Genomic DNA, 72089 nt, shown 5'->3' with positions numbered 1-72089 from the left:
TCACCGATGCGTGGCTGCAGGACCTGACTGACACCCTGGGCAGCAAGGGGCTTATAATTGCGCCTGAAAAGGTGCAACGAACGGCCCCTTGGAAATATTTGGGCTGGACTATTACAGAGTCAAAAATCCGCCCACAAAAGACGGAACTTGTAACCCGTCTGCACACCTTACGGGATGTACAAACCCTCCTCGGCGACGTGCAATGGGTACGCCGCTGCGCGGGCATAACTAACACTGACATTGCCCCCTTCACAGCGCTCCTGCGCGGTGCTGACCCGGCGGCCCGCGTCACCTGGACACCGGCGCTCCAGCGAGCGTTACAACGCATCGCCGACAAGCTTCACCTGGCCTGGACATCCCGCCGTTGCCTTGACCTGCCTATCTCGTTACTGCTCTGTAACGGCAAGGACACTCCCTATGCTGTCATCTGTCAGTGGCAGCATGAGACGGGGGAATCTTCCCGCCCTGCGTCGCATGCCGCCACTGGCGACAAACCCCAGCGGGCACGATTCCGCGTATTGGAGTGGGTGTTCTTGAGGGTACAACCAAAAACAAGTATTCAAACGAGAACCGAGGCCATAGGTGAGCTGATACGAAAAGGCAGGTTGAGGATACTGGACATCAGTGGCCAGGAGCCGGCTGACATTAGCATACCCGTAAATTCGGCTGACCTGGAGTGGTGGATGCATAATAACAGTGACCTGCAAGTCGCGCTAATGGGTTTTGATGGGAGGGTGCACTCACGACAGCCTCAGGGAAAGTTGTGGCAGGTGCTACAGCGAAATCAATGGATAGAAAAGTCCAAAGTCAGTAGGGAACCTCTTTCAGATGGCATTACTGCCTACACGGATGCAGGGCAGCGTCTGCGACGTGCCGCATGCGTGTGGAAGGAAGGTGAACAATGGAAACAGCACGTTATAGAGGGACAGCCTCAGGATTCCCTTCAGACTTTGGAGTTAACTGCGGTAGTTTGGGCTCTAACTCATTGGTTAAATACCCCTCTGAACGTAGTGACTGACTCCATGTATGTAGCAGGGGTAGTACCACGACTGGAGAATGCTTTAATAAGGGAAACATCTAACCCGAGGTTGGGAAGTCTGTTCATTACCTTGCGCTCTGTGCTGGGTCAACGAACAGCAGCTTGCTGTGTTATCCACATTCGTAGTCACCAGCTAGACGTGGGGCTAGGCCAAGGCAATCAGCTCGCTGACAGCCTGGTTAGCTCAGCGTGTCATCTACCCCCTATGGACAAGTTTCAACAGGCTAGACAAAGTCACGACATGTTTCATCACAATGCCAAGGGCTTAAAAAGGCAATTTGGCCTGACAGAGAGTGAGGCCCGAGGTATTGTGCAGGCTTGCCCAAGGTGCGGAAACCACGGCCCGGGTATTGGGCTTGGGGTAAATCCAAGAGGGTTGAAAGCTCTAGAATTATGGCAGATGGACGTCACACATATTCCCGAGTTCGGCCGATTAAGGTATGTGCATGTAACCATTGATACCTTTTCGAAAATGATATGGGCAACTGCACTACCCGGAGAAAAGGCACAGCATGTGTGCAAGCATCTGTTGGCCTGCTTTGCCATATTGGGCGTGCCTGAGCGCATAAAAACGGATAATGGACCTGCCTATGTCAGTCAAAAGCTTAGGATGTTTCTATCTCGATGGGGAGTTGAGCATGTTACCGGAATTCCACATTCACCGACCGGGCAAGGGCTAATAGAACGTACCCACCAAGTATTAAAAGACTATCTCAGAAAACAAAAAGGTGAGGAGACGGACGCACAGCAGAGGCTGCACCGCGCACTCTTCACCCTGAATTATCTCTGTCTCATGGGCGACCGTGAGGAGCCCCCGGTGATCATTCACCATCAACAGCTTAAATTCAATAATACAACAACGTTACCCCAGTTTAAAGTAATGTATAGGGACCCAGCCTCCGGCGTATGGACTGGGCCCACCCCTGTTATTTTTAATGGTCGAGGTTATATGTGTGTTTCCACAGATCGTGGTCCAGTGTGGGTACCCAGCAAGAACGTGAAGCCTGTCTTGACTCGCCATGACTCATCAACCGAACAAGAGGGCGAAAATCCTGATTCTGGGGATACTGTTCCCAGTGGTAATGGCGCTCTACCAGATTGAGCCCAGACACAATATGTGGGTTACCTGGGCGAATAAGACAGGGCAACACGCTTTCTGTTTGTCTCTAGCTTCTGCTACCCAACCTTTTCGAACCTGTTTAATAGGGATCCCCAGCTATAATGTCAACAGCTTCCAACAATACAGCACGGCAAGCTGCAGTGGCAGTCTGTCAACGGCTAACTGCAGTGCCGCCCTCATTGCAGGCCTAAACAGAACACTGCCATGGGACCCACAGGAGCTAAACCTGTTGGGGTCCATGAGGATTGGGAACACGTCAGGCAATTGGACTCAAACCTGTATCTATTTTGGGGGACGGGTGCAGCCTTACCAGTTATTTAACTGGACAGGATGGACGAACGTCACCCCAACAGCAGTCTATTATGATTATCAAAACCGTGATTCCTTCTGTGGCACCAATGGCACCAGCCGTCAGGGGCTGGGAGCCCTTGGGGCTGAGGCAAAAAGGGGGCACTTAATTTGGAACAATGGTACCCCAAAGGCCCTGCCACCAGACGTCTTTTTAATATGTGGTGATAGGGCCTGGCAGGGAATCCCGAAAAGGGTAATGGGTGGTCCCTGTTATCTTGGTAAGCTGACATTACTGGCACCGGATCAAAATTGGTGGAAACATATCACGGAGAATGGGACCGCCGTCCGCAGTAAACGAGCAGCCATAGGGCTTTCACCTAATTGTAATGATCAAGTTTCCCTACGTAGTCCCACTGAAAGAGTGTTTTTGTCCTTCTTCGTGCCTGGAGCAGCGGCAGGCAACGCCCTGAATCAGATCGGACGGTTAGCGTGCTGGGCTGAGAAGCAAGCTAACGTCACCACTGAGATAATAGAGAACCTCTTAGAGGATCAAGGTAGTTTGCGACATGCTATTCTACAAAATAGAGCTGCAATTGATTTTTTGCTATTAGCTCAAGGCCACGGTTGTGAGGATTTTGAAGGTATGTGTTGCATGAATTTGTCTAATCATGGTGAATCAATTCACAAACAATTGCAGTGGTTGAAGGAACATACCGGCAAGATCCGTCAGCACCATGGGCTATTCGATGACTGGCTAACTAACCTGTTTGGAACTCTACCACAATGGCTAACGGGATTACTTACTGAAGGCTTACGCATTTTGCTAATCCTTGTAGTTGTCGGTTTATGCTTATGCGTAGTCCTGAGCTGCTTTAAGAACGCTCTGCTAAAGGTAGTGAACCAAGCCTGGATTGCTCACAAACAAGAAGGGGGAATTGTGGAGGAATGGTTAATTGAGAGCGGGCATGCTCTGCTTGGGATGAGCAATCCCGGCTTCGGGGTAGAGGAAGGCATCTAGGCCAAGGCCAGTGAGCCTGCTGAAGGCGGCCTTATGTAGGCCAAGGCAAGCGAACTTGCTGAAAGCGGCCTTATGTAGGCCAAGGCAAGCGAACCTGCTGAGGCCTGCTGAACGTGGCCGTATAGCGGCCTTGAGCACTACAAAGGAAGGTATTCACAAACCTGGTAAACAAGTCTGGACGGAACTAGGTTCCATAAATGTCGATGGAGCGCAGTCAGCAACTTTGCACCAATCATGTATCCGCTTTATACGTATGGACAGAGACTGTAACCAATCATGTAACTATTGCTAACGCATGCGTAGTGCTTGATGATATATATACTTTGTGTAAGCTCTAATAAAACGAGAACGACCATACTCATATTGAGACTCATCGTTACTCCGGGGTCCCCTCCCTCACTCCAACATGAGGTCACTTGTGGCGCAGTGCCTGACAGGCCAGTGCTGGTCATGTGGGTGCAGTTTGTGGTTGTGATGTCACTTGTGGCTCAGTGCATGAGAGGCCATGCTGCTCCTGTGGGTGGAGTTTGTGTTTGTGATGTCACTTGTGGCTCAGTGCCTGATAGGCCAGTGCTGTTCATGTGGGTGGAGTTTGTGTTTGTGATGTCACTTGTGGCTCAGTGCCTGATAGGCCAGTGCTGGTGATGTGGCTGCTGTTTGTGTTTGTGATGTCACTTGTGGCTCAGTGCCTGATAGGCCAGTGCTGGTCATGTGGGTGCAGTTTGTGGTTGTGATGTCACTTGTGGCTCAGTGCCTGATAGGCCAGTGCTGGTCATGTGGGTGCAGTTTGTGGTTCTGATGTCACTTGTGGCTCAGAGCCTGATAGGCCAGTGCTGGTCATGTGGGTGCAGTTTGTGTTTGTGATGTCACTTGTGGCTGAGTGCCTGATAGGCCAGTGCTGGTCATGTGGCTGCAGTTTGTGGTTGTGATGTCACTTGTGGCTCAGTGCCTGATAGGCCAGTGCTGTTCTTGTGGGTGGAGTTTGTGTTTGTGATGTCACTTGTGGCTCAGAGCCTGATAGGCCAGTGCTGGTCACGTGGCTGCAGTTTGTGTTTGTGATGTCACTTGTGGCTCAGTGCCTGATAGGCCAGTGCTGGTCCTGTGTGTGCAGTTTGTGGTTTTGATGTCACTTGTCGCTCAGTGCCTGATAGGCCAGTGCTGGTCATGTGGGTGGAGTTTGTGTTTGTGATGTCACTTGGGGCTGAGTGCCTGATAGGCCAGTGCTGGTCATGTGGGTGCAGTTTGTGTTTGTGATGTCACTTGTGGCTCAGGGCCTGATAGGCCAGTGCTGTTCATGTGGGTGGAGTTTGTGTTTGTGATGTCACTTGTGGCTCAGTGCCTGATAGGCCAGTGCTGTTCATGTGGGTGGAGTTTGTGTTTGTGATGTCACTTGTGGCTCAGTGCCTGATAGGCCAGTGCTGGTGATGTGGGTGGAGTTTGTGGTTGTGATGTCACTTGTGGCTCAGTGCCTGATAGGCCAGTGCTGGTCATGTGGGTGCAGTTTGTGGTTGTGATGTCACTTGTGGCTCAGTGCCTGATAGGCCAGTGCTGGTGATGTGGCTGCAGTTTGTGGTTGTGATGTCTCTTGTGGCTCAGTGCCTGATAGGCCAGTGCTGGTGATGTGGCTGCAGTTTGTGTTTGTGATGTCACTTGTGGCTCAGGGCCTGATAGGCCAGTGTTGGTCACATGGCTGCAGTTTGTGTTTGTGATGTCACTTGTGGCTCAGTGCCTGATAGGCCAGTGCTGGTGATGTGGCTGCTGTTTGTGTTTGTGATGTCACTTGTGGCTCAGTGCCTGATAGGCCAGTGCTGGTCATGTGGGTGCAGTTTGTGGTTGTGATGTCACTTGTGGCTCAGTGCCTGTTAGGCCAGTGCTGTTCATGTGGGTGGAGTTTGTGTTTGTGATGTCACTTGTGGCTCAGTGCCTGATAGGCCAGTGCTGGTCATGTGGGTGCAGTTTGTGTTTGTGATGTCACTTGTGGCTCAGTGCCTGTTAGGCCAGTGCTGGTGATGTGGATGCAGTTTGTGGTTGTGATGTCACTTGTGGCTCAGTGCCTGATAGGCCAGTGCTGGTCCTGTGTGTGCAGTTTGTGGTTTTGATGTCACTTGTGGCTCAGTGCCTGATAGGCCAGTGCTGGTGATGTGGGTGGAGTTTGTGTTTATGATGTCACTTGTGGCTCAGTGCCTGATAGGCCAGTGCTGGTGATGTGGGTGCAGTTTGTGTTTGTGATGTCACTTGTGGCTCAGGGCCTGATAGGCCAGTGTTGGTCACATGGCTGCAGTTTGTGTTTGTGATGTCACTTGTGGCTCAGTGCCTGATAGGCCAGTGCTGGTGATGTGGCTGCTGTTTGTGTTTGTGATGTCACTTGTGGCTCAGTGCATGAGAGGCCATGCTGCTCCTGTGGGTGGAGTTTGTGTTTGTGATGTCACTTGTGGCTCAGTGCCTGATAGGCCAGTGCTGGTCATGTGGGTGCAGTTTGTGTTTGTGATGTCACTTGTGGCTCAGTGCCTGTTAGGCCAGTGCTGGTGATGTGGATGCAGTTTGTGGTTGTGATGTCACTTGTGGCTCAGTGCCTGATAGGCCAGTGCTGGTCCTGTGTGTGCAGTTTGTGGTTTTGATGTCACTTGTGGCTCAGTGCCTGATAGGCCAGTGCTGGTGATGTGGGTGGAGTTTGTGTTTATGATGTCACTTGTGGCTCAGTGCCTGATAGGCCAGTGCTGGTGATGTGGGTGGAGTTTGTGTTTGTGATGTCACTTGTGGCTCAGTGCCTGATAGGCCAGTGCTGGTCACGTGGGTGCAGTTTGTTGTTGTGATGTCATTTGCGGATCAGTGCCTGATAGGCCAGTGCTGGTCACGTGGGTGGAGTTTGTCTTTGTGATGTCACTTGTGGCTCAGTGCCTGATAGGCCAGTGCTGGTCATGCGGGTGCAGTTTGTGTTTGTGATGTCACTTGTGGTTCAGTGCCTGATAGGCCAGTGCTGGTCACATGGGTGGTGTTTGTGGTTGTGATGTCACTTGTGGCTCAGTGCCTGATAGGCCAGTGCTGGTTACGTGGGTGCAGTTTGTGTTTGTGATGTCACTTGTGGCTCAGTGCCTGATAGGCCGGTGCTGGTGATGTGGGTGGTGTTTGTGTTTGTGATGTCACTTGTGGCTCAGTGCCTGATAGGCCAGTGTTGGTCACATGGCTGCAGTTTGTGTTTGTGATGTCACTTGTGGCTCAGTGCCTGATAGGCCAGTGCTGGTGATGTGGGTGCAGTTTGTGTTTGTGATGTCACTTGTGGCTCAGTGCCTGATGGGCCAGTGCTGGTCCTGTGTGTGCAGTTTGTGGTTTTGATGTCACTTGTGGCTCAGTGCCTGATAGGCCAGTGCTGGTGATGTCGGTGGAGTTTTTGTTTGTGATGTCACTTGTGGCTCAGTGCCTGATAGGCCAGTGCTGTTCATGTGGGTGGAGTTTGTGTTTGTGATGTCACTTGTGGCTCAGTGCCTGATAGGCCAGTGCTGGTGATGTGGGTGGAGTTTGTGGTTGTGATGTCACTAGTGGCTCAGTGCCTGATAGGCCAGTGCTGGTCATGTGGGTGCAGTTTGTGGTTGTGATGTCACTTGTGGCTCAGTGCCTGATAGGCCAGTGCTGGTGATGTGGCTGCAGTTTGTGGTTGTGATGTCCCTTGTGGCTCAGTGCCTGATAGGCCAGTGCTGGTGATGTGGGTGCAGTTTGTGGTTGTGATGTCACTTGTGGCTCAGGGCCTGATAGGCCAGTGTTGGTCACATGGCTGCAGTTTGTGTTTGTGATGTCACTTGTGGCTCAGTGCCTGATAGGCCAGTGCTGGTGATGTGGGTGCATTTTGTGTTTGTGATGTCACTTGTGGCTCAGTGCCTGATAGGCCAGTGCTGGTCATGTGGGTGCAGTTTGTGGTTGTGATGTCACTTGTGGCTCAGTGCCTGATAGGCCAGTGCTGGTGATGTGGGTGGAGTTTGTGTTTGTGATGTCACTTGTGGCTCAGTGCCTGATAGGCCAGTGCTGGTGATGTGGGTGGAGTTTGTGGTTGTGATGTCACTTGTGGCTCAGAGCCTGATAGGCCAGTGTTGGTGATGTGGGTGCAGTTTGTGGTTCTGATGTCACTTGTGGCTCAGTGCCTGATAGGCCAGTGTTGGTCACATGGCTGCAGTTTGTGTTTGTGATGTCACTTGTGGCTGAGTGCCTGATAGGCCAGTGCTGGTCATGTGGCTGCAGTTTGTGGTTGTGATGTCACTTGTGGCTCAGTGCCTGATAGGCCAGTGCTGTTCATGTGGGTGCAGTTTGTGTTTGTGATGTCACTTGTGGCTGAGTGCCTGATAGGCCAGTGCTGGTGATGTGGGTGCAGTTTGTGGTTGTGATGTCACTTGTGGCTGAGTGCCTGATAGGCCAGTGCTGGTCCTGTGTGTGCAGTTTGTGGTTTTGATGTCACTTGTGGCTCAGTGCCTGATAGGCCAGTGCTGGTGATGTGGGTGGAGTTTGTGTTTATGATGTCACTTGTGGCTCAGTGCCTGATAGGCCAGTGCTGGTCATGTGGCTGCAGTTTGTGGTTGTGATGTCACTTGTGGCTCAGTGCCTGATAGGCCAGTGCTGGTCACGTGGGTGCAGTTTGTTGTTGTGATGTCATTTGCGGATCAGTGCCTGATAGGCCAGTGCTGGTGATGTGGGTGGAGTTTGTGTTTGTGATGTCACTTGTGGCTCAGTGCCTGATAGGCCAGTGCTGGTCATGTGGATAGAGTTTGTGGTTGTGATGTCACTTGTGGCTCAGTGCCTGATAGGCCAGTGCTGGTGATGTGGGTGGAGTTTGTGGTTGTGATGTCACTTGTGGCTCAGTGCCTGATAGGCCAGTGCTGGTCATGTGGGTGGAGTTTGTTGTTGTGATGTCATTTGCGGATCAGTGCCTGATAGGCCAGTGCTGGTGATGTGGCTGCAGTTTGTGGTTGTGATGTCACTTGTGGCTCAGTGCCTGATAGGCCAGTGCTGGTTACGTGGGTGCAGTTTTTTGTTGTGATGTCATTTGCGGATCAGTGCCTGATAGGCCAGTGCTGGTCACGTGGCTGCAGTTTGTGTTTGTGATGTCACTTGTGGCTCAGTGCCTGATAGGCCAGTGCTGGTGATGTGGCTGCAGTTTGTGTTGGTGATGTCACTTGTGGCTCAGTGCCTGATAGGCCAATGCTGGTCACATGTCTGCATTTTTTGTTTGTGATGGCACTTGTGGCTCAGTGCCTTATAGGCCAGTGCTGGTAATGTGCGTGGAGTTTGTGTTTGTGATGTCAGTTGTGGCTGAGTGCCTGATAGGCCAGTGCTGGTGATGTGGGTGGAGTTTGTGGTTGTGAGGTCACTTGTGGCTCAGTGCCTGATAGGCCAGTGCTTGTGATGTGGCTGCAGTTTGAGGTTGTGATGTCACTTGTGGCGCAGTGCCTGATAGGCCAGTGCTTGTGATGTGGCTGCAGTTTGTGGTTGTGATGTCACTTGTGGCTCAGTGCATGAGAGGCCATGCTGCTCCTGTGGGTGGAGTTTGTGTTTGTGATGTCACTTGTGGCTCAGTGCCTGATAGGGCAGTGCTGGTGATGTGGGTGGAGTTTGTGTTTGTGATGTCACTTGTGGCTCAGTGCCTGATAGGCCAGTGCTGTTCATGTGGGTGGAGTTTGTGTTTGTGATGTCACTTGTGGCTCAGTGCCTGATAGGCCAGTGCTGGTGATGTGGGTGGAGTTTGTGGTTGTGATGTCACTTGTGGCTCAGTGCCTGATAGGCCAGTGCTGGTCATGTGGGTGGAGTTTGTGTTTGTGATGTCACTTGTGGCTCAGTGCCTGATAGGCCAGTGCTGGTGATGTGGCTGCAGTTTGTGGTTGTGATGTCTCTTGTGGCTCAGTGCCTGATAGGCCAGTGCTGGTGATGTGGCTGCAGTTTGTGGTTGTGATGTCACTTGTGGCTCAGGGCCTGATAGGCCAGTGTTGGTCACATGGCTGCAGTTTGTGTTTGTGATGTCACTTGTGGCTCAGTGCCTGATAGGCCAGTGCTGGTGATGTGGCTGCAGTTTGTGTTTGTGATGTCACTTGTGGCTCAGTGCCTGATAGGCCATTGCTGGTCATGTGGGTGCAGTTTGTGGTTGTGATGTCACTTGTGGCTCAGTGCCTGATAGGCCAGTGCTGGTGATGTGGGTGCAGTTTGTGTTTGTGATGTCACTTGTGGCTCAGTGCCTGATAGGCCAGTGCTGGTCATGTGGGTGCAGTTTGTGGTTCTGATGTCACTTGTGGCTCAGAGCCTGATAGGCCAGTGTTGGTCACATGGCTGCAGTTTGTGTTTGTGATGTCACTTGTGGCTCAGTGCCTGATAGGCCAGTGCTGGTCATGTGGCTGCAGTTTGTGGTTGTGATGTCACTTGTGACTCAGAGCCTGATAGGCCAGTGCTGGTCACGTGGCTGCAGTTTGTGTTTGTGATGTCACTTGTGGCTCAGTGCCTGATAGGCCAGTGCTGGTGATGTGGCTGCAATTTGTATTTGTGATGTCACTTGTGGCTCAGTGCCTGATAGGCCAGTGAAGGTCGTGTGGGTGCAGTTTGTGTTTGTGATGTCAGTTGTGGCTCAGTGCCTGATAGGCCAATGCTGGTCACATGTCTGCATTTTGTGTTTGTGAGGTCACTTGTGGCTCAGTGCCTTATAGGCCAGTGCTGGTAATGTGCGTGGAGTTTGTGTTTGTGATGTCAGTTGTGGCTGAGTGCCTGATAGGCCAGTGCTGGTCCTGTGTGTGCAGTTTGAGGTTGTGATGTCACTTGTGGCGCAGTGCCTGATAGGCCAGTGCTTGTGATGTGGCTGCAGTTTGTGGTTGTGATGTCACTTGTGGCTGAGTGCCTGATAGGCCAGTGCTGGTCATGTGGGTGCAGTTTGTGGTTGTGATGTCACTTGTGGTTCAGTGCATGAGAGGCCATGCTGCTCCTGTGGGTGGAGTTTGTGTTTGGGATGTCACTTGTGGCTCAGTGCCTGATAGGGCAGTGCTGGTCATATGTGTGCAGTTTTTGTTTGTGATGTCACTTGTGGCTCAGTGCCTGATATGCCAGTGCTGGTGATGTGGCTGCAGTTTGTGTTTGTGAGGTCGCTTTTGGCTGAGTGCCTGACAGGCCAGTGCTGGTCACATGTCTGCAGTTTGTATTTGTGATGTCACTTGTGGCTCAGTGCCTGATAGGCCAATGCTGTTCATGTGCGTACAATTTGTGATTGTGAGGTCCCTTGTGGCTCAGTGCCTGATAGGCCAGTGCTGGTCATGTGGCTGCAGTTTGTGGTTGTGATGTCACTTGTGGCTGAGTGCCTGATAGGCCAGTGCTGGTCACATGGGTGGAGTTTGTGTTTGTGATGTCACTTGTGGCTCAGTGCCTGACAGGTCAGTGCTGGTCACGTGGCCGCAGTTTTTGTTTGTGATGTCACTTGTGGTTGAGTGCCTGATAGGCCAGTGTTGGTCACATGGCTGCAGTTTGTGTTTGTGATGTCACTTGTGGCTCAGTGCCTGATAGGCCAGTGCTGGTGATGTGGGTGGAGTTTGTGTTTGTGATGTCACTTGTGGCTGAGTGCCTGATAGGCCAGTGCTGGTCATGTGGCTGCAGTTTGTGGTTGTGATGTCACTTGTGGCTGAGTGCCTGATAGGCCAGTGCTGGTCCTGTGTGTGCAGTTTGTGGTTTTGATGTCACTTGTGGCGCAGTGCCTGATAGGCCAGTGCTTGTCCTGTGGGTGCAGTTTGTGTTTGTGAGGTCACTTGTGGCTCAGGGCCTGATAGGCCAGTGCTGGTTACGTGGGTGCAGTTTGTGGTTGTGATGTCACTTGTGGCTGAGTGCCTGATAGGCCAGTGCTGCTCAAATGGCTGTAGTTTGTGGTTGTGATGTCACTTGTGGCTCAGTGCCTGATAGGCCAGTGCTGGTGATGTGGATAGAGTTTGGGGTTGTGATGTCACTTGTGGCCGAGTGCCTGATAGGCCAGTGGTAGTCATGTGGGTGGAGTTTGTGGTTGTGATGTTACTTGTGGCTCAGTGCCTGATAGGCCAGTGCTGGGCACGTGGGTTCATTTTGTGTTTGTGAGGTCACCTGTGGCTCAGGATCTGTTAGGCCACTGCTGGTCACGTGGCTGCAGTTTGTGGTTTTGAGGTCACTTGTGGCTGAGTGCCTGATAGGCCAGTGCTGGTCATGTGCCTGCAATTTGTGGTTGTGAGTTCACATATAATCTGTGCGAAGCGAATGTGACGGGATGCTCTATTTCTAGTGCCAGCAGGAGAGATGCCCACGTCAGCAGAGTGCCCTGGACTCTAGGCATTGTTTTCTGGCTCTGTGCCTCTCCCCATGGGCAGCAGCGAGAGCTTTTCAGCCGAAAGTCTAAGATCTTTTGGTCGAGGAAGTCTAAATCAGCTGGAGCATTTATGCTAATATAGCTTCTGTCGGAAGCTGTAGAATACAACAAGCTCTCTCTGGAAAGAAAGAAAAAAAAAGGGGGTTGGGGGAGGAACAACTCTCCTGGCTAGTTACTGGCTGAAGTGGCTTTGTAAGGTTTTTGTGAAAGGGAAAATGCATGTTGAAAGTGAATGAGAGCCTTCAGTGTGCCAGTGGCTCTTTTAGGCGTAGTCTGAACGCCCTTCTCCTAGGGGTGACCTTTGTAGTGTCCTGCTGTTTGCAGTAACGGTGGAAGATAAATTCCTTGTGCACCCTTAGGAGCCCTTTACTTAAATTAAGGTAGAGTTTAGACAAGACTCTTAATTAATCCCTTTGTAACTCTTTGGTGTGTGTGTATGGTTTTTTGGTTTTCTTGTTTGTTTGTTTTATGCTGGCAGAGCTTCCAAACCAAGTAAGCAAATCACATCTTTTCTGGACAAGCCCCGTTCCACTGTTTTTATCAAGGTAGTTTCTTTTCTGGACCTTCTCTAGAAAATTGGAGGTATGTAACTTGTGAGGGTGTCCTGAACTGTGCCCTGCAGAGAGGTCAGGTTAAATTGGTTTGCTGACAAACAATTTTCTTCTGTATCCTGCAGTTTGTAAGAATGTCATGTGTACGCATTTACTATTGCCCCAAAGAGGTTTTTTTTTTTAACCCTCTTTGTTATTTAAAGAATAGTTCACAAGTACTTCTTTTTACGTGTCTGATGTTATTATGCAGATATATGGTTTTGTAATTATTTTTGAGTAGGTGCTGGAATTAGGGGCCTAATTTGGTCCAGTGTGGAGTCTCGACATGAAACCCCTAGCAGCTGCCTTGCTTCTGTGCTCATGGACTTTCACAGGATATTTGAAAGGCCTGTTTGTCAGAGTTCGGGCTTCCTGCTCAGCAGTGAGTGTTAGGAAGCTGCCTGCACTGTCCCCCATAAACTGGCAGCCCCGTACATCTAATTGTCCTTGAAAGCTGACTCGTGCTTTTTCTCTTAACGCTTTGCCTTCCTTAAGCACGCTTGCATGCCAACAGCCATCTTGCAGCCAGTCGAACGCACACCATGGTGTTCCGATTGCCTGATTCGTGTTGTCATCTGTTTCCCCTTGTGTTGTCAGCTCAGCTCCCTTTGAAGCTCACCACCTTCAAGACCTTCCAGGCTCCTGTCCTAGGTGCCTTGGTGTGGGCAATGCCTGCTGTGGTTGGCTCCTTCCTCGGAGATATTCAAGCCATCTGGACACAGTCCTGGGCAACATGTGCTAAGTGACCCTTCCTGAGCAGGAGGGTCGGACTAGATGATCTCCAGAGGTCCCTTCCAACCTCAACCATTCTGTGATTCTGTGAACTCTAGGAGAAAAAGCAAAGATAAATTCATATACTTCAGGAATCTCTGTGGATGTCTGGGGTTTTTGTTTTTTTTTTAAAAAAAAACTTGTCCTGGGCCATGAATCAACATGTTAACAGAGAGACAAAGTAGGCCATGAAGTAAATTTAAAAGTACAGGTTTTCTTCTTGTCTTAAAATATGCATCCATTTTCTCATCTCTCTTAGACTGACAGATATAGGCCTAAAAGTGAATGTGCCTCTTGTGAAAATAGGTAAAACTAGATGGTTGGATTCCAGCAATGCTTCCTTGCTTTCTGCATCGTAGAACTGCATGCTCATCTTTTGTGTCCATGCAGAGCCTTGATAAAGTTACTGTGTAGGCACCAAGTGTGCATACGTCAGATTTTCTGCGTGTTTGTGACTGACCCTTCTTGTTTCTTCTCATTAGGAAAACTTGGATATGTCCTCCCGAGGAGAACTGATGGGGAAATCGCTGACACTCAAGATGGCAGTGCAGGTTAGTTCTGGCTTTCAATTTTCTTTACTGTGTTCTGGCCAAAAGCCTCCTCTGAAACAGCTGAAATGAGTTGAGCTATTGGATATTTTTTTAATCTATTCACATTTCTGTATAGCCTTAGCGCTTACAAGCCATAGTCGGGGACTCCAGGGCCCTGCCGGTAAGCTCCGGACAGAGAGTCAGCAAACAAAAACAGTCCTTTTCCCAAATGCTTATAACCGAGCACAAGAGAAAAAGCAAGAGATGGCTGTCAAGAGGTGGGAACACAAGGAAACGCAGTCCTACTCTGAATGATGAGCACTGCTCTCACTGCAGCAGTAGCCTGACAGTTTTCATGGGTTTTGAGCAGCCCAGCAAGAATTTTCAGGAGGTAAGGAAGACTGCCAGGTGCATATGCAAACCTTCTCCCAAGCGTGAAGGTGGCAGGTAAGAAGAGAACATGCTTCTGCATTTTTGTATTGAGGGGTTAGTCAGTGAGAGGTGCTGTCAGGGCCAGCTCAGAATTCAGAGCTGTTTTCTGGGCACTCAGTGGGAGATAATGTAGGAAGGAGGGTAATTCATGAAAGGCCTTAGCAACTCTGTTTGCTGTGAGAGAAGACACTTGAAGGGTTTCAGGAGAATGCGCTTTGTGATGAAGGGAATAAGGTCAGAAGATGACCTTTAGAGCAACTTTCTGAATGGATCTGAGTGGGGCAAGGCTGTACTTCAGGACAGAAGAGGATGTTGCAGTAGTTGAGCTGATCATGCCTTGAGGAAGAGGGGTAATTATGCAATACCTCGTGAAGGCAGTACCTCGCCCATGTTCCGCAGCCTGTGCAAGACTTGAACAAGGGGAATAAAAACCTATAAAAAGGTTCAAGCCAAAACCTGTATGCATCATAATTATCATCCTGTATGCATCGTAATTAATTGAAGCTCTCTCAGGAGCTCCCTTCTTGACTTGTCCTGCCGTTTTTGGTAACAGCTGTGAATATGAAGTTCAGGGGAAATCAGGGGCAATAGATTCACAAATACAGCTGCTTTGCAAGGCTTTACAGTTACTTTGCAAGGCTCTGGCCTATCATATGCCAAAGTCAAGCTGCATATAAGTACCATGTGCCTTTTTTTTTTTTTAACTTCCCAACAAAGATGGAATTTTGCTCTCCCAAGGAAGAACATGTAATGCAGTTTGAAATCAGATGCACGACAAATACATATAATGTATAATGGGCTGGAAACTTCCTAGATCTCACAGTACCTTCTGGGGTAGACTGCACTTGATTTTTGACTTAGTGTGACCTAATCTTGTTTTTGTTATTGCCTTTGAATTGCTTGCAGATGGAAACACGCAGTCTACAGCAGCGATTCCCCATCCTCCGCTGATGATGATGAGCAACATTCTGCCCAGGAATCTACTGAAGAGGAGGAGCAAGTGCCTGACTCTGAAGCATTCTCCTCCCTGCTCTTGTAGAGAGTCTAAATGGTGGCAATACGTAATGCGTTGGCATAATATGTAAGTTGTTGGCACCGGTGGCTCTTAACTGGGCTCTCTACCATTGGACTTTTAGAATTGATTCTTTAAGAGCAATTGGATTTCTTTGGAGAGGTTAGGCATAAACTCTAAATAGTTTAATGTAAAATTCTGCTGCCCCTGCGCTTTACAGCAGGCTATTCAGAAAGAACCCCCCCCCCACAGAAAATGTATAAATAGAGGCAAGGATGGGGTTTCTTTGCCTTCCTTTAACCTAGGACATGGGTTCTGTTGAATTTATCTTTAGGTAAACTGAGGCATCAATACCTTTGTGTGCTTGAAAAACTTCTGCCAACACTGAGCTGAGCTTTTATAGTAGTAGTAAAAAGCCATTTCTTAAGAATTTTTAAAATGCAAACTATATGGAGATTCAAGGTAGAGGGAATCCCTTGCCATAGTTAAAGGCTTAGTGACTTGTGTGATCAAAGGAAAGTATACTCCAAAAGTGTCCTGGTTTAAAAAGGTGCTTTGTCATCTTTGAGTGTTTCCTGTACATGTGACCTTGATTAGTGTATAAGCAGGAGAGGGTTATCTGTTAGAAGTCAATTGTAATCTTTTGCTTGAAAGACCAGGGGTTTCCCTTTGTGGGCACAATATCCGAAGATTTAAGAGTTAGCTGTATATATTCTCTATCATCAGGAAAACTCAATTCACAGCATGATGAAATAGAACTGTAAATTCTTCTCTTTCAATAAGGTTAAAAGTACTGCAAATAAGGAAACCAAAACCTTCAAGTGTTTTGCTGCTTTATTCATTGACATTCTCTTCTAAACAACAGCAGGTTAGCTTTGCTAGTTGGTATTTAAGTATTATCTGGAAATGCAGAATACCTTTTTCTTCCTCCCACCTTTACCCTTTCTCCTCAGCTATTGCCGACCAATTCTGGGAGACAAAAATCCAATAACTTGCAACTTTTTAAGAAGGCATGAAAGGCTCTGCTATCAAGTCCTGCTTGTCTATCTGGAGATAGATCAGATCCATGGACTAGTGGACTGAGTTTAGTGAACTGTTAAAGATATGAAGTGGAAATGGGAGGAGGCAGATGGACTGGGGGGAAGGAAGCAGCAAAAGTTTGTGGAGAAGCTGCAAGGCTTTAGATAGCAGGACAGCATGAGTCATGATATTTGATGATGTCATTTGAAGGAACGGCAAGAAAGGCTTCAGGTAGAGCCTCAAAGATGTCAATGTCTGAGGTACTGCTACTTGGGCTGAAGGCTTTGAACTCTTTGAGGAGGCCTACGTTAATTGTTATATCCTAAATCCATTTTCTTCTCATCCTCTTTGGAAAGATAAGGTGGAACCTTTGCACCTTGGCTACTGGACATCAGAGAGCGACATGGCTCCCCCCATCCTGCGGAAATGGAGGACTGTTTCCAGGGCCAGCACTGACCCCTGACCTGGGGGCTTAGCCCTGAACTACTGGAGCCTTCTGTGAGAAAAGGGACCTGCTTTGCTGCCAGAAACTCTTGACGTGCTGGAATTTCAGTATTCAATTTTAGAAGGAATTTACCAACAGCATCCAAGTTAAGCACTTGCAAAGCCTTTGATGGTAAACGCATCCAGTTAGGGTTTGTGTTTCCGTGTTCAGGAAGACATCATCAGCTGGAGAGTAACCTGTTTCATCTTTTAAACACCTTCCTGTAAGGCCAACTCTCAGAAGCCTGGAAAGTGAAGGCTGTTCTCCTCCTGAAGTCTGCTGATGGAAATGGAGGTAGTTGTCTTCCTAAAGTCGCTGAAACACAAGATGGGATTGAGCTTCGTAATTTTTCAAGCTTTGGCCTTTATGAAGCAAGAGCTGACACTGTAGTTAAGGCGTTGAAGTGCTCAACTGATTTCTCTGCTGAACAATGTAACAACTCTACTTTGCAGTGGCAGACTGTGGGAAGGTATGCTTTTAGTGAGCACATCTTGATTGCCTTTTACATTGCACTCATTGCATACACTGGGCGCAGGATATAAACAGCCATCTCAAAGTCACCGCACTGATTCCCCTAGGCAAACTTCCAGATCTGTCGAGTAAGCCTGTGTGTGTGAGAATGTGGGGAAGGCTGGGTCCGAGTGAATCTTGACTCCGAAAACACTTCAGAAAAAAGTTTTCAGTATTGTTTTCCGGCTAAGCAAATGTTAATAGGTTCAGGTAGGGTGCCCTCGTGATAACAGTATCCAGTTGCTTGGGAAAGCACAGCATTCAGGTGCTTCATCTTCACTTAAGTGCCCTTGAAACTGGAAAAGGAAACTCAAAACAATACCTATCCATCCATCTGAATTGGCAAGCAACAAAACTTGTGCATATGCTGGACTGTTGTGTAGTAATGTTGTAAATGGAGCTTCCCAGGAGACTCCAAAAGCCTCCACCTTACGTGGACATGTGGAACATAAATGAGAGTTGGCGTTGTCCTCTGGCCTGCCTGTGTGCTGGTGAAAAGGAAGTTTGTATGAGAATATTGAGCCATGTAGAATAGGCTGCTATGTAACTAATAACTCTGTATCTATGCAAACTAACACATGTAAACACATGTAAAGAGGATGTAAAATGTAAACTGATGAAAACTGTATCAACCAGATAGATAGTACATCGAGACAAAGTGTCAGAACACACCTACCAAGACAAACCGATGACTTAATAATAGGGTATAATTTCTGCTCCGCTTAAATTACAGACCTAGCTACACAGACAGAAAAGGACCTTAACCTCTGCCTGACTTCAGAGCTACTGAGATGTAAGTCACTCCTAAGGAGCCTCGCAGCTTGGTTTGTGTGGGGCGTGCTTGAGAAAAGAAGCCGAGCCCTTCAGCAAGGTGGATGAGCCTGGGTGCACTGCTGCACCCCCGGGACTGCTGAGTTTTCAGCTCAGGATGGACTTGTGCCCAAGTCAGTCTGTAGCACAAGGCAGGAAAGGTGAGGGCAGGCACTGTCCTGTTTGCCTGGTCATGAATCATAATTTCAAAGGTCATTTTGGAAGAGGTGACCAGCCTTCAAGCTGTCTGAAGAGCTCCCCAGCTCACAGCCTGCTGCCTCATTTCCAGAGGCTCCTTCAGACCAGGTTTCTTGCTCAGGAACATCACAAGCCATTGCCTGTACGTGGTGCCTCAAGCACATTAGCACATGCTGGTGGTACATGTGGGCACTGACTAGACATTACTGGTAGATGACCAGAGAGGCAACCATCAGATAACCCAAATGGAGATCTTCCTCTTGTGTGACAGGTGAGCCCTCAACCATGTAACATGTGTGCCCATACTGTCACAGCTCTCAAATGTTTCTAGTAAAGGTCCAGCTGCTGTAATACAGTGAATCTTCTGTAAATTCTCTCCCTGCCACCCTGGAGCATGGTTTCTGAAATACTCACGGATAGCTGGTGCCGCTTGCTGGACCAATAGGCTCACTGCCAGCCTTTCATTAACATTTTCCACAGACATCCCTCCATAGCGTAAGAGCATAATTTGCCACAAGCAAATATTCCAAAAATCGAGTGTTCCTCAGACTTTTGCTAACGATAGTACCTTTTCTGAGATAACACCCATTTGCCCTGCAGTTCGTATAGCTAAAACCAGATTTTGGCATGCCATTTGACACGCTGCCCAATCATTTGTATTATTATAATCCCAATTCAGATCTCCTCGTGGGCAAGGCTGTCGGTTATCATCTCAGTCTGCCAATTCCCTATCCTTTTTTCAATATCCATTCTCTATCCCCTGGCTGAAATAGCTGTTGAAACAATACTTGAACATCCCCCTAACAAATGGGATGTCCCTCTACTCTTGTACAAAACAGTCGAGCTGCCTTTTCCGGGTCCTCCCACACCCGGGGCATTTGCTGTGCCCATTGAAGTAGATCTCTGGGAGCCCACGGCCAATAAACGCAGGCACGCAAGACCAGTGCCAGTGCTCACCAGATGAGAACCTCGCTGTGTTCTATCTGGGGTGCCAAACAAATAAGATAATCTGTTCTGTTTTCTTTGCTCTCGGGTACTGGTAATGAGGAGCAGGAGTCATATTTCTAAGTTTTTAAGTATTATTGCTGGCAATAAGGTCCTTCTTATGCTCTCAGTCAGGTAGTGAGAAAAAGGGATTTCCAACTAAGCTGTAAAGCCTTGTACCTGCTACTGGCCTATCAGACGCAAAGGCAGAACTGAAATCAGGTCTGCATCGACACCATGTGCTTCCTGCTGCCCTATAAGGTACAGGGGCACAATGACCTCACAACGACAAAGAGGAGCCATGCGCCTACCATGGCATTATGTGGTGCTGAAGGCAGAAATAACCTGACAGGTTAAAACCAGCAGACATTTGAGCAGCACTGGCCTATCAGGCACTGAGCCACAAGTGACATCACAAACACAAACTGCACCCACATCACCAGCACTGGCCTATCAGGCACTGAGCCACAAGTGACATCACAACCACAAACTGCAACCACATGACCAGCACTGGCCTATCAGGCACTGAGCCACAAGTGACATCACAAACACAAACTGCACCCACAGGAAATGCAGTGGCCTATCAGGCACTGAGCCACAAGTCACCTTAGACTCACAAACTGCACCCACATGAACACCACTGGCCTATCAGGCACTGAGCTACAAGTGACCTCACAACCACAAACTGCAGCCACATCACCAGCACTGGCCTATCAGGCACTGAGCCACAAGTGACATCACAACCACAAACTGCACCCACGTGACCAGCATGACCTATCAGGCACTGAGCCACAAATGACCTCACAACCACAAACTGCACCCACGTGACCAGCACTGGCCTATCAGGCACTGAACCACAAGTGACCTCACAACCACAAACTGAACCCACATGACCAGCACTGGCCTATCAGGCACTCAGCCGCAAGTGACATCACAAACACAAACTCCACCCACAGGAGCAGCATGGCCTCTCATGCACTGAACCACAAGTGACATCACAACCACAAACTGCAGCCACATCACCAGCACTGGCCTATCAGGCACTGAGCCACAACTGACCTCACAATCACAAACTGCACCCACATGAACAGCACTGGCCTATCAGGCACTGAGCCACAAGTGACATCACAACCACAAACTGCACACACATGACGAGCACTGGCCTATCAGGCACTGAGCCACAACTGACATCACAAACAGAAACTGCACACACATCACAAGCATGGCCTATCAGGCACTGAGCCACAAGTGACATCACAAACAAAAACTGCACCCACAGGACTGTGGAGGAAAAAGGATGAGCAGGGAGGCACTGCGGGGCGGAACATGGGAAGGTCGTAACGGGCGGAGCACTGCTGCCGGAGAAGAAGGCAGGGCTTTACAGCATTATAAAAGAGCAGGACACGCTTCATTAAACGCCATTTTGCCACTCCTCATATTGGTGTCTGTGTGGTGATGGTCCGGGGTCTGGGGAGAAGGCCCCGTGCCTCCTCGGTAAGAACGAGAACGGTAACACAGGACCAGCATGGCCTCTCAGGCACTGAGCCACAAGTGACCTCACAAACACAAACTGCACCCACATCACCAGCACTGGCCTATCAGGCACTGAGCCACAAGTGACATCACAAATACAAACTGCAGCCACATCACCAGCACTGGCCTAGCACTCACTGAGCCACAAGTGACATCACAACCACAAACTAAACCCACATGAAGAGCACTGGCCTATCAGGCACTGAGCCACAAGAGACCTCACAATCACAAATTTCAGCCACATCACCAGCATTGCCCTATCAGGCACTGAGCCACAAATGACATCACAAACACAAACTCCACCAAAAGGACCAGCATGGCCTATCAGGCACTCAGCCACAAGTGACATCACAAACACAAACTGCACACACAGGACCAGCACTGGCCTATCAGGCACTCAGCCACAAGTGACATCACAACCACAAACTGCACCCACATCACCAGCACTGGCCTATCAGGCACTCAGCCCCAAGTGACCTGACAACCACAAACTGCAGCCACATCACCAGCACTGGCCTATCAGGCACTCAGCCACAAGTGACATCACAAACACAAACTCCACCCACATCACCAGCACTGGCATATGAGGCACTGAGCCACAAGTGACATCAAAAACACAAACTGCACCCACATCACCAGCACTGGCCTATCAGGCACTGAGCCACAAGTGACATCACAAACACAAACTGCACCCACATGAACAGCACTGGCCTATCAGGCACTGAGCCACAAGTGACATCACAACCACAAACTCCACCCACATCAAGAGCACTGGCCTATCAGGCACTCAGCCACAACTGACATCACAAACACAAACTCCACGCACATTACCAGCACTGGCCTATAAGGCACTGAGCCACAAGTGACATCACAAACACAAAATGCAGACATGTGACCAGCATTGGACTATCAGGCACTGAGACACAAGTGACCTCACAATCACAAATAGCACCCACATCACCAGCACTGGCCTATCAGGCACTGAGCCACAAGTGACATCACAAACACAAACTGCAGCCACATCACCAGCACTGGCCTGTCAGGCACTGAGCCACAAGTGACATCACAAACACAAACTGCACCCATAGGACAAGCAGTGGCCTATCAGGCACTGAACCACAAGTGATATCACAACCACAAACTCCACCACAGGAGCAGCATGGCCTATCAGGCACTGAGCCACAAGTGACCTCACAGTCACAAACTGCACTCACATGAACAGCACTGGCCTATCAGGCACTGAGCCACAAGTGACATCACAAACACAAACTGCACCCACATGACCAGCACTGGCCTATCAGGCACTGAGCCACAAGTGACATCACAACCACAAACTGCAGCCACAGCACCAGCACTGGCCTATCAGGCACTCAGCCACAAGTGACATCACAACCACAAACTGCACCCACATGAACAGCACTGGCCTATCAGGCACTGAGCCACAAGTGACCTCACAAACACAAACTCCACACACAGGAGCAGCATGGCCTCTCAGGCACTGAGCCACAAGTGACATCACAAACACAAACTCCACCCACAGGACCAGCCCTGGCCTATCAGGCACTCAGCCACAAGTGACCTCACAATCACAAATTGGAGCCACAGGACCAGCACTGGCCTATCAGGCACTGAGCCATAAGTGACATCACAACCACAAACTGCACCCACACGACCAGCACTGGCCTATCAGGCACTCAGCCACAAGTGACCTCACAAACACAAACTCCACACACAGGAGCAGCATGGCCTCTCAGGCACTGAGCCACAAGTGACATCACAAACACAAACTCCACCCACAGGACCAGCATGGCCTATCAGGCACTGAGCCACAAGTGACATCACAAACACAAACTCCACCAAAAGGACCAGCATGGCCTATCAGGCACTCAGCCACAAGTGACATCACAAACACAAACTGCACACACAGGACCAGCACTGGCCTATCAGGCACTGAGCCACAAGTGACATCACAAACACAAACTGCACACACATGAACAGCATTGGCCTATCAGGCACTCAGCCCCAAGTGACATCACAAACACAAACTGCACCCACAGGAAAAGAAGTGGCCTATCAGGCACTGAGCAACAAGTGACCTCACAATCAGAAATTTCAGCCACATCACCAGCACTGGACTATCAGGCACTCAGCCCCAAGTGGCCTAACAACCACAAACTGCAGCCACATCACCAGCACTGGCCTATCAGGCACTGAGCCACAAGTGACCTCACAATCATAAACTGCTCCCACGTGACCAGCACTGGCCTATCAGGCACTGAGCCACAAGTGACATCACAAACACAAACTCCACCCACAGGAGCAGCACTGGCCTATCAGGCACTCAGCCACAAGTGACATCACAACCACAAACTGCAGCCACATGACCAGCACTGGCCTATCAGGCACTGAGCCAAAAGCGACCTCACAAACACAAATTGTACGCACATGAACAGCATTGGCCTATCAGGCACTGAGCCACAAGTGACATCACAAATACAAACTGCAGACATGTGACCAGCACTGGCCTATCAGGCACTCAGCCAAAAGCGACCTCACAAACACAAACTGCAGCCACATCACCAGCACTGGCATATCAGGCACTGAGCCACAAGTGACATCACAACCACAAAATGCAGCCACATCACCAGCACTGGCCTATCAGGCACTGAGCCAAAAGTGACATCACAATCACAAACTGCACCCACATGAACAGCACTGGCCTATCAGGCACTGAGCCACAAGTGACATCACAACCACAAACTGCACGCACATGACCAGCACTGGCCTATCAGGCACTGCGCCACAAGTGACATCACAACCACAAACTGCACCCACATCACAAGCACTGGCCTATCAGGCACTGAGCCACAAGTGACATCACAAACACAAACTGCAGCCACACGACCTTCACTGGCCTATCAGGCACTGAGCCACAAGTGACATCACAAATGCAAATTGCAGCCACATCACCAGCACTGGCCTATCAGGCATTCAGCCACAAGTGACCTGACAACCACAAACTGCAGCCACATCACCAGCACTGGCCTATCAGGCACTGAGCCACAAGTGACATCACAACCACAAACTGCAGCCACATCACCAGCACTGGCCTATCAGGCACTGAGCCACAAGTGACCTCACAATCATAAACTGCTCCCACATGAACAGCACTGGCCTATCAGGCACTGAGACACAAGTGACATCACAAACACAAACTCCACCCACAGGAGCAAAACTGGCCTATCAGGCACTCAGCCACAAGTGACATCACAAACACAAACTGCACCCACATCACCAGCACTGGACTATCAGGCACTCAGCCCCAAGTGACATCACAAACACAAACTGCAGCCACATCACCAGCACTGGCCTATCAGGCACTGAGCCACAAGTGACATCACAATCACAAATTTCAGCCACATCACCAGCATTGGCCTATCAGGCACTGAGCCACAAGTGACATCACAAACACAAACTCCACTCACGTGACCAGCACTGGCCTATCAGGCACTCAGCCACAAGTGACATCACAAACACAAACTGCAGCCACATCACCAGCACTGGCCTATCAGGCACTGAGCCACAAGTGACATCACAACCACAAACTCGACCCACATGAACAGCATTGGCCTATCAGGCACTGAGCCACAAGTGACATCACAATCACAAATTTCAGCCACATCACCAGCATTGGCCTATCAGGCACTGAGCCACAAGTGACATCACAAACACAAACTGCAGCCACATCACCAGCACTGGCCTATCAGGCACTCAGCCAAAAGCGACCTCACAAACACAAACTCCACCCACATCACCAGCACTGGCCTATCAGGCACTGAGCCACAAGTGACATCACAACCACAAACTCGACCCACATGAACAGCATTGGCCTATCAGGCACTGAGCCACAAGTGACATCACAATCACAAATTTCAGCCACATCACCAGCATTGGCCTATCAGGCACTGAGCCACAAGTGACATCACAAACACAAACTCCACCCACGTGACCAGCACTGGCCTATCAGGCACTCAGCCACAAGTGACATCACAACCACAAACTGCAGCCACATCACCAGCACTGGCCTATCAGGCACTCAGCCAAAAGCGACCTCACAAACACAAACTCCACCCACATCACCAGCACTGGCATATGAGGCACTGAGCCACAAGTGACATCAAAAACACAAACTGCACCCACATCACCAGCACTGGCCTATCAGGCACTGAGCCACAAGTGACATCACAACCACAAACTGCACCCACATGAACAGCACTGGCCTATCAGGCACTCAGCCCCAAGTGACCTGACAACCACAAACTGCAGCCACATCACCAGCACTGGCCTATCAGGCACTCAGCCACAAGTGACATCACAATCATAAAATGCTCCCACATGAACAGCACTGGCCTATCAGGCACTGAGCCACAAGTGACATCACAAACACAAACTACACCCACAGGAGCAGCACTGGCCTATCAGGCACTCAGCCACAAGTGACATCACAACCACAAACTGCACCCACATCACCAGCACTGGCCTATCAGGCACTGAGCCACAAGGGACCTCACAATCACAAACTGCACGCACATGAACAGCTTTGGCCTATCAGGCACTCAGCCACAAGTGACATCACAAATACAAACTGCAGACATGTGACCAGCACTGGCCTATCAGGCACTCAGCCAAAAGTGACCTCACAAACACAAACTGCAGCCACATCACCAGCATTGGCCTATCAGGCACTGAGCCATAAGTGACATCACAACCACAAACTGCACACACAGGACCAGCACTGGCATATCAGGCACTGAGCCACAAGTGACATCACAAACAAAAACTGCACCCAGAGGAACAGCATGCCCTCTCAGGCACTGAGCCACAAGGGACCTCACAAACACAAACTCCAGCCACAGGACCAGCACTGGCCTATCAGGCACTGAGCCACAAGTGACATCACAAACAAAAACTGCACACACATGACCAGCACTGCCCTATCAGGCACTGAGCCACAAGTGACATCACAAACACAAACTCCACCCACAGGAGCAGCATGGCCTCTCACGCACTGAACCACAAGTGACAACACAACCACAAACTGCAGCCACATCACCAGCACTGGCCTATCAGGCACTGAGCCAAAAGTGACATCACAATCACAAACTGCAGCCACATCACCAGCACTGGCCTATCAGGCACTGAGCCACAAGTGACATGACAACCACAAACTGCACGCACATGACCAGCACTGGCCTATCAGGCTCTGAGCCACAAGTGACATCACAACCTCAAACTGCAGCCACATCACAAGCACTGGCCTATCAGGCACTGAGCCACAAGTGACATCACAAACAAAAACTCCAACCACATCAAGAGCACTGGCCTATCAGGCACTCAGCCACAAGTGACATCACAAACACAAACTGCACCCACATGACCAGCACTGACCTATCAGGCACTGAGCCACAAGTGACATCACAAACACAAACTGCAGCCACGTGACCAGCACTGACCTGTCAGGCACTGAGCCACAAGTGACATCACAAACACAAACTCCATCCACACGACCTTCACTGGCCTATCAGGCACTGAGCCACAAGTGACATCACAAACACAAACTGCACCCACATGAACAGCACTGGCCTATCAGGCACTCAGCCACAAGTGACATCACAAACACAAACTCCACCCACAGGACCAGCACTGGCCTATCAGGCACTCAGCCACAAGTGACATCACAACCACAAACTGCAGCCACATCACCAGCACTGGCCTATCAGGCACTCAGCCAAATCTGACCTCACAAACACAACCAGCACCCGCATCACCAGCACTGGCGTATGAGGCACTGAGCCACAAGTGACATCACAACCACAAACTGCACACACAGGACCAGCACTGGCCTATCAGGCACTGAGACACAAGTGACATCACAAACACAAACTCCACCCACAGGACCAGCACTGGCCTATCAGGCACTCAGCCCCAAGTGACCTGACAACCACAAACTGCAGCCACATCACCAGCACTGGCCTATCAGGCACTGAGCCACAAGTGACATCACAACCACAAACTGCACCCACATGAACAGCACTGGCCTATCAGGCACTGAGCCACAAGTGACATCACAAACACAAACTCCACCCACAGGACCAGCACTGGCCTATCAGGCACTCAGCCACAAGTGACATCACAACCACAAACTCCACCCACAGGAGCAGCACTGGCCTATCAGGCACTGAGCCACAAGGGACCTCACAATCACAAACTGCACGCACATGAACAGCTTTGGCCTATCAGGCACTCAGCCACAAGTGACATCACAAACACAAACTGCAGCCACATCACCAGCATTGGCCTATCAGGCACTGAGCCATAAGTGACATCACAACCACAAACTGCACACACAGGACCAGCACTGGCATATCAGGCACTGAGCCACAAGTGACATCACAAACACAAACTGCACCCACAGGACCAGCACTGGCCTATCAGGCACTGAGCCACAAGTGACATCACAACAACAAACTCCACCCACATCAAGAGCACTGGCCTATCAGGCACTCGGCCACAACTGACATCACAACCACAAACTCCACCCACAGGATCAGCACTGGCCTATCAGGCAGTAGAGGAACAAGTGACCTCTCAACCAAAAACAGCAGCCCTGGACCTAGCACTGGCCTATCAAGCACTCAGCAGAAGTGGCCTCACAGATACAAAGAAGTAGCAACGTGGCTGCTGGTGGCCTAGCAGGTACTGAGGCCAAATAACTGCACAAACACAAACAGCAGCAATATGCATCAAGGTGGACTCTCAGGTGCTCATGCTGAAGTGACCTCACAGGCAGCCATGAAGCCAAATAGCTGCTCCTGGCCTCTTTGCAACTGAGGCACAATTGACCTCAACAAGCACAAACAGCAGCAATGTCCATGCTGATCGCCAGTCACATACTGATGCACAACTCACCACAAAAGCACCAACAGCAGCAAAGGGTCTGCCCACCCTTTAGGAGGCACTGAGACACAAGCATCACCAAAGCTATGGGCATGCTGTTGGCCTACCAGCTTCAGAGGCACAACTCACCTCACAAGCACAAATGGCATCGACCTGCCTGCTGCTGCCCTATCTTTGACTGAGTCACAAGGGAGCTCAAAAGTGCAAACCTTCACAGAGGAGAAGCTCACCTGGGCCACTCGCACGTCCCTTGATTACGCTGTGATCATTCCGTACAGAACAGTCTTCTGCAAAAGGCTTTCATCTCCTGACAAGACTCTCTCCAGATCATGCAACAGCTCCACTCTGCCACCCTGCACACAAATCACAAAAGGAACAATTGGTCTCGCTTTTCCTTTAGTACCATCAAGTCCGAGCTGGGAGCCTTCGCACTGCAGCACCTACACAATGGCAGCAGCATGCCACTTCCATTTCTAGTGCATTTCTAGGGACAGAGATCAGCTGAGGGAGCAGCTGCACTGCAAAGGCTTTCTGACACTCTCAGATCAACTCGGCACTGCACCAGGCATCAACCTGACGCCAGACCTCTGCTCTGCCACCTACTCTACAAACACACTGCCTCTGCCCCACACAGCTGCCTCTTCTGCTAGATACAACCAAGTGCCAGCAAGAAGAGATGCATGCAGGACACTCGCCACTTGCACACTCCCCAGCCACTGCTCTGCTCGCTGCCTTCCCTTGGCTTCTCAATCCAGACACTCAGGCAAGCTCTTGCAGTAACACCACAAGGTGGCCAAGGCACTCTAGGCTCACAAGGCCTGTGCAAATGAGCAGCACAAGATCAGGCACAGAGCTGCCTCCTTGGGTGATGCTGCTCTTTTCAGAGGGAAGCATCCTGCTTTCTTTGGGCACAGCAGGCTGCTGCTTTCCACCCCCATCCCCTCACGAACCTCCTGCTAGGGATGGGGACATGGGGATTTTCTGTAGTAATACAAAAGTTACAGATACAACACAGAAACACTTGAGAGTCCGGAAGGCCTCCTGAGCCCAAAGGAACCTCCCTTCCTTTCCTTTAGTTACTTGGACAAGGAGCTTGGACGGGGAAGGGAAAAAGGGTGCAGAGCCTTTGAAATGAGGCCCAAGCAATGAGACAGCCCCACACTGGACGGCTGCTGAAATGACAGCTCTCCTGGCTGCGCAGCCTCTGCAGCACCAGTCCGCGCTCCACAGCTGGCTTCACAGAGCACTGAGGGCTGGGTGCCACGGGCAACCTGGCCCTGGGCACATCTTCACCCCTCGCAGAGCCGGCAGCCCAAGAGCTCTGAGACTTCCGCAGGTCAAGCTATGGACGCTTTGGGGCACTCACACAAAGGCACTCAGGACATGCTGGCATCTATTATAAGGGTCTTGGACTCGTCCTATATGGCACCACAACCTCCTAGGAAAAGGAGGGGGCACCGTAGCATTTGTTGAGCGGGCTGGCAATAACAGCACTTGTGGGAGGCGGAATTTGCAGCACAGCAGAGGTACCAGGAGCTGAACCCACAACCCAAGTCACCCAGGGAAGACAGGCGCATTTATGGAAGCCTTCGCATCCATACGTAGCCTCTTCTCAGTCACTTGCAGCTGCTTTCACAGAGGGCTCATGACGCTGGCCAAGATGTTGACAGGTACAGGGACACAGCCTGGCATCCTGCCTCCATCCTCAGCGCCTCTAGCACTGCACTGGGAACCTCCATGAGTGGAGCAACCTAGAAAGAAAGAAAGAATCGGAGTGTTACTGGCACTTCTGCTGGCCTTACAGAGTCGCAACAGGCAGGGGCAAATGTCTCCCCTCTGTGCTGAGCTCTATTGGTGAGAGCACAGCCAGCAGGGCCACCAAGACGTTCTACCCCTCTTTTTGGCACAGGTGACACCATGTCTGTATACCAGGTCCTGTTTGGGCTCTCCAGTTCTGCACAGGCGCTAACACACTGCAGGGAGTCCAGCACAGGGACACCAAGACGGTCAGGGGCTGCAGCGTGGGGCATAAAAGGAGAGGCTGCGAGAGCTGGCTTTGTTCAGCCTAGACAAGAGAAGGCCAACGGGGATCTTCATGCTGTGCACAGCTACCTTATGGAGGGCACAGAGAAGACGGAGCCGGATTTTCTTGGAGGTGCACACTAGTAGCATGGGAGGCAACGGGGACAAATCGGACAATGGGAAATGCTTCTGAGACATTAAGAAGAAACCTTTTTCTCCGTGACGGTGGCCAAACTGCGGCACAGGGATACAGAGAGGTTCCCAGATCTCCATCCTTGGAGGTAATCAAAACTTCACTGGAAAAGGCCCCAAGATACCTCCTCTACTGGCACCTGCCTGGAGCAGGGCGTTGGAGCCCTGCTACCTCCACATGGCTCCCCCATTGCAGCCTCAAGGAATATGCTATTATGAGACTCTTGCCAAAGGCACCAGAGGCTTTGGAGATGCCGCCTCCACCGCTCAACAAGGACAGGTGTCTCAGAGCCACCCATCACCCTCACAGGCCTGACTTCTTGTGAGGGGGCATCTCCCCTCTCTGCAAGGCTCTGCGTAGGCACAACGTGCAGAAATGCCTCTGACTGCTTTCATTAACTACCCATCTCGCTGAGGGACTGGAATGGATTAGCGTCTGAGATGGGAAGATGCAATGAGGGTCAGCAGAAAGGATTCAGCAGAAAGCCTTTAAGGAGGGAGAAGAGAACTCTCTCCAGCAGTCGGTAAAATCCCAAAGACTCACGGAAGCATCAAACCCTTCCGAAACTGCAAGCCTGAACCTCAGCTGACACAAACCACCAAACTGGGAGCAGCCCTGCCTCGCACCACGATGCTCCAAGGAGGCAACACGGTCACCAACAGTCCTCACCCACGTCTCCCAGAAGGACACCGTGATGGCAGGCTGGGCCTTGGGAGCAGAGCACTGCTCTCTCCAGACACCTCCTCCCACGCTGAGCAGCAAAACACCGGCGCCACCACCCGGCTCCACCACAGGGCATCTCGCACTGTAACACGCCGTTACCTCCACACCTCACAGAGGGTTGGCAACCAACACACGCCTCTGCATCAGCGACACACAGCCCACAGCACCACACACGGCACCACACAGGGCACCCCAAGCACCCCACAACACACAAAGCCCAACTCTCCAGACCTTCCATTCCTTTCTAGTCCTCCAAGGCCTTGCAACAGGCTCTGCCTCTGAACAGCCACTCACAGCCCGGGGCCTGCTCACTTCCCACCTTCCCACCAGGAAGCAGACAAGAAGTGCTCTCACAGGGGCTGATCAGGCCAGCTTTTCCCTCTCGCTTGTGCCTCAACTTCTCTGAACAAGAAATCTCTTTCAAAATGTGGCCCATACCCTTTTTGGGGGGTGACATTCCTTCCATCTCCTCCAACAGCCTTTGCACCCATTCTCCAATGACTGCATACGTGCACAGAAAATCAGAGACCCCTAAAGTGTTACAGTTCTAAACGTGTCATAAAAGCAGCTGGACACCTCAAAGACAGACACAGCATGCAGACCTTGCAGGAAAATCTCACAAGCTCCCTGCTCTTTTGACAGGGGCAACTTCTAAAGCACACACACACCCTGGCAAGAAGAGATTATTCACACCACTGCTCACACCAGCACTACATTCACTTAGCAGCCTCAAAAGTCTAGCTGCACTCCCTAGCTGACTGCGAGGACGCTGCAAGCTTCTACTTAGCAACAAGTGGAAAGGCCAACTCCATGTCCATGCTCACCACAGAACATCATCTGCATTTTAAATGTAGCAGTACTAACTCATGATGATGGAGTGGAATAAAATTTGTGTCAGATGATGTGGAATATCGACTTTGCTTGATTAATGAGTTGCATTTCTGTATTGCTGTAGAGCTCTGCAGGGGTCAATCCCTCCTCTGAGCACACGCAACAAACCCAGAAGTGACCTCACCACCAGCATCCAGGCCATGCGTCTTCTCCTGACCTGTCAGCTGCTCACATAGAGGTGTCATCACATCACAGATTCACATCATGGCCTCATAATACTCACAATGCTCTCAAACACCCATTGCCTACCAGTTACTACACCAAAAGCTTAGCTTCTGCTACGCATTATCAACACCTAGCCTATGAAATTTAAGAATTGCAGAACAGCCTGCAAGTAATTCTTGGCAACATTTTCTAACGGGAGGATTGCATGGGAGCAGCGATCATCAAACTGAAGACAGCAGGGCCTCGTGTCCCAGGCACAGGGAGAAGCCTTCCCGCAACTCAGAACTCTGGTTCCTTCCCCAATGCTGAACAAAACCAGAAAATCCTCTACACATCCACGACAACAAGCATTCTCCTATTTTAGGCCCTCACAACTGGAGGCACGTGGAAGGACTCAGGCCAGGGCATCTCAGTTGGTGAAACCAGCAGAGACACAATTCAGCAACTCTTCACCCTGACCTAGGAGCATGGAAAGAACAACAGCAAGTGCAAGCAATGGCCGTTCATCAACTTTCAAGGCCCCTGACAAGCAAAACAGCTCACACTTACAGAGCTCTTCTGCAAACACCCTCCATGCTTCTGCCAGGCTCACAGGTCGCGGCGCAAAGCAAGAGGCAGGGAGCAAAAACAACGGCTAAGGCACGGCATCACATGCGGGCACAGCCTCTCTCAGAGCCACTCCAAAATGCAGTTTTCACAACAGAAGACACCACTGGGAAGGGCACCTCGCGACGACACCAGCAGCCTGCTCACACTTTGCCCAGCACCTCCCAAACGCACCTCAAAGCAGCACCTGGGGCTGCGCTGGCAGCAGCAGCTCAGGGAAACGCTTTAACAGGGATCCCAGAGCCACCACAGGGCCAAAGCTTCCTGCCCCCAAACCCCACCGAGCCGCCCCGGCCCAGCCGCTCGCGGCAGGCCGCCACGTCTGGCTGCAGGGCAGCTCCCCCCTCTGGCCCACGTCGCTCTGGCCCCTGCTCACGGCCCCACCAGCCCCTGCTGCAGCTCCTGCAGCAAAGCAGCCCCGGCAAAGCCAGCACCGCTGCCCCGCCCCAGCGGGAGGGCACCCGCCGCCATTTGAACGCGCCCGCAGCCCCCACCAAACGCTCTCGCCCGCTCGCTTCTCGCCTGCTTTGCTCCCGCTCCTCTTCCACCTCTTTGACGTCTTTTTTTTTCCCCACATGTTGGACTGCAATTGGCTGGCAGAGCCATCAGTGAAATCGATGCCCGCCCTCCTCCTCCTGACAGCCAATAGGAGGGCTGCACTGGGGCGATGCCATGGCAACATTGGGCCCTCCTGCCCTGGCGGCCAGCTCCGCCCCCTCCGCCGCGGTCGGGCGCCATGTTGTGGGGGGCAGCGCGGGGCGCGGCGGGGCCTGGGGGCAGCGCGGTGCCGTGTGGGCGGGCAGTGTGGGGCCCCGGGGCGCGGCCACTGCCCCGGCGGAGCTGGGCTGTGGGGCAGGGGCCCCGCGGGGCTGCTGGCTGCCCTGCACCCTGGGGGCCGTGCGGGGCGTGGGGGGGCAGCGCTGGGGCCTGTGCTGGTGGCCTCCGTGGTGCCGGTGTGGGGGTCCTGGGGCTGGCCGTGGCGCCGGAGCCCACAGGCAGCATCCTGCTGCCCCCAGGGCAGGGCAGGGCAGGGCAGTGTCCTCTCCCCCTCCTGCCCTGGCCCCCTGCCCACGGCAGCCCCAGGGCTCGGCTAGGGAGCGGTGGTGTGGGGTCGTGAAGGTGCTGGGGGAGATGGCTGTGTTGGGCTCACCCCAGCACTGCCCACCACAGCTCAGAGAAAAAACCCTGGCGTCAGCCAGGACCTGTTGAATGGGGATTGCAGCTCTGCCTGTTTCCAGTCTGCTCTCTCCAATGTATTTTCTTTTGGGTGCAGAGGTTTGAGCCCAATTTGCAGGAGGACAGGGGCTGTGGCCATCTGAAGATGGCATCTCTGAGCCCAAAACATGCTGCGCCAAGTTGGAAGGATCGAGAGGGAAGGAATAGAGATTTTCCCAAACACCCAGAGGACTTGGGGTTATTAAAAGGTGAAGGTTTTATTATCATATATGGACATTTCCAGCAGGGTCTTGAGAGCCCCATGGAGCTGCAGGCCACCTCATCCTCTGGGATGCAGGACCCCTTTCCTGCCAGAGCCAGACCCCAAGGGGGGACCCACTCCCAGGAAAACCTGTCATGGATTCCCATGCCCCCCCCCCCCACCCTAAGAGGCGATGGAGCTGGCTGCACAGAAGCCTTGGGGCTCAGGACAGCCCCAACCCCAGGACCCAGCAGTCCTGGCTGCCACATTGTCCCCCGAGCCAGAGGGGACCCTCAGGGCTCTCGCAGCAGCCCCCAGCCCCGTCCAGCCACCCCCACAGCCCGGGATCCACAGCAGTTTTGGCAGTTAACAGTCTCTGTGTGACACCTCGGGAAGGATCTCCCAAAGCCCTTACCCTCGGTGGAGAGCCACAGGAGCGCAGGGGACAAGGAGCTGTGGTCCTGGCTGATGGTGTCCATCCAGCAGTCCTCCGTCTCGCTTGCCCTCTTGCTCTCGTTTCACCTCTCCAGCCAGAGAAACAGGACGCTCTTCCCATCTCATTACCCAAAACTCCTTTCCAACATGCCCCTGCTCCTCCGTCTGTTCGTGAGGGCCCCCAACGTGGTCCCACTGCCTCCTGTCCCCTCTCCTTGCCGTGGAGCCACTATGAAAGGCAGCCGTGGGGAGGGTGTGAGCAGTGTCCAGGAGTGCCTGGGCCTCACAGGGAAGTGAGGGTCCCCACAACGACACCGGGGAGACCTCCCTGTGATGTGGCACGTCCCATTGTGACCTCAGCTCATGTCATCTGGGGGCTCTGTAGGTCACTGCCATGGAGATGGCACAGCCAGGGAGAGAGCAGAGAGATTTCCCCTCATGTGCTGGAAAGCCATCACTTCCCTTCACTGCAGTTATTTTCCATAATTTTCTGATAAATCCTTCAGGAATGTCTCCAGACAGTGTCAAAGACTGTGAAATATCTCAAATGGGGCACTGGATAAGTCACTTCTGCGCCCCTGCACTGACAGGTCACTGCACTGGGCAGACCTGTGCAGGAATCTGGGGTTTGGGGGTTGGCGTTTTTACAGGATCCAAGGCATGTGGGATGAACCAGCACAAAGCATGGCCACAGGCTGAGAAATGCTTTGGTGAGCCTCAAAACTGGTTTCTGCTGTGGGCCCCTCTTTTTGTGGAAGCAGGATGCAGGACAATGTGGGACAGGACGTAGCTTTCCTCCTTTAGGCACCAAGGCAGGATCTCTGCTTTTAAAAGTGCTCGGCAAGGTTTCTCAGTCGGCAGTGCTTGAGCTAGAGATGCTATGCCAGAGAAGAGCAAACATAGCCTTAACACACATCATCCAGAGGCCCTTATCCAGGACCCTGGAGCCTGCCAGGCTCCAAAGCCATGGGCGAGGCCAGGTAGCAAACGTGGGGAAGTTTTCCCATTTCCCATGAAGTTTGCCCATCTTTCCTTCTGGCTGAGGCTGAGGAAGCCATTTCTCATCCCTGGGCCTCATTTGGTCCTTGTGCTTTTCAGTGTCACCTTGGGGCTGTGCTTCTCCCCTGGGTACGCTCCTCAGCCCCCTGCCCTCCTCCTCCCCGCAGGCACCCTTGCTCTCCCGGGTCTGTACAGCCCCGACATCCTGGATCTCCCACATTTTATGACTCTGGGCTTCTCAGGACATGCTCACATACTGCAGTGCTGCTGTCCAGGCTCCAGTGCAGAGTCTATGAGGCAGTGAAATGCCTCAGGATGTGCATTTTGACTCACTCCCAAGTTTGTGAGATGACCAGCTCCCAGCTCTGCAGCTGCTGAAGCTTGAGAGCATCCCTGCAACCGACCTTCCTGCTCTTGCTAGTCTCTGCCTAGTCCAGGGGCAAATCTTGCAGAAGAGAGACTCCATCCCCCTTGAATACTGTGAGAGATGTGGCTTTCCAAGTCACTGCAAAAGGAAGGACTCCTTTACTTCTTTGGGTTGCTTCTTGAGCCTGTGGCACCCCCTCTGTGATGCTGGGAGCCCCAGCTCCGCAGCCTGGTGTCTCTGCCCTTTCTCTCCCTTGTCTCCTGTTTGTCTACCCAAAGCCTTCTCTACGCAGCAGGGGCATGGGAAGTGCTGCTTTAGAGAGCTCATTTGAAGTTGTGACACGTTGTGAAGCTGAAGGCCTGAAGGAGGCTAGTCTGGGATGTGGCCGTGCCCACAGACCCCCTCCTGTTCCCGGCCTGAGGATCCAGGAAGGTCTCCAGGGAGAGCAGTGGGTTTGGGGGTGGGTGAGATGGGTTTCCCTCAACACCCCTGGGTCCTGCATGGGTTTCTCTGAGTGCTCAGGAAAATCCCTCTTCTCTAGGGGCTTGCATCAAGACTTTTCCAGACTTTTGTACAGAAACACAGCCTGGTCCAAGATCCCCAAGAGCAGCACGGCCCCCAGCATTGCCCGGGACCCCCAGGAGCTGTCTGGCTCTCTCTTCTGTTCCCCCATTCCCCGATTAAATGGACAGTTTGTAACCTCACCTTTACAACACTCCATCTGGACACTGCAACACTGTGACTCCTCCCCTAGCTCATTCCCATAGGCAGCTGCTGATTTGAGACCTGCCTATTGGCTGGCAGGAGGAGGGGGGCGTGTCTGGATTTCACTGAAGGCTCTGTCAGCCAATCGGAGTCCACCATGTGGAAGAAAAACAGACGTGAAAGAGAGAGGTGGAAGAGGAGAGGGAGCGAAGCAGGGGAGGCTTTGGGTGGAAAGCAGGACTGGGCTTGGGCAGCTTTTTTCTCACAAGACCGTGAGAAACGCTCTGCCCCCCCTGGCCAGTATAACTGCTCTGCCTGGCACTGAGGCACAGGAGGACTCAGGGTGGAGATTGGGCTCTGCAGAGAAGAGCCCCAGGGGCAGAGTTAGGAAACAAGAAAAGACCTCGAATGCGAAAAAACAGCATCTTTAAGTACACCAGAAACCAGCAGGGGCTGGAAAATGCCCCAAGCTGTCGTAAAAGTTTCTGAGCATAAAGAAAAATCAATGAAAAAAAAAAAACCCTGTTCAAATGTGAATAATAGATGGATGTAACCGAGTAACCTTAAAAGAAATAGCTTCAGCAGTTACAGTTAAAACCAAACTATAACAACCGAATTGCCTTGGTAGGGTTTACTTTTTGTTTGGGTTTTACAGAATGACCCTCTGAAGAGCAACAACTTGAAAAGAAGCAGCCAGAAAGAATGGTAGAATTGTTAGGCTAAGTAATGTGGTTTTTAAAAGTATCTAAATAATAGAATGAATCTGGGAGCCAGGAGAGAAGTAACATCAAAGAAAGATGGCAGACCTAAGAATGAGGGGATACACATACCAGGCTGATAACGAAACTCAACAGCTGTATTCTAGTGTTTGTAAAAATTGATGATCCTAAGGAAGGGGCTAACACCTTCCCTTGATGAAAGGAAAGGAAAGAAAGAGAAAAAGATGGTAAAATCTAAGCATAAATGTAACAGCTGTTGATCTGAAGTTAAAGTTGTCTGTTTCCTATAGAGAAGACAGGGAAATACGGAAAAAGAATAATAAAAAAAAAGGTGACCAACTCTATTTGAAGCTCCTCTAAAGGGAACTATTCCAGCTTGGGGAACAAACTGATCTTTCGGTGCAGGAAAGAAATGCCTGCAATTGAAGGAAATAAGATTTCTGTGTTAACATATTGAACTGGAACAACACTCGGATTCACCGAATTTGGGTCAATAGGCCAGACCAATCATGTTGCTATTAGGATTAAGACTGTTATTTTTAACAGTTGTTTACGTGTTACTGCAAATGGGCATGCTTTGCTTTTGGCGTCTATTAATAGCAGTGCGCATTTCCCCAGTACACTGTGCTTACCCAAAAGCCGCCCACTGCACACCAAGGGGAATTAGCTGACTTCTGAAATAAATGCGTGTGTCTGGCGGTGTCAAGGGGTGGAGTGACAGGCGCCACACAGGCAAGCGTGGGACTCTGGATGGTGCAGCCCACAGAAGAGGGGTTTGCTCTGGGGTGATCCCAGGAGTTAAGGAACCCCGGGTGCATCACGGCTGGAGCCACCACACTGTGGGGTTGCTGCAGCCTGGGGGCAACCGTCTAACGACCCCACGACTGACAATTCCAGACAGAGGAGAAGCGACACCACAGACTCACCCCATAAACATCTAGGTGCTGTGGAACCATTCCCCACAGAAAGACCTGTTAGTGGGCAAATTGTTACTAACTGAACAGTGCTGTGGGCTGAGCACTAGGTTACCTGTTGATGTGCATGCTGTTATTGACTGAGGCCATACAGCTTTTGTGTAACTGTGGTCTGGCGTTGTTTTGACTCGCTATAGAAAAGAGTAAGCCACAGAAGTTGGTGTGGACCCTGACCGACCATCAGCTGGCCTGTGGATGTGAATGGCGTGGTGAGGAGAATCTGGGTAAAACTGTACCAGAAGGGTGACCAATAAAGGGCGAGAGCAGTCGCTGTACCGTGCATCCGTGATTTAAGTGTAGAGCTCTGATATGTATATATATTTTTTCAGTTCTGTTATATTTCTAGCTTTTTTTGTTATAACCTCTTATCTCTAATAAATTCTCATACTTGACAAATGATGATCTCTTGGAGTTCAGTGCAAATAAACCCTGAATCCGAAAGAATCCCAGAGGCCCCTCTATTGGTGTGTCACAGGTAACACTCACAAGGGGCATCAAATCTCTTGAACGGGATGGTTGGTTACTGTCCAGATGGTGGTGGCAGTCTCCTTTGCTGGGGTCCTTCCAACAGTGGCTTCCACTGGATCAGATGAGACTCCCCGAACTGTTCTTCTGGGGAATTTTTATAGTCCATCTGGCTTGTGGTCCTGTGTGACCTCTCCAGCATATGCATGAGCCATTGCTACTGATTACCTCAAACTACATACCAAAGCATCTCCTAACTCTCCTAAGAATGCACAGAAGACTGTCCTACATGGCCACTTCTTCATTTGCAGGAGCAGTTTGTACTGTCGATTTTCAAGGGCCTTAAGTATTTACAATTTAATCAGTTCTGCCGCAGGAACTGCTGCAGAGATTCTGAAACAGCCAGATACTCCACCTGTGATGGTACTCACCACATTTAAGCAGAGGAATTGGTCCAGACACAGCAGGATCTGCCTCTAGAAATCTCTAGAACTGTCCGAAATACCCACTTGGAGAGGTTCTGCACCAGTCAGTCCAACACTTAATTTGGAAAGTGGTAGGAGTTCAGTCAATCTCCTAGTTTCAAGTCCATCCCCTGTTTCAGACCTGCCCATCAGCTCACCTGTGTGGATTACTAGATGGGGGAGTTCCTGGGCCACCCAAGGGATTAATGACTTGAGTGCTCTGAGTGTGCACACAGGCACAGGCCTGATAGCCTGGTGCCTACCCACACCACAATTCTAACTGTAAGAGAAACCTGAATTTCATACCTGGAACTTGATTTCCAGAGCTTTTGCCACAAGTACTGGCTCTTAGCTAGCACTCTGGCCTACCTCTGCAAGCAAGTGAGGCAGGAGAGTTGTTTCCTGTGTCTAAAGACAGGCGGGATGAATCAACCTTTATTTCATGGCATTGCATATAAACAAAGAGAAAATGAGAATCCCTTGTGCAGTTCTGGTCTCCCACCTCAAGAAAGAAAAGTAGGACTAGGAAAAGGGAAGGGAAAGTTGATGAAGGCAGCAAGGCGAATTTCACCACACATGACATTAGTTACTCTTGTCACACCTTCAACTGACCGGATTCTGAAATGGATCCTCCCAACCATACCATAGCGGGAAAATTCTTCCTCAAGGCCTTTTCAGTCACTCATGAAATGCAAATCCTCTTCTTCACACTGCCGTGGGTGATTTATCTGCTCACTGCCATGGGGCATATGGTGATGATATCTATCATTTGACTCAACCACCAGTTCCACCCCTAGCGTATCTCTTCCCCAGCAGCTTCCCCTTCCTAGATATTTGGTTCCCTTTGCCCCTAAAAGGTTTGTCAGCCTCATCTTGGAGATTAAGACCATCCCACAGCTGCTTGCCAGTTCCAGACCGTGCTTTCCATCTTCCTGGGCACCGCTGAGTTCAGCCTGCTTGTTGTGCTGTCTTTTGATTGCTGTGGGGCCATTTGCAATCCATCGCACTGTACCATCTTTATGAAGCCCTCGTTGGACTCCACACTCATCTTTACCCATTGGCTGATGGCATCTCTATCCTTGCTCAGCCCCACCATCTTATATACCAAGGTACCCTGTGTCCCCAGTAAAGAGACTCTTTCTTCTGTGGCCTCATCCCTTTGATGAGAGCAGCCTGCAGGGGCACCAGCTACCTTCAAACATGAGCTTTGTTCCCTTCTCTGCTGTGTTGCTGAGCTCCTTCACACTGACCCCTGTGTGTTATGTGTGCACTAGATGCACTATCCGGAGAATACCCTCTGGGAAAGAGCCTTCTTCACCTGCATATCTCACACTGCCATCGTCACTATTGCTTATGGTAGCTCCATTTTTGGCTACGAGGGGCCTGAATACAGCAAATCCTTTGAACCAACCAAAGCCAGATAAAAGGCTTCAACAGAGGGTTACCCACATGGTGAGCAGAGAAGCTGCTTTGCTGTAAGCTCTCAGCAGCTTTGCAAGTTCCTCTAAGAAAGTACATTGAGGAGAAGCATGATTTTAGCTGACAACCAGCAGACTAAGAAGACACAACATTCTGAGTGCTGGAACTTACCCAGCAAATGGGAAGCTGGGACTGTCACCTCTGATTCACTGAGGCTACAGTGATATTGCTGTAGGTGACCGGGCTTGAGCTTTTGCTCAAATAATTACAGCCAGTGGTTCAGTTTCAGCATATCTCCAGATGAACCTAGTCCAGAGATTCCCTTATGCCAGACTAGAAGCAGAGAGTAAGACAGAGCATCTGGGATCTAGGACTAACCTGAGCTCCAGGTTAAAATGCCAGTGCGAACATGGGGTATTGCCCACTACTGAGCTTCCCATTTTACTCTCTGTGTAAGAGTCACCCATTACACTCTGAGACAGGGTCTGCGGGACAACAGAGTCTGTGCAGAACCTCTGGTTCACTCCTTGAAATCCATCATCTCCTTCTCCCCTCCACCCTTGTATTTTTGAGGCATCCTATTTGTGGAGTCTTCTGCTCCTTTCCTTTATATGTCTAAAACCAAATGCAAAGGTGGAGGGAAAAAAAAATGTCAGTATTTATTGCCTATGTTTTCCTTTGGCTTCCTTCTGTTAAATGTATTTTTTGGTTTAAAAAAGAAATTAGCAGCTAAATAAATGAAGAGATTTGAGACTGAAATAGTGAGTTTATCAACTTCACTGGAGGTGCCTGTGAGCAGCTGGAGCGTGCACTTTTTTTCCCTTGGTCCCTATATAGTCATCAGAGGGAAAGAGAGAGCTCTAGAGGCTGGGTCCTCCCAGGCTGTAACCAGCAGGCGAAAGAAGTGTTACCAGTCTCTTCCAGACACTCTTCTCTCTCTCTGCACTGACAAGATGGGAGGAAGCTAACTTGCTCAAACTGAAGTGCCTGACTTTTAGACATCTAAAACATCACCCTGCTTAGTATTATTTTGTTCCAGATGCTTCCTATGTCAAATAATCAAAAGGACAGCCTTTAAGTTCTTTAAGATGAGACAATCCCACTCCTCCCCTAGAGGGAAGGCAAGGCATTTAGGTCAGGACATTTAATAACAATGGAATTTGGCAATGCTTTGGCAAGAACTCTATTTCAGTGCACAATGATATCAGATGAGACTGTCTGACACAGACATTTCCAATGACTGAATGGAACCCTCCTGAATTTCACTATTTAGAGTATTAAAGAAGGCAAGCTATACTTGTTCTCTATGTCTCCGCCTTTTCTGGAGAAAGAGAGAGGAAGAAGCTGTGGAAGAAAGCAGGGGATTACAGAAGAGATGCTCAGTACTGGCTTGTTTTGAAACCAGCAGCCTCACAGATGTTCCAAGTCAAAAAAGGCAAGCACCAAAAAGTAGAAGGAATAACTTTCCAAATTCTTATCTAAATGGATGGACTGGCATCTGTAGATAATAGTAAGTACTTTTGCCAGGAGATTAGGTTGGCTTTTGAAACAGAGATGTGATGGATGTTTGCAATAGGTCGAAGTGAACAGGGAATTTCCCAGGCATGGCATGAACTAGTTCACAACCTCTTTACAATACTGTGCTTGTGAGAAAGAATCCTTTGTGAGCATTTGGAGAAGGTAGAAAGAAGACAGTAAAATCTCTGAGGACTGTAAATGTGAAGCGGAGAAATCAGGGTACGATGAATGGCTGAGAGGAAAATTTCTGTCTGTGCTACCTAGGAAGCAAGCAAGGGAGCAAAGAAGGAAGGATCTACCCTCCCGTCGAGACTGTGAAATTCTCACGCTTGCTTCTTCGTGCTCCTGTCTCAGCAGCATGTACTGAAATTAGACATGGGACCAGGAAATGAAACTATAGTTGCTGAGTTCATCCTGGAGGGTTTCTCAGGGCTTGATCAAAGACTACAGCAATTTCTCTCCCTGCTCCTTCTACTCATATGCCCGACAACAGTGACGGGGAAAACAATGATCATCTTCCTCATGTGTGTGGATCACCACCTGCAAACTCCCATGTACTTTTTCATCAGCAATCTGGCATTCCTGGAAATCTGGTTCACATCCTCCACAACCATCACATTGTTGGCGATTCTGAGCTCTGGAAGGAGACCAATCTCATTAAGCAGCTGCTTTGCCCAATCCTATTTCTATTTTGCCCTGGGTTTTATAGAGTTTGCTCTCCTTGTTGTCATGTCCTTTGATCGCTACGTTGCCATCTGCCAACCTTTGCATTATGCTGCTGTCATGAAGTGGCAGCTGCGCACCCACCTGGTTGCTGCTGCGTGGGTCCTAGGCTTCACACTCTTCAGCTACCGCCTGGTCTTGCTCTCAAAGCTGACTTTCTGTGGCCCCAACAAGATCCACCATTTTTTTTGCGATAACTCCCCCTTATTCACACTGTCCTGCTCTGATGCCAGCCTGCTTTGGAAAGTAGACACCATTTTCATATCGCTTGTAGTGCTGGGTTCCTTATGTCTAATCATAGTGTCCTACATGTGCATCTTCCACTGTATTCTGCACATGCCAGCAGCATCTGGGAGGAAGAAAGCTTTTGCTACATGTTCTTCCCATCTCACCAACTTAGCCATTGTCTATGGATGCTGCATTGTTCACTATGCACGGCCCTCAGAAGGGGTTTCCTTGGAGAACAACAGAATTGCAGCTTTGCTGGACACTGTCCTGTACCCATTCTTAAACCCCTTCATCTACAGTCTCAGAAACGAGACTGTGAAGGTGGCCCTGAAGGAAGCCATTGGTCGTGCAAAGGTTCGGCTTTTTCCCAGTCATGATGCTTTTCATGACAGCAATTCTAATTATGTGTCATGTATTATATCACACACACATATGTATAGCTATTAAATATGAGTGCCTCAGGAGATTTATTTTCTCATTGGATTGTAGCAGTGAAAGGAAGGAACATGAATTGTGTGCCTTGGTTGCAGGGGATTATTATAAACAAAATCTAAAAAATATTGATAAAATGTTGAACACACACACACACACACACACACACACACACACACGCACACACTTCTTAGGACTGGGGCATAGACTGCCAGTGCATGCTGACACAAGGAAGTTTTCATAAGTCATCTCAGGAAATTTAGCTGAAAACTCCGGGGACAATGTCCAGGGGTTGTTGAGAAAAGCTCAGAACACTTTCCCTGAATAACAGAAGATGCTAAACATGAAAATTAAGCTCAGACACTACAATGGGTTCAAATTCATTGGATTCAAATCCATAATACACTTCTCAGTTTCATTAGTGTGATGAAGACAGCCTCATTGATTTGTCAATGATAGCCTGCAGACGATAGTTTTATTATTCACTCTGGAGGGAGATTTCTTAAAAATTCATATTTTCGTAAGGTACTGTCAGCATGTCCACTGTTTAAAGCCCTGCTTTATCTATCTCCATTGATGACTCTAGGATGCATTCTCCTGAAGGAAAAAAAAAGAACATCATATTTCTTCTTGGAGAATTAGGCATTTTCTACCTTTGTTTTCTTTCCTGAAGGATTATTTCATCATCAAGATGTTTTTCAAATAAACTATGTATGCTTCTATCACACTTTTTTCTTCTTGTCCATGAATGAAATTATATATTCCTCCCTATCCCCCCTTATTTTACACTTCTGTCTCTATCCATATCTTTATATGGCAAAGAGATGGGCAGAAGCATGTACAATTGATAAAAGGAAACATATTTTAGAGAAATAATCAACACACAGAGATCCCTTTTCTCCTTTTATTTTGCATTCCACAGGGAAAAACAAAGCACAGAGGAAGGGAAGGCATTGCCATTGCTTTACTCCTGTGCAGTTGTTTCTAATCAGCATTTCATTTTGTTAGGGCCTCTGAGGGGCAGTATTGCCCTTAACAGCTCTTTTAAAGTTTGTGTGTGAGTGTCCCATTTCCGAAGGGAATTCTACAAGGGTGAACTCTTTATAGGAAAATCCATCTCCTCATGTGGGACCCCAGGGAAGGTATGGCACGTTGGGTGACCAAAGCTCAGCCCAGCAGAGCAATTGGGCGCTCTTGGGCACCTTGGTCATCCTGCTCCAGGTGGGTCCTTGTGCACCACAGTGAAGGATGTGGTGGCCCTGGGTCTTCCCATCCAGACCCACAGCTCCACCAGCAACACAGGGTTAGGGTATGCAGGCAGACGACTAGGCTCTGCCTCAGAGCTGAGATAACTGAACAGGGCGTGAGAAACTAGTGGCTATGAGAAATCTTTGGACACTGCAGGGAACAGAATGAGACCCTGCCAAGTTCCAGACAGCACGGTGACGGATGGCTGGATTTCAGCGGTGCTTAAGGGAGAGTTATATGAGAAAAGGCCAAGCGTCACACATAACTGGTGTATTGGGGATCCTTCGGGGAGTAGACTCTTGCAGCACCAGCAGTACTGAGGTAACGATATCAGAAGCACCACATGAGCCAGGGGGTTACCTAGCTAACAGTACCAGAAATATTAAACTTGAGTACATAGGCAGTAAAGCTGGCACCAATGAAGAAAAAAATACTTAGAGATGGGCTGTTTATTTCAAAGGGGATAAAGCTGGAGAAAGGGAGGGATCAAGCTGCATCATGGAAGAAGCAGCACAGGAAAATGGAGGCAAAGGGAATAAAAGGGGGGCCAGTCATGTGTAAGCAAGCTGCTGGCAAGGACACTTGTCTGGCCAGGCTGTGTACCTGGTCTCTGCAGTGTAGCCTATCATTGTATTAAATCCTATTCCTAGCTCTTTTCTGGGTGAGCGTGCTCGCTGTTCTGCATGAGTGCATGTGTGGAAGGCTTGCAGACGTCAAGGCAGCCAGCTACCAGAGACACCCGTGCGAGGGTGCGTGTGAGGTCTCCTGCAAGCTTTGAGTCTGATTAGCTGGTGAGCAAGAACAGGACCAGGCCGTTCGTATCGTTCATGTTTATGAGTGCTGCTCACGTCTCTGTGGTGCCTGTAAAGGTACTGCGCCCCTGCCGGAGTTGATTTTTTGGTGGTCGACCATGACCGTACAGAGCATGTGTATGCCTCTTGGAAGTACATGCCCTGTCTCGCTGCTGGCAGGACCAGGGAACAGAGAAGTGCAGTAGTTTCCCTTCCAGTGGACCAGGAAGGAGGAATCCTTTATTCAAAAATCCACTGGATCCAGCATCCTTTAACAGTGCAGGCCTTGGAGGTGCTGCAGCTACTTGATCTTGATGTTGAGGTCCTGCTTCTCCATCACCTTGTGGTTCCCAAAGGGCACAGAGGCTTTGGGGCTGCAGCGTGAAGGACCAGCTTTGGCACCCATCTTTCTATTTCCCCACTATTGATTTAAGCAATACAAATACCAAGATCTTACAAGTGTTTGGGTCAGTGATCCCCTAGAGTCAAAGGGAGTTTTGTTTTGGTTTGTTTTTTTTCTGATCAGACTTTCCATCTGCCAGCCTTTATCATAAAAGTGGCTGGGGTCGGACAGGCAGTGCCATATGATCTACCCTCCATTTCTAAACCATCCACAGAAAGTAGCACTATTTAGTCAGTCTAAATAGCAGGGGCAATGGCCACTGTTTTGTTGGTGGTCCATAAACAGGACAGTTGTGCTAAGCAAAACTCTGTTGTCTAAGGATCTGATACACATTACTAAACACATCTTCATCATGTCCAAGGGTAAAAAAAAAGCTGGGCTTTGCACAAACATCTCCATAGCTGCATTATTGCCATTTCTGCCTGCTGTGAGACTGCAGACAACACGGGCACAAGAATAAGGTGCCTTAACTGCAGCTGATGTGTAGATCTGGGGCAGCACAAGGCCCTGGCTATTAGTCTTTAAATGGTTTGTCCAAGATTTTGTGAGAGAGGTGCCCAGGCTACATGGAAAAGCACCGCAAATGTAAAAGCTGGGAATGCTTTTTGCACCGTGAAAAGATCTTGAACATCAGCCAGCACCAGTGTTTCACACCTGTGGTCAAACCCCAGAAATAGGGAAGGGCTGTATTTGCTGTGATGTGTAACATGTGCAGGAAACTGGAACCAATCACATTTCTCTCCTGGAGGTAGCACTGGAAGTAGCGTGGGATGAAGAAGGGGTGGAAAGGAAAGCTCGGTGAGAACGGGAGTTCAGGAGGGTCACAAGTCTCGGGGACTTTCTGGGGTTGGCTCCGCCCGTGCCAGCTCAATGGTCTCCATGGCGAGGGACAGTCTGTGACACACCATGCTGCATCTCTGTGGTCACCTGGAGGGGACACCCTCCCTACCATCTCTATGGTCAGGTGGCTCCTCTGGGCCGGCCTCCAGCGCTTCTCTATGCTCTCCCGGCCGAGGGACACTCTGGGATCCCCCCTCCAGCCCCTTTCTTGGGCTGCTGATGGAGACAAAATTTCAGGGCCACCCGCTCATGGCAGATAATGCCAAAGGCTGCGATGGCCCCTGGGTTGTTCGCCCACTGCTGAAAAAAAGGCCGCGGCCTCCCGGGGCTCCCATGACGTGCACCTGCATCCCCTTGCGGAGACTTGCCCAGGCCCCGGGGCAGAGCAGGGCCCTGTGGCAGCAGCGCCCCAGCAGCAGCATTTCCCCACCAACGCTCCCCTGCAGCACAACTCCCACAGCCCAGGGCCAGCCCGGCGCCGCTCCCCCTCACTCCCTGCCCTCCGCCCCGGCCCCAGCCGGCAGCAGCCGCCACAGGTTCCAGCCACACGAGCACATGCCGGGCCGCAGCATCGCTCCGGGCTCCCTGCGCAGCAGCCGCCAACACCCGCCGCTGCCGCAGCTGCTTCTCCGCGGCCTCGAGAGCGGCACCGCGGCGGGGCCCAGTGGGGGCGGGGCCAGCGGCACCAGGGGCGGTGGCCATGGACACACAGGCCCCGCCCCCCACAGGGCCGGAAGTGCCGCCTCCCGAGGAGCATGCGCACTGGCACAGAGGAGGGTGGTGAGGGTCAGGGGCGGAGCTGGGGCTGCCCGGGCCCTGCGGGGAGGGAGGGGCCGAGAGGCGGCTGGTGCCGCGCGGGGCAGCGTCTCCTGGTGCGGGGCCGCCCGGAGCCTCGAGCCGCAGCGCCGGGAGCTGCCGCGCCGGAGCCGAGGGCCGAGGGCTGCGGGCTGGGCAGAGCGAGCGGCTGTGCGCACGGGGGCAGCTGGAGCCGCCGCGGCCCGGTGTGTGCGAGCAGCTGCTGGGGAAGGCCCGGCCCGGCCTGGGCCACCTCCGGCCCCGTGGGAGCCCCCGGCTCTTGCGCCCTTGTGCTGGCGGCCCCGCGGCTCAGTGCCGGCTGCGGTGGCCATCTGTCAGCGCCGTCCTGGCCCCGAGGGGAGGGCGCGGGTGCATCTGGGCTTGTGGTGGCTCCAGGCTGGAGGTGACAGCAGGCGTGGTGGAGCCAGCAGAGGTGCTGCTGGTGCTGCCTGTGGGCAGAGTGGTGTGAAGGCGCTTTCTGAGCTTCTTCGCAGACCTGCTGGTCTCTCCGTGGGCTTCAGAGTCTCGGGCTCCTTTCCCTTCCCCCCACTGCAGCAGCAGGGATCTGGAAGCAGAGGCTTGGGGAAGCTCCTTGCCTTTGGTGTCGTCCCTGCCTGGAGCTTCCTGCTGAGAAGCCCCTGGGGAAGTGTGGGGGCGAGCGGGAGCTGTGAGCAGCCCTGCCCCATGCAGCCCCTCTGCATGGGGAATGAGCCTGCCCTGCCGGGGCCGCTCCTTCCCCCGGAGCTTCCGCAGCCCATGTTCACCCTGTTTGTAGTTACCCCTGGATGTTGCCGGGAGAAGGCTGGGTTGTGCTTTGTGTCTGCTGGGAGACTGATGCTGGCGAGTTGTGACTGAAGGATCAGCATGAAATGTGCCTCTGGCTAAAAGCTGGACTGGAGCACACAGGCATTTTTTGTCACCTTGGGTTTTCCCTTCTGAAGTACCAGCATGTGCTGACCGAGAATGGATTTTGATAGGAAGGGATTTGCACTTAAAATCGACGCCCTGATTTTTTTGTAAGTCAAATTCGGTAGCATATTGACAGCCGATGCTCTCTGTATGACAGGAAAGGTGCAGTTAAGGATATCGGCTTTGTTCTGCGGACGCTTTGTACATCTGATACCCTCGACGCTTGGGCCGCTGGCCAGCAGAGCACTGGCACAAGAGCACCGTGATGCAATGCTGCCGCTTCACTGTGGAGCGTGAGAGAGTCAGTGCAAGAGGGACGGGGGCTTCAGCCAGGGCCTGTGGGGTGGCCTTGGCCCTGGCACAGTGATGCACCCAACGTGCTGCCAGCAGCAGCAGCTGTGCAGATCTGAGCATGCACTGGTGCAAGAAGAAGAAATATGTCCTGAGGAGTCATGTTTTAACTCTGCATTTTGGACACCATAATTCATATTGCTGTCATGTACCCTGATAGCAGTTTTTTCATGACTATCCCTTCCCTCATGTGTGTTGCTTCTATGTGAAAGTGCACAAGTGATAATTTCTGCTGTTTTACTGTCCCTGTAGGTCACACCCTGTAAAGCCTGATTGGAAACCTGTTGTTAAAAGTGAGGGCTGGCTAAGATAAGAAGTGGAGCACAGTGAAGACACCTGCCTTGCTCTGCCCTGGTCCTGGAAGTGGTCTGCTGCAGGCTAGGCTGCCTCTTGGAAGGCTTTGTCATCTCAAAAGTGATCATTACAGCAGTGTGTCCCTGGCAACTCTAGGCGCTAAATTCCACAAGGATGCAGAATTGGTTCACTTTTTAGGTCATTTTCAGTGTACAGGTTTTGGAAGGAAATGATTTCTTCTGTGTGTCTGAGAGGGCTTGCAAGCATTTCCATACATAATGTTCTTTTGTCTTCCCTCTGCTGTTCATTCTTGTTATCTCTTTTTTGTTCTCTCCCTCCCCACTTACGCTTTCTTGCTCTTAGCATGCTGCTGAAGCAAAGGAAAGGAACTAGGGGGTGTGTGGGGGGAGGCGGGGGGGAGAGAGGGTGCTTAAAAGGTGCAGAAGGCAGGTATGTAAAACTAGGGAGCCCTTTTAAAAGATATGGATTTTCTGCTCTCCTGTTATGGGGAAAATCAGGAAATTGAGGGGAAGAACAGAAAAGATTATTAATTAACAGATTAACAGAAAAGAAATATTAATTGCAATTAATTAATGGTATTAACTCCATTCCCCCACCCTTCAATCTCAAGGGCTTAATTTCATTCTGGCTGTCCCAGGGGCACGATGGGAAAGGGCAGAGTCAAGAGGCTGCGGCCTGGCTCTTCAGTGCAGCCACAGGGCAGAGGGCTCGAGGGTAGTAAATGAGCGTGGGGAGAAACAAGCCCATCTTCTGAACCTCAGCAGCCAAGTTCAGCTTTTTTTCCCCTCTTTTTATGGTAGCAGGTTGGGGGTTGATGTCACATCGAGCTGAGGGGGGGTGTAAAACCATGCTGCAGCAGCACACGGTCCATCGCCTACAGTCCTGCTCTCAGCCCATGTCAGTCCTTGCAGTTTTGTGATGAGAGGGATTTCTGTCTGAAAACAAGCCCCATGAGTAGGAAGAGGATCACAGGAGAGGGGAGCACCTGCTTTGCGGGCTGGCCTGGGGTTACAGCAGCTGGAGGAGGTGCTGAAGCCGAGCCCGCAGTGAGGGAGTGAAGCTGCAGGTTGTCACGCTTCATTTGGAAGGAGACTGTTCCCATCTGCCAACCTGATGGTCAACCAGGTGGCCAAGCTGGTGAAGAGAGCCTTAAAGTGGGAGTGAGTGGGAGGAGAGGGTGACTCAAAGAAGAGTGAGGATGTAATGGCGTGGGATGGCAATGAAAAGGTGCAGGGTGATGTGGGGAAGAGAAATGCCGAGAGAGCAGTGGGAATGCAGGGAGCTCTGCCTAGGGACGGACAGTGAGGCATTCGAGAGTGTATGGGTGAGGATTAGGGGGCAGACCAACAGGGGTGGCCTTGTAGTGGATTTCTGAAATGGATTGTCTGAAGAAGGGCAGCCTCTGCAAGGCCCAAGGAGCGCTGAGCTGGGGAGAGGAAAATTTGTCCTGCTCTGCAGATCCCAGCTCCCAGGCGGGCTCAGAGCTGGAACAAGAGGCTTGGAGGCAATGACGTGGTGATGGATGTTCCCACGGTGACCACCAGAGCTTTGTTGATGGGGGGTCCCCATGGGCACCACGAAGGCATTAAGATGGGGGTCCCCATGGTCACCACCAAGGCATTGTGATGGGGGTCCCCACGGCGACCACCAGGGCTTTTTGATGGAGGTCCCCACGGCGACCACCAGGGCTTTGTGATGGGAGTGGCGTCGTGCCCACAAGGCCATTGTGATGGGGCAGTCCCTGTGGTGACCGTGTCCTTGCTGGGGCCAGAGCCCTGAGGTCCTCACTCCGAGGAGAGCGGCTCGATCAGGAGGAAGCAGCTCCCCTTGGTGCCAGAGTGGCAGGTCTCTGGAAGAGGATCCTGGAGATGGGCAAGGAGCGGCAGGCAAACGTCTGCTCCCAGCCCATGGATGGGCTTCCAGGCACACAGGAGCACAGGAGAGAGGTGAGTGATGGGGCTGGAGGGAGAGGCAGGCAGCAGGGATGGGACCCGCACAGAGAGCACAAGGACGGTGGGGAAGAGGAGCTGGGGCATGAGCTCCTCCAGCAAGGGGGTATTTATTCCTAGCCTGGGGATTTTCTCGGAGACAAAGCACACCAAGCTGGATGCTCCAGGGCCCACACAGACCCCGTGAGCTCTGCGCTGAGAGGCAGAGAGCAGCTCTGGGCCAAGCTCAGCCGGGCCATACTCGGCCATGATCTTCCATTCAACACGGGGCTGAGGTTCCCTGTGCTTCAGGGGCCCTCGTACCAATGCAATCACCCCCATCATGTGCCTCCTTCTCCCCATAGGTGGGCCAGCAGGAGCTGCACTCAGCAAGGCAGCACATCTGGACGCCAGCTTCGTCCCACCGAAGGGACAGGCCGCCTTCGCTCCCCAGCCCACAGGTTTCACCGGCCTCTGAACACGGCATTGCAAAGGTACAGAGCTGAGCAGTGGTGGTGGCAAAGCCCCTGCCTGATTCCCCATAGCTGCTGAGAAGCAGGCGGGAAGAGCTGGGAGAGACCAGGAGGTCTCTGCCCCCCGACAGGCTGACTGCCTGCTCTGCACGGCAGTCTGCAAGGACATGCCGCAGGGTCTCCAAGGGAGCTGCCTTTGCCTGTCTCTTGCCCCACAGTGACAAACCTTCTCCCCACCCAGCCTCTGGGAGCAGGGCAGCAGCCGCCTGCGTGGGAGAGTGCTTCTGTTGTCGAGGGCATCAGGAGCCACAGGAAGCTTCCACCTGGGAAGGATGGAGGGCGGGGGAAAAGGACAGCAGTAACTTGGCCTTTCTCGTGGGCTTTGATTGCAGATGGTGGAGGACACTGCAAGGGAGGTTCCCGTTGCGGTGCAAGCTCTGCATCCCTCCATCGGCCTTGTAAGGAAGGCTCCTTTGGGACACAGGCAGACACTGCCTGGCAGGACTTGTGCAAGAGCAGAGACACCACATCTGCCTGACTTACCACCTCTGCCAACCAAGGCAGCTAGGCAGGCACATGGAGGCCTGGAGGCCTCCGCAGGTAAAACATCAGGATCTACAAGTCGAACCAAGCTGCCTGCTCTGGAAACATCCTGCAGATCTTCTGCCAGAGGCAAGGTCAGTGCCATGGCTACTGAAGGTGTGGTGGCCAGGAGAATCCTGGAGAGAGTGACCGAGGGATTAGAGAGGCTGGCTGCAAATTCCAGCCAAGCTGCTGCCAGGGAACACTTCCTGCCTATTAGTGGTGCTGGGATGGCTCTGGACTCAGGCAAGAGACGGGAAGAGGAAGAACTAAAGCCATCCCATCTTTCCTTGCCTCCCCTTCAAAAACCCAAGCAGGAAACGGTGACAGTGTGCTCCCCCCTACCCCAGCCAGACCTCTGCATAACCCCGCTCAGGCGATAAACATCAGCAACAGTTGTGATGGCTGCACCCCGTTCAAATCGAAATTTGGGGAGACAGATAACAGCATGATAGCCAAGGGCTAATTGAGCATGCACCAACCCAAATACAGTTGGCATGCAAATATGACTACAAGTCAATCATCTTACCCCGTAAATAGGAGGCAGCCCAGAGCCCGTTGAGCTCTACTGCGTGGCAGCGGGCTGCACGGCAGGATCTCCTCTTGAACAGGGACACCTCTCAAGGTCACTCCTCGAGGTTGGGAGATCCCTTACCTGCAGCAGATCCTCCCTAAGTGACTAATAGTGCACTGAAACTTTGCTAAGTTGCATCTTTGATTGATTGTGCACATAATCCTTTAGACATAAACCGTTGACCAAATCTGGGACTAAGATTGGATCCAGTCACACCCAGACTCCTCTGAGAAGGAGTTTGGAAAGCAAGGGGGTCCACTCTGAACCTCGTGACTCAACGGGAGGGCCTCCTTGACAATTTGGTTTGAACCTTATATGTAGTTATTGTTTTACCCTCCATGCAGTAAATAACCGAGTGTACCTTGCCATCAAACCTTGTTAAATCACTGTCTTATCTCAATAAAACATATTGCTGCTTCTCTCTTACGAGTGAAGTGCATCACTCATCCGCAACAAATTGGTGTAGTCGGCAGGATGGCAAGTAGTATCACCAATTATTTTGGGAGGCATGGAGTGAACCCGAGTCCCAGCTTCTCAGAAGAATGGGCTCGTGACAATTGGCATAATTGGGAAGCTGTTGAAGAATACCTAAAAGTGACCAGGGGCCATAGAAAGGATGGAAAAGGGAAAGGAATTAACTGCAAGATGCGAGGTACCTGTTTAGAAGCTGCATATCAAGAAAGGAAGAATAAAAATAAAGAGGAGCAGGACCTAAAGGAAGAAATAGAAGAGCGAAAGGCAGCTGAGTTGTTACTGTCTTTGAAAATTGAGCAGCTGCAGAAAGAGTTATAGGAGGAAAAGGAGAAAAGACAGAAGTTGGGAGAAAAAGTTGAGCTGATGCTTATGGGGGCTCCCTGCCCCCCTGACATTGTACAGATTAGGAAACTAATAGTATGCCCTGAAGATTGGGATGGAGACATGTGGGGTGATCCCGATGATAGCGAGCCAGGAGAAGATGATCCTTTGTCCCCCTCAAATCCCCCTGAATATGAAGCTAGACCCACTGTTAAAAGGGAATGAACTGAGGGACCTTGGGGTGGTGCTCCACGATATACTATGCGAATCACTCCCTGGGATCCGTGACAATTGACAATTTGGCAAGAGAGATATCACAGAATCACAGAATGGTTGAGGTTGGAAGCAGAAAATATAAGCAGAAAACCATGTGAAATTGAAACAGAATACTTGTGGTGAGTCTGCCTAAGTGGTGGTAACCGAATAATGCTGAGTGAGGACAAAGCAAACAGCTACTGCGGTGTTAAAGAAGTTACTTGACCCTAAGTTTCCCGAAGCAGAGTCTTAGACACAGAGTATCACAAACTGATTTACTAGAAGTGGTACAGCAGCAAACAACAGCTCGAGCAAATAAAGCTTGGAGTTGGCTGCACCTCACACTGTGACCTGGGGCTGATCATATTTCCCATGTCTGCAAAAGAGGACCAAACAACTCTTTTATCCCATGTAGTGCAGTGCATTCATACATCTACAAGGTAGAAATCTGCAAGGGGAAGGCAAGAAGGGAATGGGAAGGGTCTTCATTTCACTCATTAGGATAGCAGGCCTTTCCCCAGAGCATGGTTACTCCCTGCAATGGCTTCACAATGGAGCTATAACACCAATCCCATGCTGAGGGCTATAGTCAGTGATCGACAAGTGACGGCTTCTCTAGCCTTTCCAGTCTCCTCCTGAATGACTCTCTGCTTTGCTCCTTCACAGCGAGACATGTCCTTCCACAAGCGCACCGACTGGAGAGTCCAGCTTAGACTGAGGGCATGTGGTGGATGCCAAGACCCACAGGAGTCATGCTGTGGCAGAGACGTTTCTTCTGGGAGCATCCGAGAGAGGAACACCGTGGAGGAAGCGGAAGAGGAGCAGCATGCTCGCTTTTCCCCCTCCCACACGGCTGCCGAGGAATTTGCCAGCTTCATGGACTTCCTCGCTGACAGGGAGGTGTTTAACAGCCTCCAGACAGTCATAGAAGAAACCACCCAGAAAATAGAGGATGTCATGGCGGCATATGGAGAGCCCAGCTGCAGCCCAGAGACTGAGTGTCAAAGGTGTTCCTGTCGGACCGAGAGGGACCATTTCTACTCCTGCCACTACCCTGCCACCTCCAGCTTAGGAGGGCACTGGGAGAAGCAATGCATGACCAGAGCTGGGCAGGACCTGGAGTGGAGAATACTGGACCCGTCTGCTGCCAAAATTGCATGCAGGAAGGACAGGAAGCGGGTGGAGGAAGCGGTGAGGGCTTTTCACCCAACTGTCTCTCTCTTCTAAATCGTGGGGCCCTGGGCCTTTTCCCAGAGTGCAAAGCCACAAAGACTGTGATCTGATTTGATTGGAAACTGAATGTATAGTGTTGTATAGAGATACATGCAGCAAAATCTCAGCCTTAGCCCCTTCCTGTGGGGTTTGCATTATTTGCATACACGACCAGCTCTGTGTAATGCCCTTCTCTGCACCCAACAGTGTGAATTTGGGGTGTAAGGGATTGAGAAAGGAAGGCGGTGGAGACTTTCTCTTCTTGACTTTCATCACTTGAAAGCCGAACGCCAGCGTGAGCAGGAGGCACTTTTCTTAAAGGCACGTGCCTCCTACAGGCTGCTTATAGTACTGGGCCATTCCTCCTCTTTGGGCTACAGGGAGGCCCTGAGGGGGATCTGGCAAAGGCTCCGTCTCCACAGAAAAACCCTCATTCCACAGAGCCTTGAGTATAAGCTTCAGATTCATGCATGTCAGCCCATGGCCAGAGAACAATCTTGGTGCTATAAGTGGGACAAATGCATGGGACAAGATCCTGGAAGAAGAGCAAGTACATGCTGTTTTGCTCTAAACTAGAGTCATGGCGTTTAGTTATCTAAAGCCCCCCATAAGCCAGACAGTAAAAGTCTACAAGTTTTTAAAATAAGGACAGAGGCAGAGAGATTTTGTATGTTCTGCTACCTTCTGAGCTATTCAGAGTAGACTTGGATGAAGCTGTCAAGGTTTTTTCCCACAGCTATGAAAGCTACAACTATCCCAGAACAGAAGCTCTTAGAATCCATAGTCTGCTCATTTCTGGAGGGTGGGGCTTGAAGCAAATCCCCTGGGAAAATCACACTCAAATTGCAAGAACTGGCAGCCCTGAATGTGTGGCTGAATGAAAGCTGCAATCTGGCTCTGACACTCATGATCCTGCCCTCAAGCCTGGGGAGGCACAAGTGCCACCTATGTCATGAGCTCAGCTGTGCTCACAGCACTGCCCAGCTCTCTGCAAGCGTTGGCAGAGCATGTGCTCAGCAGCATCCCATGGTGTCCAAACCATGACATTGGGCTGCCTGACCTGGTGTCCACCTTGGGGGCAAGATCTGAACTTGCCCAGTCAAAAACTTGGATTCCACTAGACCTGTCATTAAAACTCACTGAGGCTTGGACCTCAGACTGGGCTTTGGCCCCTCTTCAAACTAGAGATGGGATTTGCCTAGTTTAGCCTTCCCTCACTGAGTCTCTGTGCTTCACGGGCTTACTCTGGTAAGATTTTCATCCTCTTCCCTCTTCTTGCAGACTGTTCATGAAAAGGCAGCTGAATTTCTGTCTCACAGGACCAAGATGAGATCTGCACCAGGGGCTAGCAAAGAGCGTGAAAAAGAAATCACAGCTGTCCTGAAAAAAGCAAGCCCCCCGAAGCTTCTCAGGACCATCATGGCCAGTTTCCCTCTGGCACTCCTCATTTCTTCAAAGACAGCATTATTCTCAGCCCTCCAAGATCTCACCAAGGACATTGTTGTCCAAGTATTCAGTGCAGTAATGGAAGAAGGATCCCACCTCCCTGACAAGTCCTGGGGACATGGGGAGAGCAAACCAAAACCATCTGCAGAGGAACCTCAGCCCAAGCCTACATCTGTGCCACCTCCACTGGCTAAAATTGCTCCAAGACCACCCCTGGAGAAACCTCCACCTAGGCTAAACAACAAGCCACCTCCACTGTGGAAGCAGAAACTTAAAGCCAAGAAATTGGAGAGGATCGAAGAAAACCCTCCACTTTCCCAGGTAACTTTCTATTTTTCCAGCTCAAGCAAAATGACATCCTGGGATCAGTTGCATGTTGCAGGTGTTTTTTCTTGGTATCCCATCCAACTCTGCATGATATCTGCATGATTTGTAACTACAATGTCTGCCTAAGAATCACATCTTGCTCCTTTACATTGCACTAGAACAATGTAGTCTTCAAATTCAGGTATTCTTAGGGTTGTCCCTGAAACACTGCTTTTGGAGTAGTCGCACGATAGCCAGTGTGCTTTATGGGCACAGTGGAGACACGTGTGCATGATGTCACTGCAGCTCTTGCTTTTACAGTAGGTGGTGCGTGTCTTGTGCTGTCTATCTTGAAGGCAGATTCACTTCTGGCATAGGTAGCAATGTAAGATGAGCTCTACAGGGAAATGGGATACAAAAATCGTCTCCAGCAAGACAGTCCAGGTAGACAGGCCTGAGGACTTCAGTGAGGCTGTCTCGGGTCTCAGGCAGCTGCAGGAGTCACGTTTCTTATAGCCATAGCGCTTCCATAAGCCTTCACATGAACCCCTGAGCCAACAACCATACACAGTCCCAAGGTGAGGCAAGAACAGCCTTCCTGTACTGGGGGATGATAACTTCAGTGCTCACTGAGACTGACTTTTAATCCCTTTTCTACTTCCATCCTTCAGAGGACAATTTTTTCCTCTGCTGCATTTCTTCCAGTGTCTCTCATGTGGACTGAAAACACATTAAGTCATAGCTGAGGCTGAGCTGAGCTGTAGCATCCATGACTGGTGACAGATTGAAAGGCAAAGATGCTACTTTTGGTTACAGATGTCTCTGATGCCTCACGCTGCTGAGGTACGCTCAATATCCAAAGCTGCTGGTCATGAGAGAGTTGGGGCAGGGAGCCCTTTGACAAGCCAAAATGATGGTTCTCAAAAAGCGACTGTTTAACTGTGTGGATTTAGTCTAGACTCCCACATCCCATCAGCTGGTTTGTCACACCAAAACTCTGTCACATCTTCAGCATAAGAGGCCATTTGCTCTTTTCCACTCCCACCTTGCTCCCTTGGCTTCAGTGGGCATGGCCCAAACAAGAGCAGAGTTTAGCCTGGTTCTGGTTTTGACCAAAGTTAATCAGAAGCCACTACTACCAATAAAAAAGACACCGCAAAGGGGTCTTCATGTTTAGAAAATATTTGCTATCTTTCACATTCCAAATTGTAACGAAATATATAAAAAAAATTTTTCATGCTGATTCTCTCTTGGCAACTGGACATATGGATAGGCGGGACCTCATCTCCCCCCAAGGAGCCAGCTTGCTAAAAGGGTGGTGAAGAAGAATCAGCTCGGAGGAGGCAAGCGTTTCCGAAACGAAGAGCAGATTATCAAGCCTCTTGTGGAAAAGGCGGTCAGGCACATACTACGCAAGTATAAGAATGAACGATCACTTTCAGAGAAACTTGGATTTAGCTCTGTTCTGGTAACAAAGGTGCTCCTTGAGATGGTGTTGGGCTTTAAAAAGCTCAAGGGTAGTGGCATACAGTTAACGTCACAGATTGACTGGGCTGAGGTGTATAAGCAAGGAAATCTGAAGAGTTCTTCTCAAGCTCGAAAGCCGACAGCAGAAGGGATGGGCAAGAAGATTTCTCCTCAACGAGAAATGATTCGCAGCAAAGCAGAATTGCCCAAGAAACACATTAGGCAGCATGCCACTCCTCTGCCAGCACCCACAGAAACAGCACCTCCAAAATTCCCTCAGGTGCTAACACAAAAGGCAGAGGACTCACCACAGCTGGCCACTGTGCAATTTCTCGGGCAAACATCATCTTCTACAAAACCAAGGATTGCAAATGAGAGCCAGAGAAAACGACCTGTTTTACCAAACACTCAAGTCAACACCTCTGCAAGGCCGCCCATACCTCCTCCAAAGCCTGGTAGCCAAAAGCCACTCTCCTTCTTCCCAGACATGCAGGAAATCGGACGGAGCCTTCAAAGCCCTGTGCCCACTCTGAAAGAGCTAGTGCTACCCCTGAGAGCCTCGGGACCCTGTTTACCACCTTATTATTACACAGAAGAGTTAATTCCACAGCTCCCTGGCAGCAATTAGCATCTTCTCCAAAACCAGGTACCTCCAATATCTCAGATGATTTAGCAGGCACAACAGCCCATTCCCCTCGAGCTCGAAGAGAGAGCCCATCCTCTTCCAGGACTGACACCAATGGCGAGAGCAGCCCAAACTCTCTGACTCTTTTACTGGCCACAGACCGCCACGACTCTCTAGGAGTGCTGAGGCACTCCTCTCTTTCCCAAAGACCACAAGGAGGGCACAGGCACCAAAAGCCCTCTGCTGTTCTCCCCCCGATTTGAAATTCTCTCTGTTTAAACATGAATATCATTGTACAGATTTTTGCCCAGTGTGTTCTTTGTCTTTACCAATTCTACTTATTCTTACAGTCTTCTGAGATGGATTCAGTGTGAACAAGTGAAACATCAGTTTTTGGCGCTCTCATCCTTCAACAAATGTGCCAAGTGATGAGATGCTGAGCACTGCCACAGGTTCTTTGCAAACCATTGGGTTTTTTGTGGCTTCCGTCTCTCCTTGGGAAACAGCCCTGCTGTTATTAACACTGTTGGTCATTTGTATCATGGCCATGCTTTGGGGTCACAGGGAAGAAAACTCTGCTCTTAGCCGTGGGAACGGATAGCAATGTTTGATGTAGGGTGAGGTTATGACCATCAGTTCATCAGGGTGGGGGAAAGAAGGACACAGAAGGAAAGAAGCAAAAGAAGGCACAGACTGTTTGCAGGCTTGATTCTCCACAGTATGTGTTCATGCACTGTCTTTCCAACCCCACCTTCTCCTGGCTACTCTCTGAACAACTTCAAAAAAATACCTTCTTTCCCACAAGAGTCTTCACTAATTTCCCAGCTTCTCATATGTTGTTACTGGGTAATTCTAAGAGCTAGGGCATATTGAACTGGATTGGCTCCTGTGGTGTTAGCCAGGCATCCAAATGGTTTTGTTAGTGATGATTTATATTTATCTATTTCGACAGGAATCCAGAACCTTTGCAGGTGAACACCATTCATCAGCATTTACCTTTTAGTATTTCTTTGAGTGACCTCTCTGTGTTAACCCAATGTAGTATATTTAGCATACAGGTTCAGAGTGGCCTAAAGGAAGGACTGCCTCGTTTAGAAAAACCTCCTGGCCAAGAGATCCCACAAGTACTCTGGCATCCTGTTCCAGTGTTTGACTACTGTCACGGTGAAAAATTACTCCTACTGTCTAACTGGAGTTCCCCTTGCTCCAGCTTCTGCCCATTCCTGTCTCTGTGCACCTCCAAAACAGTCTGGCTCTCTCCTCCCTGCGGCCTCCCACGAGACAGCCGCAGATCGCAACAAGATCACCCCTCAGCCTTCCCTTCTCCAGGCTGCTCCAGAGCTCTGATATGTGTATTCTGTTTTTAGTTCTGTTCTATTGTCTCCTGAGATTTCTGTCAGCCTGTTTCTCCAGACTGTCAGTGTCCATCTGAACAGCAGCCCATCACACATTTCAGAGAGCTTTGGGAACCTTTGTGTAAACAACTGGACTGAGCCCTTGATGTCTATTTTTTAGATGGCTACGTCACAACAGTGATGCTACATTTAGTGAGCTACATCACAACAGTGGTTGGAAACACCCTCATCACCCTCTTGTGGTGGCTGTTCAGCACCCTCACAAGGGAATCTGTCTTTCCTGGGTGTCTGCAGTATTTCCACTATCTTATCCAGGACATTGTTGAGCTTTCTGACTGGGAAAGATCTATTTCCATTATTGGCTGCTTCATGCAAATTTCTTGCTCTTGTTTTCTGGCAACAGCAGTGTGTTAAACTTTTAGTTTTAATGTCACCTGATCCCTATACAGCCATATGCAGAGCATTGCACTATGAAACCCTGATGAATGGGAGGATCTGCCTCCCACTAGCAGGTGGATCTGGGACGGGAGGATTATTTGCAAGCGCAATAACAGCACTTTTTAGTCACAATTGACTTTTTGTGGTCACAATGAAATCAATCGCTTCTCCTGCAACTTCACCCCAATGGTTAAGCAGTCCTATAGTGATATCAGCCTGATTCCGATGGTCCACCCCTTCATTTACAGCCTGAGGAACAAAAAGATACAGCAGGAGGTCTTGGGTCTCAGACAGGATTAGCTGGCTCTACAATTAGAATTGAGTTCCTTGAAACCCATTCTCTGTTCTCTGAGGAGCGTGAGTGTGAATGAGAATGTGAAACATCAAGATCCAGATTATTATTAATGAAGGTGCCACATTAAAGTGAGTGCTTGAGAAGCTGTTAGCCCCTGTTGTCCTGTGGAGAGACAAAGGCATGTCCCCTGGAGTAAGTAACATCTTTAAATTTAGGGCAGTCATTCACATACGTTGGCAAAAGGTGAGACTACTTTACCTAAACATGGGTGTCAGGTACCCGCTGAGATACCCTCAGGTATCTGAGACACCCACAGAAGGCTGGTAGATAGGACATAAATGTACTTTTCCACAGCCAAATTTAGATTGCTATGTCTGCATTTGAGCTAGCGTCTAAATTCAAAGGACTGTGATCAGTGATACAAAGTCCAACTGGTGGCCAGTTAACACTGGTATTCCTCAGAGGGGCAATGTGGAAAAGAGAGGGAGAGCAGATCTGCTGGAATGGCCTTAAACACAGGGCTCTGCTGTATGGTTAATCCTCCCTGAAGGGATATGTCAAAATTACTTGGTCCTGGAAAACAGGAAACAAAGAGGTAGACGCTGACCGACTCTCGACATGAGAGCAGTACTGCCTTGTGACTACCATGTTTCCTGGGGATGGAGGGGCATTGCCTATGTTTATGCAGTAGATTAAACACCACTGTCTGGGCTGGTAATCTCTGGGGTCCCTGCTGTTCCCTCCAGAGACTGTCATGGACCTCTGCTGAGACTTTAACCAGCACCAGGAGGCCAACTGCAAGGGCAGTACCATTCAATTGCGTCTGGAGCCCCTGTGCCGTGACTGAAAGGCTGAGAGCTTCAGCTGTTTGCGTAACAGGCAACTTAGGGCTCTTCAGCAGGGCCTCAACTGGCTTCTGAATACATTGTAAAGGGGCCCAGAGTGTAAGAATTTGCCTTCAGTTTCAGTTCTGCGGGAGACACCATCTTGCCCAAAGCCACACAGGGCACAAGCGACTTGCTCTGTGGGTAGAGCCCAACACCCTACAAAGCATAAAAGAACTTGGGAACTGGTTCTGATGATGACTAGGCTGTATGTGATAACTGTGCTCGGGTTGAAATCATGTCTGCCAGTTTTAGATAGCTACATTTGATCTCATTATGTAGGCTTCTAATATGTCTTTGAAAAGGCATAGGCATCCCTTTTGAGATGATTCATCTGTCCTACAGTAGATGAAAAACAGGTTCCTATAGGCACTGTTGATTTCTCCTGGTGACTCTAAAGGCTTGTTCTTAGTGAACATCACAATTTACATAGGTAAGAGACCAACCACTTCTCTAAAGGTAGGGAAGGGCATCCTAGAAAATCAGAGACAGCCACACTGGGCTGTGACATATGACTCAAGACCTCCAGGAGACCAAAGCTTTCTTTGAACATCAACTGGAGGCCAGGCAGGCTCTCCTGGGACATATTAGGTAACTGGATCCCAAAGTGTGGGATTCACATTACCCATCCTTAGGGATGAAAGTTCAGTTCTGTATTTAAACACCTAAAAATGGCTTTTGATAACGCAGATGTCTACATGCGAGTTAGGTACTTTCAGTTCCTGCTTTAATGAAATCATTGGACAGTTGGTGAATACAGTCAGTTGGGTCTATAGAGTTATTCAGTAGCAAGACTCATTTGCCCAGCTGTAGGCATGTAGCTCCAGTACAGAGCTGGAAAATATGTTATGGGACTTCCATAACACCTGCACTCTTGTGGAATGGTGAGTAGAGGCCAGAAGGGATTAACGACAGATGCAAGGAGTTTCATACACGATGCAGAGATGTCTGAGGCAGTGCCTCTCACGTTGCCCTTGCTTTCAGTGAAGAGGAGGTGGTGTTCTGCCTGGGTTTACATGGTAACATATAGCACAGGATGATTCACGCCCCAGGAACATCTCCTGCTCTCTGCTGCTCAGAAATGAGGCCGGAGATACCCAGCTTGTCTGGCAATGGCAAAACCTGGGGGGAGCAATTTCTGCTGAAAACTCCTTTTCTGGTCAATAGAGAGACTGACTGACCTCATGTACTTTGGAGAGCAGGTGCAGGCGAGGAGGGATCCCGCTCAGGAAGTGGGTCTCTCTCCCCCACAACAGTGAGATTTCCTTGTTCACGATGGTTTCCAGCATCATTTGAGTTGCCGTAGGCTGTACTGCCTAGCTTCCCACTCTCAGAGTGTGAGGATCTCCCTCAGACCCTGCCAACCCCACAGAGACATCTGGGGCTCTGTACAGTCCTGCACGCCCTCGATGCTCCTGGGCACCCTGACTCTCCCAGTGGGGCTGTACAGCCCCTGGTCTGTGTAAGCCCTGCAGCTCAATCCATCACCAGGCACAGGTCAGTCACTCTCCCTGGGAACAGGCACCAGTGCTCTTTATTTTGCATTTGTAGGTGGATGTTCACATTTTGAAAGCACTCCATCCCCTTTACTGACAGCTCCATTGCTATAAAAGGGAAAACAGGTAGAGTGTCAGCAGGAGCTCCCACAGGAACACGTCTTTGCTCTGCCCTGGAGGTGCCATCCCCTGGGGCTGGCCAAGCTTTAGGGCCAAGCACACTCCAGAGTAATCGCTCAGGACCTGCCTTTGAGCTTGCTCATGTTGCTCTTCTCTCTTTTGCATAGCTGCCTTTCCTAGGACACGCTCCTAGTCCTTCCTGTCCCATCTCAGCATCTTCTCCTAGTGCTAGGGAGTTAAAAAGAAAGCTGTAGAGTTGTATGTATAGGGAGAAGGCAGAGAAATACTGGAGGCCTAATTTAGGCCGTATATTATGGGATCTGCTTCTGAAGAAGTGGCAAGGTCTCTGTGATGCGGTCCATGGGCCCTTGGTGCCCATGACAGGGTCCCATGTGCAGCTAGTCAGCGAGGGGCTGAGTCAGGTGGGCTGAGACCTTGGCCTGAACAGGGATCGACCCTCAGGGCAAGGGGTCTCAGTGTCAGTGCTCTGTGATGGAAGGACAGACCAACTGGTTTGGAAAAGGCAGAGCCAAATGTCAGAGGGATCCTTTTGTCTTCAGCCAGAACTCACATGTGCCATATTGAAAGCCTATTCAATGCTATTCAATTCTATTTCAAGTGCCCAAGAACTTCCTCTTGGATGTCAGGGACATTCAGTTCAAGGCCAGACTCAAAGAAGACCTGCTTCTGTCTCAGGAGGGCTGTCAGAGAAAGATCTCCTTTCTCTCTTGGTGCTGCCATCTCAGGTTTTCTACCTGTGCCCAAATAACTGAATTCCACCACTGCCTCTAGGAAAGTCCATCCCATCTACATTCAAGCAGCTGCATAATTGGGAGGCACATCACACCAAGGCCTCCGCTGTAGTTTCTGCACTCTCAAACCCTTCAAGCTCTCCCACCCCTGAACCTCTTCTCATCCCAATGATATGAACAGGGACTGTGCTAATGATGTCCACAGGATGGCTGGATCACAGGCTGTTCAGGCCCAGGGACTTCTTCAGTGGCACCTTGTCCTTCCTGGAGATCGGTTGACCTCTTTCACAGGCCCTGTGGTGCTGCAAAGCCAGCTCAGGCAGCAAAGCCCTTTCCTGCCATTTCTGCACAGCCCAGCTCTGTTTTCCTCCAGCCTCAGGTACTGCAGGGTTTGCTCCCTCAGTGGGAACCTCCTTTCGCCATTACATTGACACCTGCTATCTATGCCAGCATGTCCCTGCACTGAAGTGGGCCATTGCACATACAGTGTCCTTGACTCTTGGTAACATGGTTCACCATGAGCAATCTGTGCTCTGTGCCACAGCTGAGGCTCTGCAACCCAAATATATGCAAGCGAATGCAGCCTGGGGCACAGACAAGAGCAGATGGAGATGCACAAGTTGTCACAGGACTACAGCATTGCCAGAATAACTGAGATGTGGTGGGATCACTCACGTGACTGGAGGGCTGTGATAGCACAGTACAAGCTCTTCAGGAGAAACTGTTGGGGAAGATGAGGAGGGGTAATGCCCTTTCTGTGAAGGGGCAGCTCAGATGTATGGAGCTCTTCCCTGGGATGGACAAGGAGCTGCATGAGAGCTTGTGGGTAAGCATGAGAAGGATGACATTGTGATGGGAGCTACCAACCATGTGATCTGGGTGAGGAGGTGGACGCAATCTCCTTTAAGCAACCTGAGGAAATCTGTGGCTCACGGGCTCTGGTTCTTATGGGGAGACCATAATCTCCCTGACGTTCACTGGAAGGACAAACAGCAGAGTGCAAGGAGTCCAGGAGGTTTTGGGAAGACGTCAGGGAAAACTTCTTAGCACAGCTGCCAGATGGGCCAATAAAGGTGATGCTTTCCTGGATGTGGAAATTGCAAACAAGGAGGAACTGCTCAGGCATGGGATAGTCAGTGTCAGCCTCGCCTACAGTGACCATGAAAAAGTGGAGTCCCAGATCCTGAAGGGAGCGAAGAAGGACAGCAGCAGAGTACAGACGCTGGGCTTCAGAGGAGCAGACTTGGGCCTGTCCTCGGGACTGGTGGGGGAGCCCATGAGAGGCAGCTCTGGAAAACTGGCAGGGCTTTAAGGACAGCACCCACCAAGCACAAGAATGGTCCATCCTGATGCACAGTAAAACCAGTAGCCATGTCAGGGGACCAGCTTGGCTAAAGAGGGAACTCGCACCTGAGCTCCAGGGCGATAAGGTAGCATATGGGAAGGGGGAGGAGAGAGAGGCTGCAAAGGAGGAATTTAGAAATATTGTCTGGCAGGGTAGGCATGGTGTTCGGGAAGACAAAGCTCCCCTAGGATTGACACTTGCAGAGGATGTCAAGAGCATGAGGATGAGCTGCTACTGCTCCAGTAAGAATAAAAAGGAAAAGGCGGGCTCACTGCTGAATGGGGCAGGGAATCTAGTAACAGCAGATGCAGATAGATCTGAAGAAACCAATGCCTTGTTAGCTTTCATTTTCACAAAAAAGGTCTCTCAGGCTGTTGTGCCTTACCTCAGGACTCCTGAGGAGAAGAAGAACCAACAGGGGGATGAGGTTAGTGAGGGATTACTTGTGAGACCTCAAACTATGCAAGTTAATGGGGTTGGATGGGCTGCATATGAGGATGCTGTGAGAGCTGCCTGCTGTCATAGCAAGGCCACTTGCTATCATAATTGAAAGACTGGGGAGACTGGGCAAGGTCCCAATGACTGGAAAAAGGCAAATGTTACATCCATCTTCAAAACAGGCCAACAGGACTACCTGGGGAGCTGCAGGTAGTTTAGCCTCACTTTGGTGAGGAGTGTGTCATGGAGTGAATCCTCTCACATCACATTTCTGGGCACATGAAGGAGAAGAAGGTGATAGAGAGCAGTCAGCATGGATTTACCCGGGGTAAATTGTACCTCACCAACATGATTGACTTCTATGATTAAATAACTGCATTTGTGGCTGGAGAAGAGTAAATGACTTTTTTCTGGACTTTAGCAAGGTGTTTGACACTGTCTTCAACAATATTCTTGTTTGCAAGTTAGAACATTACTGCCTAGGCAGATAGACAACCGGATAGGTAAAAAGCTGCTTGGATAGTCAGGCTCAGAGGGCACTGGTGAATGGGTAGCACTCTCCCTGGAAGCCAGAGATAAGTGGAGTACCACTGATCTCTCCAGGAACCTGTCCTGTTTATCATCTTTATTAGTGACACGGAGGAAGCAACACTCATCATGCTTGTAGATTGCCCCAAAATGGAAGGGGAAGACCAGTCATATGCTTGAGGGCTGCCATTCAGAGGGACATAGGCAGGCAGGAGGAACGAGCTTCAGAAACCACACAGTTTCCAACAGTGGAAGTAGGTCAGCTTTCTTCTCCTCCTCCATTCAGAATTGTTCAGATGCAGGGCTTCTTGGCAGGACTCCCCCAAAGGTCTTGATCAATCCTTTGCTTCACTTTTAATTTCCCCCTTTTTTTCCCCCCCTTTCCCGCTTCTAAGTTTGTGCCTTTTAACATCCTTATCCCCTCCCATATAGTCAGCCCACACCTGCTTACCCTTTCCTGTTTTGTGGGTTTGGGGTTTGCGTTTTTTTTTTTTTGACACAGAGGAACTTCAGTCTAGAAGGACCTTGAGAAACTTGGGTGATTTGGCCAACAGACACCTCATGAAGATTTACAAGAGAAGTGTCAAGTCCTGTGAGTAGGGAGGAATAACCGCATCCACGAGGAAAGGTTGGGGGGACCTGCGCTTCTTTAGCCTGATGAAGTGGAGGTGAAGGGCAGGAGAGTAGTAGCTTGTGACTGCTTGAAGGGTGATTTCAGAGATGATGGAGCTTTTCTTGGTAGTGGGAAAAAGCATGAGAATGGAAAAAAGCCACAAACAGCAGCTTGTGGGGTTCAGATGTAACATTAGGAAAAGGAAATGTCACTTGAAGGGTAGTGCTGTGGTGCTACAGGTCACCTAGAGGGTGTCTGTGATCAGCCCCTGGCTTTGTGATTCAAGGAAAACCAAGTGAGGACAGAGAGACATGAGTAGAGGTAGGGACATCCATGGGTGAGAACAAGGTGGCGAAGCAGGTTGGTGTGTACAGTCTGCAGGGAAACAGACACAGGTGTGGGACAGCGTAGGACAGCCTGTAGTGGAGACAGCCATGGGCACTGCCAAGGCTGAAGGCTGCCTACAAAACTGAGCTCTTAGTCCTCTTGGCTATGGCTGTTGTCCCTGCCACTGAGGCCCTCAAGAAGATGTTTCCTTAAAGCACTGTGACCTCGCTGCCTTCTCGTCCCTGGGGACTCAGGAGGTGCTGTATCACTGTCCTGCACTCGGCATTGCACACCCCCACCCTCACACTGCCCCCAGGAAGAGCCCTGAGCAAAGCGCGAGGGAAAAGATCACCCTGCCCAGGGGCTGGGTGTCAGTGCCTGGCCATTCTGCTTGATAAAACACATCAAGGCTTACTTGGCATCAGAGCCACCCACACATTGCCTTTGCCTACCTGCAATCAGGGCCTCCAGCTTTCTGCTCTCATCAGCCCCTGGGGAGCCTTCCTTGGTAACAACCCTCAGTGGGACCCATTAACGCTCCAAGAAACTTTGGAATTTACTTCTGCTTTTAATTTCTTGAGAGGCTTGTTCAATGTCCCCTCAGTCTTGGGAGGCAGTACAATGTCCCCCCTCAGGTTCATAGACTCAGCACCAAATACACTCGAGAGGCCATTAAAATGCCAAAAGCCCTAACAAGGCATGTCACTCCCCCTAATTTTCTTCAGTTCTTGTGTGCCTAATTGGAGGGGATTCAGGAGTGTATTTACAAGAGCAAGATTTCCATGAGCACCTGAAAAAGAAGGGATTTCTCCTTTTTAAGCTTCCTTTATTTTTCAGGTTACAGAATAAGTGATAGCCACATCCTCCAATTTGTACTGACCCAGAGGGTCTCCTAATGAAGTCCAGACATGTAGGAAAAGCAGTATTTTCCATATGAGACCTTTATGGACAACTTTCCTCCTCACCTCCCCAACCCTGCCATTTCTCTCATTAGCCACTGGGGACTTATATGACTCTTGTTAAAATCTAACTTTTTTCCACTCGAGTCTGTAGCTGAATGTTACAGCTCCTACGCACCAATTCCCACCTGCTTTCCTTAGACAACTAGCTGCAGACACAGGAGGATTTTTCTCAACTGCAAACAAGCAAAAATAAAATAGGATACAGTTTAATAAAAGGTAAAAGACACTCCTCAACTGTATGTTAAGTGCAAGCTGCCTCCAGTGTGGTCCACTTTCCACAAGGAATAACCCTCCTTGAAATGATTTTGACAGATAGATAGGAAAGGAAAGATAGAAACAGAACTAAGGAGTTGGCTAAAGAGAAAGTAAGACTCCTTAAAGATGAGGCAGGCTTCAGACGCCCTGAAGCTCAGAGCAGCAGCTGGAGAGTTGAGAGGCATCTGATGGATAAAGCGTAAGATATGTCTAGTTCGTCTGATGCAAAGATGCCTTTAGAAATGATCAGTTTAATCAGGACATGTGAAAATATGTGAGGAATTACTGAGGTTAAATCCACAGCATAATAAACAGAGCAGTGGTAACAAATTGAGGGGCAGATCAATATTTCTTCTCCTGAGATTCATACCCTGTCTGAACATTTCCACTATTTTATCATGGGAAAAGTGGACATTAAAATTAGTCATTTTAGCTGATGAAAGTGTGCTCATATTTTTTAAATGTTGAAAATTCTTCTCCACCTTTTCAGGCAGAGCTCTGTTCTAACCACAAGCACCCAGTGGCACGTGGAGAGGTCCTGGTATGTCTGCGGTATATCCCTAGGCCTGGGAGCTCTCACAGGGGACCTGCGGAAGACCGGAGCCCCTTGAAGCTGCAGATAGAGGGTGGGTAGAGTGGACCAGGGCACCTACAATGGCACCAGCCGTCAGTGACCCTGTGATTGCATCCCACCCCAATTCTGGAAATCGCTTTCCTTTTCAAAAAAAAAAAAAAAAAGTATATTAAAAAAAGACAACAAAGCAAAGACAGACAACAAGAACACAAAAAAATTTAAAAGCTGGGAAGTGTTACAAAACATTTCTTCATTTTAGATCATTTTATTTCTTTCTTTCTTGTTTCATTTTTTATTGACGTTTGGTATTATCAGGCCTGCACCATTAAAAAATATATTTCTGTGTCTCACACAGAGCCCAGTGGCCCAAAACCACTCGCAGCCCAGGGCTGTCCATGCCACTCCTCACTCTCTGCACAGACCAAGTCGCACCCACCAGAGACAGGAGTGACCACTAAACCCACATCCTAGCCCTGTGCCTGTTGGTGGCCTAACAGGTACTCAGGCAGGCAGGACCTCGCAACCTCTTACCCCAGACAGGAGTCAAGTGCTGGCCTATCAGCTTCACCCATAGAAGTCACCTCACAGCCACTTTCCCACTCATGTGTCTGCTCATCGCCCATCACCTGTAGAGGCAGAAGTGACCTCACTTTCATCTTTATGATCATGGGCCTCCTACTCTCCTATGAGCTTCTGAGAAACAACTAATCTCATAAAAATGTCCCCAGCCATCAGCTTCCTGGTGGCCTATCAGACACAACTGATCTCATAATCACCTACCAAGCCAATGGGCCTGCTGCTGGTCTCTTACCTTGCCTTATGGACATCACCTCAGCATGTTTTTGGCTTCTATCCAGTCAGGTATTCATGCAGGCGATGATTTTCAGGGTCCAAAAGCAATGTTGTGATTTTCTTTGTTTTCAGCACAAAAAATAAGCTCTGAGCCCTTGAAACATCACTCACTGTTGTATGTGCATCTGGGAGAACTTGTTGTAAGAGGCCAATTCTTTGCTGAAGAAATACTTTGTCTTTGGAAGTTTTCCCTATGTGCCCATTCTGAAAGGTAATGACTGTGGCACTGCTGCTCAAAAGAGTACCTCCGCGAGCTCTGTCACGGCAAGACCATTTCCTTGTTCACTATGCCAGAGAAAAAAGTCCCACCATGTCAAAACTGCTCTCTGCCGCCTCCGCCTGGAAGTCAGCCCCTGGATGTCTTGTTTCAGGGCCCAGGGCAGTGCATGGTGTGCAGGTTGCAGCAGAGATCCGCAAGGCAGCGAGCCTTTTGGCAGGGAGAGCTCAGAACCCTGCCCCCTCCCCCCCATTTTGCTGGATTGGGAGGTTACTTGGATGGTTAATTAAGAGCAAAGAGTTTCTAGGATACTGCTATATTAGAAGAAAAGAGAGTCCGCACCAATTATGCTTATTGGTAGTGGCCCCCCCCATAAGACAAAGTGAATAAAAAAAGCTGTTGTCTGCATGCTATCACTGGCAAATCAGTGAGGCTGTCTTCATCACACTAATGAAACTGAGAAGTGTTTTATGGATTTGAATCCACTGAATCTGAACCCATTGTAATGTCTGAGCTTAATTTTCGTGTTTAGCATCTTCTGTTATTCAGGGAGAGGTGTTTTGAGCTTTTCTCAACAACCCTTGGACATTGTCCCCAGAGTTTTCAGCTAAATTTCCTGAGATGACTTATGAAAACTTCCTTGTGTCAGCATGCACTGGCAGTCTATGTCCCACTCCTAAGAAGTGTGTGTGTGTGTGTGTGTGTGTGTGTGTGCGCGCGCGTGTGTGTTCAACATTTTATTAATATTTTTTAGATTTTGTTTATAATAATCCCCTGCAACCAAGGCACACAATTCACTTTGCTTCCTTTCACCACTACAATCCAATGAGAACATAAATCTCCCGAGGCACCTGTATTTAGTAGCTACATATATATGTGTGTGACATGATATATGATACATAATCAGAATTGCTGTCATGAAAAGCATCATGACTGGGGAAAAAGCCAAGCCTTTGCACGACCAATGGCTTCCTTCAGGGCCACCTTCACAGTCTCGTTTCTGAGACTGTAGATGAAGGGGTTTAAGAATGGGTACAGGACATTGTTCAGCAAAGCTACAATTCTGTTGTTCTCCAAGGAAACCCCTTCTGAGGGCCGTGCATAGAGAACAATGCAGCATCCATAGACAATGGCTAAGGCAGTGAGATGGGAAGAACATGTAGCAAAAGCTTTCTTCCTCCCAGATGCTGCTGGCATGTGCAGAATACAGTGGAAGATGCACATGTAGGACACTATGATTAGACATAAGGAACTCAGCACTACAAGCGATATGAAAATGGTGTCTACTTTCCAAAGCAGGCTGGCATCAGAGCAGGACAGTGTGAATAAGGGGGAGTTATCGCAAAAAAAATGGTGGATCTTGTTGGGGCCACAGAAAGTCAGCTTTGAGAGCAAGACCAGGCGGTAGCTGAAGAGTGTGAAGCCTAGGACCCATGCAGCAGCAACCAGGTGGGTGCGCAGCTGCCACTTCATGACAGCAGCATAATGCAAAGGTTGGCAGATGGCAACGTAGCGATCAAAGGACATGACAACAAGGAGAGCAAACTCTATAAAACCCAGGGCAAAATAGAAATAGGATTGGGCAAAGCAGCTGCTTAATGAGATTGGTCTCCTTCCAGAGCTCAGAATCGCCAACAATGTGATGGTTGTGGAGGATGCGAACCAGATTTCCAGGAATGCCAGCTTGCTGATGAAAAAGTACATGGGAGTTTGCAGGTGGTGATCCACACACATGAGGAAGATGATCATTGTGTTCCCCGTCACTGTTGTCGGGCATATGAGTAGAAGGAGCAGGGAGAGAAATTGCTGTAGTCTTTGATCAAGCCCTGAGAAACCCTCTAGGATGAACTCAGCAACTATAGTTTCATTTCCTGGTCCCATGTCTAATTTCAGTACATGCTGCTGAGACAGGAGCACGAAGAAGCAAGCGTGAGAATTTCACAGTCTCGACGGGAGGGTAGATCCTTCCTTCTTTGCTCCCTTGCTTGCTTCCTAGGTAGCACAGACAGAAATTTTCCTCTCAGCCATTCATCGCACCCTGATTTCTCCGCTTCACATTTACAGTCCTCAGAGATTTTACTGTCTTCTTTCTACCTTCTCCAAATGCTCACAAAGGATTCTTTCTCACAAGCACAGTATTGTAAAGAGGTTGTGAACTAGTTCATGCCATGCCTGGGAAATTCCCTGTTCACTTCGACCTATTGCAAACATCCATCAC

The sequence above is a fragment of the Apteryx mantelli genome, chromosome 25, assembly GCF_036417845.1.
Source record: "Apteryx mantelli isolate bAptMan1 chromosome 25, bAptMan1.hap1, whole genome shotgun sequence".
NCBI lineage: Eukaryota > Metazoa > Chordata > Aves > Apterygiformes > Apterygidae > Apteryx > Apteryx mantelli.
The sequence above is the reverse complement of the archived record's forward strand: the minus strand, read 5'-3'. Positions refer to the sequence as shown.